The sequence below is a fragment of the Lynx canadensis genome, chromosome A3 (genome assembly GCF_007474595.2).
Source record: "Lynx canadensis isolate LIC74 chromosome A3, mLynCan4.pri.v2, whole genome shotgun sequence".
NCBI lineage: Eukaryota > Metazoa > Chordata > Mammalia > Carnivora > Felidae > Lynx > Lynx canadensis.
Window position 1 is genome coordinate 128985590 of NC_044305.1, and position 72089 is coordinate 129057678.

A 72089-nucleotide genomic window follows, 5' to 3' on the forward strand; every position below is an offset into this window, starting at 1 on the left:
AGGATATTATGGTTTAAAAATCTCAAATTAAAATACCTTTTCTTAAGTACAAATAGCCATAACCATGACCAAAACCAGATTAAACTACATTAATGTCCAGAGGTGCTCAGAGAATACTATTTCACTGGAAAAATACAGGGTGCTTCTCCTAAGAGTTTCAGGGAAGATCTCAAATATAAAAGTATATATATTTTATAAGACATTAATCTAGGTACATTTTTAGTGCTCAATTGCACTTCAAATTATTTCAAGTTATTCTAGCTGTTCAGCTAGCTAGAGGTCCAAATGTCATCAATCCAAGAAGACTGGTTTTCTCCTGCTCCCCCTGCTGGAATGTTAGGCAAGGAGATTGTTTTCCTTCCACAGATGCCATAGGTGATTTGCTTATTAGTAAGTTTGGGAAAGATTTTACTTTCCAAAAGGTGAACAGGACTTGGATGTTTCAGACGTGTTCTGCGCCAATGGAACATCTCTGGTCTTTGAGGGCCCACTGACTAAAGTAGCCCATATGGGAAATGTCTTGTCTCATTTTTACTTCATGCAAGTCAACCCCCAGCTTCTAAATTTGCAACTCACAGAGCTATCTCACCTAGGTGGAGATTGAATTACCAAGAGGAGACAAATCTGCATTTCCATCATAATGAAACTCATAAAGTTCATTCATGAAGAAATGCTGACATCAGTATAATGAGGGCAGAGAAGCCTTTTCAACTATGTATGGCTAATCTCCCATCATCTATAGTGTAATATAGATTTCTCACAATTCTAGCTTATTTTCTAAACAGAAACTAATTTTCTACGGTAGGGTTTTTAGGGAGAATCATGTAGATGTTGACACTTTTAGCCCATTCTTACTGTGGTTTGGCTCAGAGAGAAACCACGGGCAGTATGTCCCACATTCTTATGGAGGGGCCAGTTTTTTCTCCCTCTCCCCACTTCTTCCATTCACTCAGGAGACTCTGAGCATCTATTGCAAGTGCTAGACTTTGCAGGTGCAGAAATGAGTAAGTCACAGAGCCTTTCCCAATAGAGCTCAGTCTGGAGAGAGACAGATGTAAACAACATTTATAGTAGGGGAGAGTCTGGGGGAGGTATAAACAAATTCAATGGGAACACACAGAAGAAAACTACCAAAGCCATATCAGGGAGTAACATGGCGCTATTGTGAAGGGCAGGTAAATAAGAGTTCTCCCCTCAGGAATCAAGAAGGGCAATCAGATAAAGGGGACAACATAGAAAGTCATGAAAGCATGAATGAAAACTACATGTTCTGCCTACTATTTTATGTGGCCTTAGTATAAGCTGGTGGCAGACAAGGGCTGGACCATGGAGGACACTGCTTCAAAAGGAGTTTGGTCTTTATCTTGTGAGCATGAGTATGTATTTTAAAAGATCAGGGCACCTGGGTGGCTCAGTAGGTTAAGCGTCCAACTTCGGCTCAGGTCATGACCTCGCAGTTCATGAGTTAGAGCCCCATGTTGGGCTCTATACGGACAGATCGGAGCCTGGAGCCTGCTTCAGATTCTGTGTCTCCCCCTCTCTCTACCCCTCCCCCACTTGCACTCTCTCTTCCTCTCTCTCTCTCTCTCTCTCTCTCTCTCAAAAAAAAAAATAAATAAACGTTATTATTTGTTTTAAAGATCACTGTAGCCACACACGTTTGGATAGAGGCACCAGAAGGATAGAGACAGGAGAGGAGGTATGGGATAGCCAGGTGGGACGTGAGGACCCGGATTGGGATAAGTAGCAGGTGGGATTAGAAACAGTGACATAGAGTATTTCTGATTGTATCTGGGAAAGCGCTCCTCATATCCTCAGATAAAGGATGGCAAGTCCAACAAAACATAATCAAAAGAGTATAAGAATAGAGATGCATGAAACACCCATCAACACAAACATGCAACCAACTCTCTCAGTGATTAGGGAGTATGTGAACCCTTCCTTCTGTGGCTTCTCCTGGACTATGTGTTTCTCCCTGGACCTGCATCTGGCCTTGGTCTTAAAAGACTCATGAGCAATCTGATAATACACTTCCATGCTGTGGATAGAGGATGTGTCCTTAATTTGTCAACTCTAAAAGATCAGAGGTCTCTGGCTTCTTAGAGATGTAAGGTCCTCCCTGAGTAGAGTGGCCAGGTGATGTCCTGGACATGCAGTTACATTTGAATATCAAATAAAAAGATCATTTTTAGTATAAGTGTGTCCCAAATATCACATGGGATACACCTATACGAAAATGATTAGTCTTTATCTGAAATTGAAATGTAATTGATTGGCCTATATTTTTATTTGCCAAATTGGGCAACCCCTACCCTTGAGACTTGCTTTTCTCTGGCTCAGACCTGGGGCAGACAATTCCACTGAGAAGCAGAAGGCAGGACAAAACAAAGCATGTGCCGAGAGCCGGGGAGATGTTTTACAGAATCATTGTCAGTACGATCCCCCTGGATTTGCTCATTCCCCAGGAGAATCTGAAAACAAGGGGCTTGGCAGTGAGCAAAGAGCTGGCGTGTTGCAGGACTGTTGGAGGGGAAAATGATTGAATTTAGAATAATAATGTATTTGTTAAAGCAAATATCAGTATAGTCATAACAGAGAAGCCCTCAAGTTTCCCATTGTGGCATGAATAGAACATTAACGTCTATATTGTAGATTGATGGCAAGAATTTTCTTGGAAAGCACATAAGCAGTAGCCTTATATGATCTCTTTCTATTTTTTGGAAGACTGAATACAGTTCAGATTAACATTTGAGGCATTTATTTTGTGCTTGGAATTTAGGACATTGGCTCTGTTCATACCTAATATTTTACAAGCCTCTCCCCTTTGGACAAAATTAAGTTCAGAACTCATGTTCACAGAAAAAAGTAATTGGATTATAAAAGCCAATGGGCATAGCCATTATTTGGATATTTTCATATATAAATGAATAATGTTTATTCAGAAAAACACCCATGACCAAACTCCGTCAAATCTAATTTTCTCAGAGAGTTAAGCTCATATTCTGGTAGGTTTTTCCTTACATAACTGAAGAAAATTCTTAGCAAGAGCTTTAATAATAAGCTTCTTTCTGAAGGAGTAATATTGTGATTTCATGCAAGAAAAATCTCCCCTTGATGTAAATGAGAGATGAAGTTGTGGGAAGGTATAGTCAGAGTTATTAGTTTGCTTTCCCCTTTCTAACCAAATGACAAGAACATTTTGTCTTTGGATTCTTTGATAGTTTTTTTTTTTTCCTGTTAGCAAATAGAATATTCAGAATACCTTTCCCCTGATACTAGTCTTAAGCCTTATAAATTATATTTTTGTGGGGTCTTCTGAGGTGGGAAAAGCCCGCCAATTTCAATTAGAGTGATTTAGTTTTCCTTGTAGAGAAGCCACGTGGTGGGATTTCTGGTTTTCCTAGTGATCAGGTGTCACCGAGAACACCTGAGGTGTAGACATGCCTCACTTAGCCTTATGTGTACTTAGCACCTACTCTGTGCCTCAGCACAAGTCGCCGTGAGCCAGAGAGACTGATTACACTCCACAGCACAGGGGACGGTTCATCTGGGTGCTTGTTGCCGGTAAATGCAAGCATCACGACTCACCCACAGCCACAAAGCCAGAGAAGACGATTTTTCCTTTTCCCCAACATCTTCAAATACCCAAATTTCTTCTATTGTAGGTTCAAATGAGGTAAACATACATGTGAGTGATGGAATCAAGGGGATTTTATAAATTATTAAATGGCCAGAAAATAAGATCTCGGCTTTCCTGCCTTTGGTTAGAGAATAGGCATCCCCTGTTGCAAAGCTTATTCATTTCTTTTATCATGTTCCAGCTTTCCCACTTGCTCTTGCGTCTTATTTTGTAATTACTTTCTTATCTTTGCAGCCTTCCTTTGAATCTTAAGTCTTTCTAGTTAGAGAAACAAGGAACATGTACTTCTGTAATTGAGACAAAACTAAGTGCGACTCCCACATTTTCTTCTTTTTCTTTATGCTCCGTTTCAGGGACGGCCAGCTGGCTGTCCAGTTGTTCACTAGCTGTGAGGACCCCAGAGAACGTCACCTGTTTTTGTAGGTCTCAAGTCACTCTCCATTTTGTCTTAAATAATCTTTGTGTGTGCACACGTCTGTATATATCTCTGAATGAAAACACGATTACTAGCTGTAGGTAGGAATGTATCTACAGACACAGATGGAATGCATGCATTATGTAAACGTGTAGTAAGTATATGTGTATATGCAAATGTGTATGTGTACACAGATGTCCGTGTGTAAATGTGTGTGTGTATATCTGTGTACTGCCAATAGCTAGTAATTGTCAACCAAAAAGGTCAAGTTGGGTGTTAACCATTTTCTAAACACAGTTCTTCGTGTTTCTAGAAACCTGAAAGTCTGTACTTTTCACCTACAAACCCATTATCCGTGTGGCAAGTCATGTCTGAAAGCCAAACTTAACAAGACTCTCTTCACCTGTTTAAAAGCAAGAAAGCAGAAAGCTTTGAAGGTACGCATATGGACAAAAGGAAATTAGGTTGCTCTATGATGTTTGTGCCCCTGGCATTAATTTCACTGAAATTCCACTCTGCCCCATTTATTCGATGACTAAGAGACTGAACTCTTAGGGAAGGAAAGAACATATAAACATGTAATTAACCAATAAGGTAATGTTTGAAGACTGTTAGGATATACTGATTATTCAGATAATTCATTATTTTGTGAATACCAATGGCATGCATTTCTGAAAAAAAAAATCATTACTCAAACAAAAGTGTTCACTATGAAACACGACACAAAGAGGAAGATAAATATCAAACATGTTTTTTTAAAGGTGGTAAAATCATGTCACATAATTGGTCTTACAGCTGCTTCTGCATTTCATGTTTTAATCTGGTGCAAATGTGTGTTATCTGCTAGTGAATCCATATTTAGTCTTTCTTTTAATAATATACAGTCATGACTGGGGTTTAAATTTTTAAATATTGAGGAACTTTATATATATATATATATATATATCTATTTAGCTCATGGATATACTTTAAACTTTAAAAAAATAAATGTACTATATGTAATTTGTACAGGATTGGTTTTTCATGAGTACACTTGGAGAGTAACCAGTTCAGACCTTGTTTTGTTTAAAGTTTGCCCATCCTCTCTCCTCCTCCCCAGCTTTTTGTTTTTGTTTTTGCTTTTTTTTTTTTTCATAACAAAATCTGTAGCAAAGCACTCCTCGGAGTACAAACGTTCATTCTTTTTTAGTAGTTTGCTTTTTCAGGGTCAGCCTCTGAAGGTGGAGAAGGAACAGAGGCACAAGGGTATGTTTCCTCTCTACCAGAGAGCAGGTGGAACCCACTTCCAGCTTGGCCACACTCAGCATCATAAAAAGTACAGTGAAGCTCCGTTCTCTTGAGGAGAACTCCAACCAAAAGTAAATTCCTGACCTCTATCAAAATGTTAGGAGGCTTCTGGCTTTAATTTTTAGAACTCTGATAAAATCCGGGGATCCTCTATTCACTCAAAATAAAAAAATCAACTATGCCCATGGCATCTTTCAAAGGAACACCCACCCATTTGGTTTCACTCACACTGTTAACAGTGCCCTCAAAATACACTTTTTCAGGAGAAAGTTATTAGATAATATCTTGAGAATATTCTCCATGGTGCACGATGCTTAGGATTATTTTGCCATTGGCTGTTATTAACATGGACCAGGGGTCCCCTCTGTAAGGAGTGTTCTCCTACTATGAATCTGTACGAGTCTTACCATCAACCCAGTCCTTGACAGACCAGTACAGGAACGAATGCTACTTTGGCGGCCAAACTCTTACTTTTACTGACAGTCGAGTCTCAGAAAGTATAAAGGTGCTGGGCCAGTCCCCTGTTCTTATAGTGACCATCTCGGTAAGAGAAAAATCAGATTATGTGCCATCAGAGGAAATAAAATGTTAGTATTAGGTGTGATCGACCGATGCATTTCTTTTGCTTAAGCCCCACCCTCTGAGTGACAGGTGGAGGACAAAATGTCAAGAAGTTCTGCTGGAACCAGTGTTCAGGATGGTGTTTAATACAGCAGAGAGCCAAGATACAGTGGGAGGACACAGTAAAGAATGTGGAGAAGGTAGACACAATAAAGAACTTCGGTTTATGATCTGCCATCTGCTATTTGAAAGAGGAGTAAGTTAGGGAATTAAGTGACTTTTAGTTCCCCGTACATGCAAAGGTAAGTTAGTTATTACAAAAGTTTTGCCGTTGTATGCGCTGAAAGAAAAGCATATGCATTTAAACATTTTTTAAAAAATAAATCACTCAATAGGCTTAAGAAAAATACTCTAGTTCATATTTCATTGATCTGACCTTTTGATTCAAGATCAGGGAATGAATCCAAGGTGGAAAACAAAAAAAAAAACAAAACAGAAATGAACCATTTCACCATGAAAAAAGGCATTTCCAGTCTCAGCTAACCTCGACTAGTTTTTATTGCATTATTTTTGAAATGCCAAGAAACTGGCTTTGGCCATATTTGCCGTCCAACTAAATCACAGCTGTCAAAATGCAATTGCTTGCCACAATTAGCTAAACACCATTATTTGACAAATCCCCTGGAAAGGGACGTAGATGCTGTAGGTGTCTAACACTGAATCAATTAACAGTCAGTCAGGCTGGGGCTGCAGCACAGGGAGAGAAGTTGGTACATCCTTGGCCAAGGAAGGGGTTTCCAACGGCCTTAAGTTTTTGGAAAACACACACATTTGCCCTGGTCCTACAAGTTCTTTCTGGTTTTCAGGAATGAATTGTGGGATTGGCTAAAGAGGAAGGGAAAAAGCCACCGATTCTAGAGTCCTTTCTTAAGGACATCAAGGGGAGAGGAAGAAAAAGAGAAATGCAAATGTGAAATGGTAATGGTATGCAACATAGGGAAAAGAAACCTCATTGAACCCGCTAGCAATTTCCACCCAAGCAGTGAACCCCTTAACTGACAAATTCAGTACAACATACACATTAACACCTTCACCATTACGAGGACTGCCGTTTCAAGCCAAAAATTAACTACAATATGCAAAAACAGAATTCTCATAAGATTTGAGAAAAATAGAGTGAAAAGGCAATGTTAGCTAAGCTCTTAGCTAAATCCATTCTTAATGGCCCCCAGTATTTAAACTATCATGGATTAAAGCCATGAAAATAAAAATTTCAATTTGAAATTTTATTAGCATGTTGCTAAAATGGTCAATAAAAACATCAACACGATAGGCTTTGTTGACATAGTTGGAAAACTGCTCTCTCACTTTTAAAACTTTATTTCCACTTCCCCACCGTCTAAGATTTCTAGGTTAGGAAAAGCCAAACTAAATATACTGGCTATGGTGTTGTAATAATGCTGGTTTCTTGAATGTTGCCATATCTTCCTCCTCTCTCTCTCCTCCAACCCTTTAAAAAATAGGACTCTTTCTGAAATGCAGCCCCATCAGGGAGCAAACGAGGGTTAAGAACAACAAGCGACCGTCTCCACACATTCGGGCGGGGCCCGCGCTCCTCACCAAATCAGCTGAGCCATTTTCCTCCCGGGACCTGGAAGGCTTCCCTTCTGCCAGCGAGGGAGACTCACAGGCAAATGGGGTGGGGGTGGCGGTCGCTTCCCTCGGTGGAAAGGACTGGAAGCAAACATTACAGCTTTGCCCGGAGCCTGGAATACAAATGTCAGGAGACTTGGGGCTGGAGAGCTGGAAAAGTCCCGGGCAGCCTCGGGATAACCCGGAGTCCCAAAGTGCTGTCTTGTGGAATTATTCACAAGTGCCTAAGGGACAGGCTCGATTTCTTGGAAATCCTGCAATCTGGGGACACGTTCATACGGGAGGTGAACTGTGCCCTGGAAAGATCATTTCTCACCTCCGACTGGTCTGTGTGTGCGCACTGGGGGCGGTGATGGTCCCTTTATAGGAGGTCGGGTGACAGTCACTGACTAGCGACCTGTGGGGAAAGCCACGTCCTTGCTTGCTCCCTTCAGCCCTTTCTCCTTTCCCCCGTTACAACCCGAGGGGAAAGCGCACGCTGGGTTTCCCAACACCATCACCACCACTGGGGGGGCTCAGCCAGGCGCGCACAGCTGCCCTTTCGTCCCGGGGCCAGTTCCTGAGACTTCCGGCCACTTGCGGAGGGGTGCGAGGGTGCAGCCTGGGCACCGGCCGCCGCAGGAGGGCGCTCGAGGGGGACGGGGGTCGCGGATCGCCGGCCAGGAAGCCCGGGTGCTGGGAAGGGAGCGGGGCGCGGGGAGACAGGAGGCGCAGGTGGCCCCCCACGAGGCTACTCCTTGTCGTCCACGAGGTCGGCGAGCTCCTGGAGCACTCGCAGGCGGCCGCTGGCGTCGATGCGGCGCTTCTCGCGGATGAGGTCTTCCAGGCTGTGAAACCTGGCCGTGTGCACCTTGTTCTCGCCCAGGTGCACCTTGAGATAGTACTGCTGCTGCGGGGGCTGCGTGCCGGCCGGCACCTCCCCTCCCGCCTTGAACTCCCGCTTACCAAAGCGGCACCAGGCGGCGAAGCTCTCCGAGTTCGTCCAGCAGATCTCCTCGCTCTTGAGGCCCAGGTGGCCGCAGGCGTTCTGCACCACCAGCTCGGCCACCAGCGGGCGGTAGCGGTACCAGCTATTCACCACCCGGCCCACGTTGGCCGCGCCCGCCTCGTACAGGCTGTCCTGGCGGATCTCGCCTTGGTGCAGGTGGATGATCTGCCCGCCACCCACATAGACGGCCCAGTGCGGGGCGGGGGCGGGCGGCTCGGGCGCAGGCTGCAGCCACAGCAGCTCCAGCAGGTCGCCCGGCTCGCAGAGCGCGGGCAGCGCGGTGACAGCGTAGACGCTCAGGTCGGCGCCCTGAGGGCCGCCGCTCACTTTGGAAAAGATGCATTCCTGCCCCCGGAAGGCGGAGAACTGAGTTTCGTTGAGGACCAGCTGGTGCAGCAGGTGGTGGCGGTGGCGGCTGGGGCTCTCTGGGCACGGGGTGCAGCCCGGGGGGGCCTTCACGCCGAACTTGTCGGGCTGGCCGCGTTCGTCCAGGTCCTCCTCCTCATCCGAGAAGAAGTAGGCGACCCCAACTCGTAGCTCGTCCTTCTCGATCCCCGACGGGTCCCCTGTGGGCAACTCGCTGTAGTTGAGGTGGGTGATGCGGTCCAGTTGGTTGCCCATCAATGACGCGGCGAGGCGAGGGCCAGGAGCCGGGATCTGCGGGAGCACAGACGAGAGGCAGAGACACGATCAGAGTCCAGCTGCCCCTCCCCGGGACGTGCAGTGCCCCTGGGACCTGCCCGTCCGCCCGCCCACGCGCCGGCACTGGAGTCACCCGCTCCTCCCCAGCGTCAGGACAGGTGCAGAAGCCACCCGTCCTTCGGGAAAGAGCAGACGCCACCACACAGCCTCGGACCCCATCCGGGAACGCGGTACAACTCCCACAAGAGAAAAGGCAGGCAGCGGGAAGGCGCGAGGGCTCCCAGTGGGGGCGACAGAGCGGGTTGTTAGCAGCGAGAAGACCGACACCCGGGAGAGGACCGAGGGGTAGCTTGGAAGGAAGAAGGGGCGCCTCGGGCCTCAGAGCTTGGAGCAAGCTGCGCTCACATTTCTGTCCCCACCCTCGCCAGCCCCCCTCTCAGTTTTGCGCTAGGTCGTACTCCTCCCCTGACAGCGCCTCGGATAATGACACTCGGGCACGTTCGCAGGCACTCACGACACCGGCAAAATCTTGTTCACCTGGGAGTCCAGGCACAGACAGGCGAGTATATCGGTGTGATAATGTCACATATACACCATGACGAACCTTCGCGACGGCACACTCAGACTCCCACATTCGCACACAATCCTAACCCCACGCTTGCACGCTCGCCAGGGCACGCACACCCACGCACCCGGGCACACCTGCCCACACAAGCAGGTGCGCTCCGCCCCTTACTTCTCTTGCCTTCTCCCCAGCAGGGCCAGTCGGGCTGCGCCAGGGCGAGGCCCTTCTGTCTAAAATAACCTAACAAAGAGGAAAGGGAAGGATGGGGGAAGCCAGTGCGGTGTCTGGGTGCGGGTGCGGGTGCGGGCGTGGGTTGAGTAGGGAGGTCCACTTTCAGCCAAAAGACCCCTTTTCCCTCCTACCCGGCACAGGGTCCAAACAGTCGGACGAAGAAAAACCGTTTCCAAGGCAAAGAAAGCCGCCTCTCCGTACCCGTGATTTCCCTGCTCCCGAAACCCCAAACTCCTTTAAAGTCTCCTGGTCCCCATGGGTGCTGCGGAGGCGGCGGTGGCTGGTGGGTCCTGGGAGGCGCGTGGGGTTGCGGCTCCGCTCTGCCCCGCGCGGAACGGTGCGGTGCGGTACCCGGCGCGGTGCCCGTGCGCCTGCCGGTCCGCGCTGGCTGGCTGGGGTGCCCGGTCCACCTGGGTACTCCCGACTCCGTTCTGCTTTCCCACGGCGGAGCCGAAGACTCTAAGTAGCCGGAGCAGCTGGTTCCAGGGCCCGCCCCGGGACGCGCTCATTGGTTGGGGCGGCTGCCCGGGCCGCGTCAATCTCCGCGAGAGGGGGAGGGGAGCAGGGGCGGGTCTCCAGCGCGCGCTCCGCCCCGGCCCGCCCGGCCTCGGTGCACCGGAACGCGCACGGCCCCCGGGAGTGGAGGTGCGACAACCCGCGGGGAGCGCGCGAGGGGCGCGGCGCCGCTGCGTGGCGCCGCTGCGCGCCACCACCGTCGCCCCCCGGCTTTTCCTAGCTGGTCGTGACTGACGGCCTGAGCTCTGTGTCTGGGAGTACAGACTCCAGCGACGAAGCTGGGTCTGCGGGTGAGGAACCCCCGTGTACCCAGGCACTGAGGGCGGCCCGGGGCGGGGAGCGACGCTGTCGGAGCCGGGCACCTGGGCCCTGGTAGGGCCCCCCGGAGTCTCAGTGCCCGACGGCCGTAGGCTGATCTGCCCACAGACCCTTCCCTGCCGGCACGGATGCTTTGCAGATTGTGCCCACGGTGTCAGCTTCTTCTCGGATCCGTGTGAAACTGCTGACCCAGCACTGGCGCCCGGTTTAAAAGGAGCACCTTTGACAAATGCTACTGAAAAATCTGAACCTTGGCCAGCCCTTTCCCTAATTGGGCCTATGATTTGGGCTGCAATTTTCTGTGAAAGGAGAGCTTCACAAATGCCAACGGCCAAGCCCCAGAACTGCCATCGTTTAGGGATTTTTGTTTGGTTTCGTGGCAGAAGGGTGTCCAGCAGTAATTAATGATTGCATTTCTGGATGGAATGTCAATGAATGAACGAGTTCTGGATATTGGGTGTGGAAAGACGACTTTCATACATAGGACATTCTAGAGCGACAGTTTAAAAAGCTTATAACACTTAGACATCTGGTTCTACTCTCAAGACTGGGCTCTGAAAGCTTTTCTGTGAAGCCTACTCTTTCCCCAGGGAGACTAGGGTGCTTCCTTTTTGTGCGCCCTTTGCAGTTGGCATAGACTCTTAGAGCTCTAACCTCCCCCCCTTTTTTTAATGGCAAAGCCGTGTTCAATTTCTTGCTCTTTACAAAGTGAACGATTGGACAGGAGGATTGGCCTGCGCTCTACACAGTTTTGTATTCCGGACGTCTTTCACAATGCCGGCTGTACAACGGGCTCCATCGTCAATAATAAAAATGGAAATAGCCAACATGTACTGGCTACTTATAAGTGGATAGACACTATGCTAAGAGGTTTAAGTAGGTGAGATTTAATGTTCATGTCTCTGGAGAGAATTCTCTGGTACAAGCACCACAACAGATGAGAAAACAGAGGCCCAAATAGCATTGACAGCGATCTCTCCAGGGTCTGTGGAACTCCCAAGTTGATCTTTAACCTGTCTGTACTGTTCCTTGGGTTAAAAAAATATATATATCTTGTTTTATAAGACAAACCTGGTGTCCCAGAGAAGTTACCTGAGCACTGACACACATTATAAAACCCTTATTTTTTTATTTTTTGGTAGACAATTTTAAGCACTGTCCAACTGCTTTCTGAAGGTCTCTTCAAATACAGTGATTTATCAAAATTAGATGTTTGATACGTACAGCTGGAAAAATGGTTTTAAAATGACCATCTGCATACATTTGATGTAGGTAAATCTCTTTCAGAAATTTGGCCATGTGCAAGTTATAAGAATACAAGTTGCCATCCTTGGAACTGACCACAGATTGTGATGACCTTTTTTATACTCTCTATAAATAATAGACAACTGGTTTTGGCCCTGAAGTCAAGGGAATTGAACAAGTGGCCTCCGAAATTGAGAAGTGAGTCATTGGTCCGGTTATGAACTAGACTTATGATCTCTGGGAGGGAATATCTGAAGAGTTCGTTACCAGTGTCTGAGAGGGAGGTGAGGGAGTCATTGAAAGTAGCACAGCACTTGGTGTTGAATAACCTCTCTCTCTCTCTCTCTCTCTCTCTCTCTCTCTCTCTCTCTCTCTCTCTCTCTCTTTTAACCTCCTGTCCATCCCAAGATCAAATCTTGTGCACATTTACAAGGTATTTGCTGGGATGCCGTGTTCTGTCTTAGCTGTCCTATCACATAACTGTTCCAGACTACAGCATAAGCAGGTGGTTCCTCTTTGCTTAGTATCCCAACATTCTAAAGGATAATGAACAAAAAATATTGTCAGGGCTTCAAAATATAGTGCCAAAAGTTTAAAACATCAACATGCAACTTTTTGAATCTCCTTTCCATCCCCTTCTGTAGGGGTAAAAAAAACAAAAACAAACACACACACAAAAACAAACAAACAAAAACAAAAACAAAAAAACCTTACAGCTTTAGTAATCAAAGGGAGAAGAAATACCCTGAGAGCCCACCTTGAAATATAAGGCAGAGAACACACTGACTCTGAGATATGGAAAAGGATGAGTCAACGTAAAACAAGGAACATGCATCTATTCTTTGTAGCCTTTTGGCAACAACAAAGATAATAAACCAAGAAATAGGCCAGTCAACTCAATGGAGTTCACTATCAAAAAACCTTAGCTTTTATTTGCATCACAAAATATTGTTTGCTAATTGTTTTGTCTATTATTCTTCACCCCATCCTGCCTTTTTGCAGGCAGGAAATGTAGTTTTCCAAAAGAAAAATAGAGTCATCAAAAGCACAAACTCTGGAAGCCAATTAGTTTGAGTTTTCCTTCAACATTTTCCATCTGGGTAACTTTGAGCTGCTGGGTGTTGGTCCCTTCAACTGTAAAATGTGGTCAAATGGTATGTAGCTCATTAAGTTGTGTGCGATCATGCATACACACAGTTCATGGCACATGGTGACCTTTCAATAAATGCTACCTATAACTATTCTCATTGGCAGATGAGGGGAGAGGGTTCCATGTCCTACTTGTTATGACAACTGTCCAGTTCTGTCTGTCCTTTGACCCAGGGAGAAGCTAACCTAAGATGGGGTGTCCAAGGCTGTCCCTGGTTGGGGTGTGGGACTGCTTCTTTCTTGAGGTTGTAAGAGCCTTGTCTATCCCGAAACTAGTTCAACATCTAAAGCTCTGTATTGATTTCTGTGTGCAAGCCCTGGAGTGGATCACATCCTGTGTCCTGCAGTATTTTGAATTGTTTGTAAATGAACATTTTCTTGTGTGAAGAATATGTACAGCAGAGTGTATATGTATATATATATATATATATATATATATATATATATATAAAACCTTTAATTGTATGTCCTACCTTAACATTTAGCCTTTCATGAACTCTCTCCCTGTCCTTGACCACCTTAGGCACCCAACATACTCACCCTGACCTTGGCTAAAGAACACTTTGCACCTGTCTGGGACAGAGCACAGCTTCACCAATCCCATTTCCTTTCCTCTGGGCACACAGCTAAATTGCATGCCTATGCTGTTTGATGGGTACCATCTGACTGAGTCTGACCAGTGGAATATGGGTGGAATTTTAGTAAGCCACATCCAGGCTTGGCCCCTGAAAGTAAAACCATTAACATGATCTCCCATACACCTGTGTTATGCCATTGGGTTGTATGTAGAGGATCCATGGGAGAATCTGAGGCTTTAAACAATGGCAGAGCCCCTGGATGGAAGGAGGCAGGGGTTCCTGAATGACTACGGACAGCAGGAGACTTCCCCTCTAAAACGATCTGTATCAAAGTGTGATGTGAGGGAGAAACCAATCTTACAGAGTTAAAGCCACCAAAATGTTTTCTATTTGTTACAGCAGGAAACTATCCTGATAGGTATACCCTTCTTTATTTTAGAAATATCTCTGAACAGCAAATCGTCTATCCCCCTTCCCTTTTCCCCCTAGTGTCTGTTCTCACTCTGAAGATCCACTTTCCATTGATGGAAATCCTAGTGTCTCAGCATGTTCACATCACCCAGGATTTAAGGAAATCAACAATGGATGCGTTAGTCCCCTCTGGGTACTATCCCATGTCTCCCACTTATTTTTTTTTTCTCTAGATTCACCTCCGTGTGTCTATCTTACCTGCCTTCTACTTTTTTTCTAGACCACACAAATGGCAGGGTCAACCCCTTGCAGCTAAGACTAAAGAGAATCCTGCTTCCCCTTAACCCCTCTGCATGTGCTCATGCTCTAACTTCCCGTTTCTTCCGAGGTGCCCTCTTCTAAGTTGTGATTCCACACTGTCACATTTTCCCAGTTCCTTCCTATGTTTTTAGTGGCTTCTTATCATTTTGCCTTTGAAGACTCATAGATGTCCTCTGGGAAAAACTTTTAGCACTTGTGGGTTGAACATGCTCCTGGATGTGGATGATACCTCAGCCCAGTATTAGTCGTTTCTTGGTGTTCTTCTCAGATTTTTAGGAGAGTCCATGCCTTTTGCACGGGGTCACTTCCATATGACAGTGATGGTAGAGCTCTGGGTAGGTGTGGGTCACTATTACACATATGCTCCTTGGCTTTTCCTTTTGTTTTGAAGGTCCTTCCCTGCATCCGCATGTACCATCTATGAAAATTTATAACCCATTCGAGCATCAGTCCCCACCCCCGACATGCGTCTGTCCTCTCGCCTACATCTTGAGATGTGACAGATGTGTCAAAACACTCTTCAAACTGAACTAGTATCATTGGTTGATTTTCTTTTCTTTCTTCCTTAATGGACTAAGAATTCTTTGAGGAAAAGCCACAAATCTAGTTCAAATTTATAATCCCTTTGCTGAGCCTGGGGTCTGGTGCATTGCACACAATCATTATAGACACCTTGCCTGACTCAATGCGTGCCTGAGCAATGATCACCATTTTATTTACTGAGCTGGCAGTGTTTGGTTTTGTTTCTGCTTTCGCCCATCGGAGTGCCCCAGAAACTAGCCCAGGCTCAGAATTAGACGGCGTGTGAGAAGGTTTGCTATGTGAGAAGCAGTACTGGGTTTCCAAATGGTCCTCTGGCATCATCAGGAGCCTGGTAGAACTACAGACTTGCAGGCAGGCCCTACCCCAGATTTCGGGAAACCTAATGTTGGAATGCGCTCTGGGAATCTGCATTTTAAACAGTCTCCCCAAACATTCTAGAGGCAGCAGAGCAATCACCGGTTAAGCACTTCTCACATGTAAGAAATTATTCTTATTCTTTGGGGTACAGTGAAGCCCTAGAAGAGTAGGCTCTGGATAAATACTTGGAATTATGTTCTGTAGACGTTCTGTGGTCCATCGCTAACAGAAGCAAGGCTCATTTTAGACTTGGGTATACTAAACTGGTAAATGTATCCATTTGCATTCAAAGGTGTGTGAAGTCAAGTGGTTTTTAAAAAGTCTTATAGCTGTGTGGCAGAGCTGAGGATTACTCTCTCTCTTCAGTTGTTTAAACTCCCACGCCCCAGTCCACTTGTCTAACAGGCTGTGGTTAGAGCAGGAACTTGAGTCAACAAGGAAACCCTGTTCCCCGATGGTTAATTCCTCCTTTGGCGATTGATTGATGATGGACATTCTTGGGTTGTCTCTGCAAAGCACAGTTTCTCTGCCTTTTGTATTGCTTGATTTCCTTGTGGTATACTTCTTTTTCCGGCCCCATTTCTGGCAAAGATCAGTCCACACCCCTGTGCACTGAATGCCATCTCCTTAGGTCTCTTCAAGAACCTCCCACCTCTTTGCTTCACCTTCATTTATAATCCTACCGCTTCTCCTAGCTCCTTTCCCAGTTGCATGTAAACACTTTTATTCTCTCCTATCTTAAGGCCGTCCCCTGACTATGCATCTCCTTTGTGATACACTCCTGTCTGAGAAGAGTTGTCAATACACATTGTATCCCAACCTACCACAGGGATCTCCTGTGCCATCCCTCTGCCAAACAGCTCCTACCAGGGGGACCAGTGATCCACTGGTATTGAATCTGATGAGTGCTTTTGGGCTCTTATCTTACTTGTCTTCTCGAAGCATGTGGCACAGCAGACTATTTCCTCCTTATTGAGATAAGATTTTTCTTCACCTTCCATTGTATCTCACTCTCCGGATTTCCTTTCAACTTCTCTGGCTGTTGTTCTTATGATGTTTTGTGGGCTCATTTCCTTCAACTTGTCCTTTCAGTATGGGTTTTCTTCAGGATTCTGTTCTTAGAGTTCTTAGGTTTTCTTCTCAATGTGTTCTCTCTCGTTGCATCATCTTGTCTGTTTCTTTGACTTGCGTCACATTTCTGTGTGATGATTCCCTAATGGAAATCTCCAGGCCCCATCTCTTTCCTGAACTACAGATCCAAATATCCAACAGCCTAGAAGCCATGTCCGGGGGCTGTTCCACAGACACCCAAAGGGCACTATGTCCCAGGCTGAGCACTTCTGGAACGCGGTGCTTCCCTTTTGGTATGTCCTCTTGTGGACAGGCACCATTGCCCTCTTTGCGAGCCGGTTCCTGGGCACCATCATGTTCCCCATCACCTTCAAGCCCCTACATGGCCATACTCTATTCCTGGTGTTTCTCCCTCCTGCATATCTTTCTCCTCTTCCTGCATCAATCCATTCCTGTGCTGCCATCTTGGGCCCAAGTCAGCAGGAACTCCCGTCGAAATTGGTGCTGCAACCTCATTGCTTCCCCAGTGTGGTTCCCTCAGCCATCTCCCATGCTGCAACCAGAGTGATTTGTACAACATGCATATCTTTACACCCTTTCCTTGCCCTGCTCTCCATACGGTCCTCAGTAATTCTCCCACGGATGCTGGGAAAACATCCGAAGCCCAGGCACGGCTCCATGATCCAGCCCTTCACTGGATCTTCTCATCTTTTGCTACTCGCCCTCTGGCTTCTTGCTTCAGCCGTACTGGTTAAGGAGATTTGTTTTTACCTGTTTCTCTGCTTTGCTGCTCTTTTTCGTGTTACTGCTTCTGTTCCGCCTGCTAAGATTCTTTCCTCCAATCTTCCCCTGGCAAGAAAGTCTGTTCTTCAGGTCTCAGTTTAAATTCACTTCCTCCTGGCAGCCTTCCCAGAGTTACCAAATCTGCCGTAGGTGCCCTTCACAGCATTGCTACTGCACCCTGTTCTTTCCCTACGGTCTGACATAGGCTCGTTCTTTGTCTATGTGCACTACAAGGCTGTAAGCTCGTTAGGAGTTGGGACCGTATCTGTGATGTCTCCCTGGCACCCACCCCAGCCAGGATCTTCAACACTGAACTCTTTCCATGCTACCAGGTGGAAGTTTAATGCATATTTCTTGAACAGAACTGCACTAATAGTGATAGCAATTGCGAATCAGAGGAATTCTCTGTGTTTCTTTCCCTCTCTCCTTGCATCTTCCCTGCCTTCCCCTCCCGCTTAAATTCCTCATACAACCTGTTCTATAGGGTAGGGCATCTATGGTAAGCTTGTAATCGATACATTGATAATTGATAGAGACACTTTAGAATTTAGTAAAAGGGGAAAAGTGCTTATTTTCAAACCATAATGAGTAGAGTAGCCGCTTAGATTTACATTTCACTTGTTCTAGGCGTTGCCTTCTGGTGTCATGGTGCTTTGTTATAACTACCAAGGCTGATTGATTTTCTTTTCCTTGTCCAGTAATTGTGTGTGTGTGTGTGTGCGTGTGTGTGTGTGTGTGTGTGTGTATCTATATCTATCTATATCTATATCTATAATGACGTATTTATTTTCCAGTTGTCCTAAGTTTGGATCTAACCACAGGTATTGCACATAGTTAATAAAGTGTGGTTTCTATTTAAAAACACATACTTAACATAGCACTCCTCCTAACGCACACTCGGCCTATTTCTAATTTTTTTTTCAACGTTTTTATTTTTATTTTTGGGACAGAGAGAGACAGAGCATGAACGGGGGAGGGGCAGAGAGAGAGGGAGACACAGAATCGGAAACAGGCTCCAGGCTCCGAGCCATCAGCCCGGAGCCCGACGCGGGGCTCGAACTCACGGACCGCGAGATCGTGACCTGGCTGAAGTCGGACGCTTAACCGACTGCGCCACCCAGGCGCCCCGACACTCGGCCTATTTCTAAATCACTGAGGGCAAGGAAGGTAGCGTGTGTGTATTTCCCAGGCTCCCATTCCGTCATCTCTCTGGCTTTAGCACTGTCCTGATTTCTCTCCATGTCATTGCCTCTGATCTTAGTACCTGAGCTTGTTCCTCCTACACAGCAGAGTAGCCTCTGTGTGTGGGTTCTGTCTTAGAGTGCCTGGATTCAGATCCTGGCTCCACTCTTATTAACTGTGTGGCTTTGGGTCAGATGTTTAATGCCCATATGCCTCAGTTTACTCATGTTTAAAATACGAATAATAGTATTTTTCCTGAAGGAGTTTTGGGGAATATTAAGTGAGATAATGTATTAACAATATGCAGCATAGTGTCTGGCCCAGAATGAGGTCTTAGTAAGTATTAGGTATGATTAAAGAATTTGGCCCTGCTGAGTCCAAAGTACTTTATTTCTCTGTATTCTGCCTTCATAATGTTCTGTATAATGCTATTATGATGATGATTGTCATATCGGAGTCATAATTTTAAATCTGAGTATTAGACCCAGAACATAGCTCAGATACTATCCACAGTATTAACTTGACATTTGATTTCAAAGCATGTATTGAACTTGTGCTCAGAACAGATATAGGGCTTGGGCCCGGAGAGCCAAGGTAAAGAGAGCACATGTCCTGTTCCCAGTGGTGCTCATGTTGGACACGGAGAGCTGACCAGGATATGAGCGAAGGCAAATGAAAGGAGCAATAAAATGTTTTAGAAACGTTTAAAAGTTAGCACAGAAGAGGCAATTAGTAACTGAGGGAGGGGTCAGGAGGAGGCTGTCGTACAGAGGGATTGTGCAGAATGGAGAAGATTTTTCTGAGAAGATAAGAGTGATGTCTTTCCATTAAGAGGGGCGGCATATGTAATTCCTCAAGAGTCATGACAAATCTGATGTTTTCAGAAAACCTCAAAGTGGTTTGGTGTTAGTAGAATGTGCAATAGGCTTGGAGGGGACCTTATGTGAAACCACTTTAGAAATGGGTGTTAGGAAGACCATGCTGGCCCATAGTGTCCCATTTATACTGAAGGGGGAAAGGGGCAGAGGTGAGATCACTGACCAGGCTGTGGCTGGAGATCAGGTGTCTTATAAACCCTCAGGCCACTATAACAAATACCATGCATTGGCTGGCTTCAACGAAAGAAATTTGTATCTCACGGTTCTGGAGGCTCAAAGTCCAAGATCAAGGTGCTAGCACGGTCAGGGTGAAAACCTCTCCCGGCCTTGCACACAGCTGCCTCTTTTCTGTGTGGCCACATGGGGGGAGGAGCAAGAACAGAGAGACAGACAGACAGGAAACGCTCTTCTGTCTCTTCTTATTAAGGGCGCTAATGCTATCTTGAGGGCTCTACCACCCCCAGATTAGGACTTCAACATTAATTTTTGGGTGACAAAGACATTCAGTCCATGGCAGTGGATAAACGAATGCTGAGGGCCTGGAATAAGGCAGAGGTAGTGGGGATATAGAAGAACACGCGGCTTTGAGCTATCCATAGGAAGTAGATCAATGGGGGTTGGCGACTACCTGGATAATTGGGATAATTGGATGAGGTGGGTGATTTATAGCTCTCTGGATTAGACATGTGAGTCATGCCTGGGGTGACCTGGGCAGACTGGCTCCATGCACCGCAAGTTGCTTTATGAAAAAGTATTTCTACTCTTTGTCCTACAGATCATAGCTCTGCAAAATATGAGCCACCCCCAGCTGTTTCTGAATTGCTGTCTTCCATTATTAATAATCATTCAGCAGGGCTTATTTTCGTACTGTTCTCCAAATACACAACACGACTTCTTGCCTTTAGAGCTTTGATCATGATGTTCCTTCCACATCGCGGGTGCCCTGAAGTCCCCACCTAGTCTATCCTGGAAGGTGACTCTATTCTTACCTCTGAAAACTCCTAGCCCCTCAGAATTGTGCTACTCTGTTGCATCTGATGCTCCACTACATTTCACGGTTTTTCTGTGGCAGATACAATGCTATGTTCTCATCACTAGTTCTCTTCCTGGGGACACAGGAAGATTACTTCCAGCTTCCCTATGGTTAGGGCCTCACCAGGGTGAAGGGGAGCTGATGCGATGTGTTCCCTCCGGCCTGAGGCAGAGAGCAGCATTGAGAACTCTCCAGGTTTCGCCTCTTCCGTCCGTGCATTCCCAAGGGGGAGCTCTCAAGGGTGGGGTTGGAAACAGAAGCAACCAGGGATGAGAGCTGCCAAAGAGACATAATTGACTTGCAGTTAGATTTTCTATGAGTGACTCAAACCAGCAACGACAGCTTTCTTGTGGCGAATTACCTAGATTTGGGGATTGACTTGTTAACCCAGCAGAGTGTGATCTGTCCTGACTAATATGACCACTAGTAGTATTTGGGGTCCCTGGTGGTGTAGGAACAAAACCAGGGATACTTTCTTTCTTTTTCTTCTTTCTTTTTTAATCTCACACTGTGTTTCTCTTGGTTCTTAATATATATTTTTTAATAGAATTGAAAAATTTTTATAACCTAATGATGGAAGAGTTTTCTCAGATAGAAGAGAAGATGAAAACCCAATGTCAATAGCTCCGTCTACTTTTGTTTTCCCCATTTTCCTTCCTTTCTCTCTCTCTCTCTTTCTTTCTTTCTCTTTCCTTCTTTCTCTTTCCTTCCTTCCTCCTTCCTTCCTTCCTTCCTTCCTTCCTTCCTTCGCTTCTTTTACTTCCTTTCAATTAATGCTTTGCCTTGTGTATCTAAGTCTGTTTCCTCAGGTCAGAAAATGAGCAGTGTTCATTGTCCAGGATTTGAGGATCTTTCTTCATCGTATTCTACTGAATTATCCTTTGCATTCATGGTTAATAAAGAGAGAAAATCTTGTCCTTCTGGTTATTAACATTCTTTGGTAGAAGTAAGCATGCACTTGTATTATTATTATTATTATTGAGGAGCACAGGAATGCTGACCTCAGCCAGAGTGTTGAATGTTACTCTGGCGCCAAAGGGACTGGGTCCTCCTGTTCCCACTTGTGGATAACACAATCTTCTACTGCATTTTCCCTTAATATCTCTGTTTAGATGTAATGCCGTCAATTTGAAATGTGTATATATTGCCTTCTGCCCTTGAGGACCTTCATCAAAATGAGTTGTTTTAACTAAAATGAGACACTAACAATTTCTTCCTGCCCTGCTATTTATTTTGTCACAAGAACCCTGTGCAACCATGAGACTTTGATTTTGCAAGTTCATTATCTTGAAAGTGACTTTCAAAATATCACAAATAATAATATATTATAGAAAAGCAAAAAAGAAATTCCATATGGATGAGAGTAGCTACTTATGAAATCCTCAGGTCATCTTCTCCCAGGTTGAAGAACTGGTGGAAATTCTCTCTCATCTAATTCGCATGGCTGGTTTTAAGAGAAAATTTGAGACACAGCACTTTCTGTTTTGTTTCTGTTTTCTCGTTTTTAAATGCAGCTGTGTGTTGAAACCATATTCTCTTTTTTCTATCTCAAAGAAAGTTTCATATGAGACAAAAGGTGTTAATGAAGCAAGGAGAACACAAAATGAGATTTTAACTCAAATAATCTTTATGCAACAAATAAAGTGTAATAATACCTACATAATGAAATGTGGGAGATACACAAAAGAATTAATAGAAATCAATTCAGATATTAATTTATATCAATAAGGCTATGAAAAATCTAGTAAACAAAAAATGTAGCATTTCCATATATATATATATATACACACTTATTAATATTTATGTATTTTTATATTTATGTTCTTATATGCCACTTATTTATAGACTTATTTTATTTGTAAAAGTATAGATTGGCATCCAGATCAAACTTTACACCTCCCAAATAGAAGATATGTTTTCTTTTCTAGAACACATAAATATTTTCAAACTGACTATATTTTTGGGCATAATGGAAATATTTACGTATTTCTCACAGTGTACATAGTACAGACATTATACTTATACTTCGTTGAAAAAATTCTTTTTTTTTATTATATAAGTTTCAGGTATATGCCCTTATAATTCGACATTTTATGCACTACAAAGGGATCATCCCCAAAAGTCTAGTTACCACCCATCAGAAGAATTCTTTCTCTCTCTCTCTCTTTCTTTTGTTTTTTTTTTTTTTTTTCAACGTTTATTTATTTTGGGGACAGAGAGAGACAGAGCATGAACAGGGGAGGGGTAGAGAGAGAGGGAGACACAGAATTGGAAACAGGCTCCAGGCTCCGAGCCATCAGCCCAGAGCCTGACGCGGGGCTCGAACTCCCGGACCGCGAGATCGTGACCTGGCTGAAGTCGGACGCTTAACCGACTGCGCCACCTAGGCGCCCCTCTCTTTCTTTTGTTTTAGAGAGAGAGAGAGAGTGAGAGAGATCACAAGCAGGGGAGAGGGACAGAGGGAGAGAGACAGAGAGAGAGAGAGAGAGAGAGAGAGAGAGAGAATCCCAAGCAGGCTCCATCCTTAGGGTAAAGCCTGATGCAGGACTCAATCTCACAACCCTGAGATCATGACCTGATCTAAAATCAAGAGTTGGAAGCTCAAGTGACTGAGCTCTCTGAAAGTGTCAACTGACACTCACTGAAAGTGTATGTTTATAATGCTTTGAAAATATATGATATTGAAATAGATAAAAGAGAAGGAGATGAAGAGACGAAATAGAGTGGATAGGGGAGATAAGAGAGATACGAGAGACGGAGATAGGAGATGTATAGAGAAGATAATAGAATAGAAGAAGTAAGAGAGAGAATAGATAGATAGAAAGAAGAGAGAGAGGAGGAGAGAGTGGAGAGAATAGAAAGGACGAAAGAGAGGTAAGAGATAAAATAGAGATAGAGAAGAGAGCGAGAAGGAGATATAAGATAAGGATAAGGAGATAGAAATAGAAGTAGAAAATATATAAAGAGAAATATAAAAGATAGGTATAGATTTGAGAGGTAAATATATAAAAGGTAAAGACAGAAATATATATGTTAGATTTAAATAGTTAGAATTAGAAATAAATTATAAATATAAATTATAAATATAAATTATATATTTATAAATATTTTTATATATTTATATTTATATATATATTTAAATATAAATATATATATAAATATAAATATATAAATATATTTATATTTTTTATATATTTAAATATAAATATATATATAAATATGAATATATATATTTCCCCCTCCCCCACTGAGTCCTCTTTCTGGAATGAAGGGAGAAGGACTAGAAGAGTTAGTTTTCTACCTTTTGTCAACTCTGTTGTGCTAACAAGGGCAACCTGGACCCGGAGTGGGAATGTGGAGACTCGGGTCGTTTGTTGGTCACCACATCTCTGGGAGGCTTTGAACTAGCACGCACCTTCTTATGGGACTGCTCTCTAGTTTGCGAATTACATAGACTCTGAGTCCATTATGGGTGTCAACCAAGAGTATAAATGAGAACCAATCAGAGAGCATCCTTAAAACTCACATCCCCGGTCTCAGGAACGATTGAATCAGGATGTGTGTGTGTGTGTGTGTGTGTGTGTGTGTATGTGGTGGGGGACAAGATACCAGTAGTTTCAAGGAGCTTTTCAGGAGACCACGTGGGCATGGATCCATAGGTTGGCATCCTGTGGTGCAGGCATTCGGTAGAGTTTTGGTGGTAAATGGAAAAGAGAGGAATCTGGAGCCAGAAGGCACAGCCCTGCATTAGGGACTGGGAGACAGCCCTGAGGGGCTGGGTGGCTGCAGAAAGCGGCGGGGGGGCAGGGCAGCACCAAAGCTGAGGCACACCCCTGCATCCTCACCACCCTCTGTATCTGGTTTATAGTGTGTGTCTGCCTCTGTTTGCAGTGGTGATGACTGTTTTTAAAATAGCAGTTTAAATTTTTTTAATGTTTATTTATTTTTGAGAGAGGGACAGACAGACTGTGAGCAGGGAAAGGGCAGAGAGACAGGGAGACCCAGAATCAGAACCAGGCTCCAGGCTCCACGCTGCCAGCACAGAGCCTGACGCGGGGCTCGAACCCACGAACCGTGAGATCATGACCTGAGCCGAAGTCGGACCGTCCACCGACTGAACCCCCCAGGTGCCCCTAAAATGGCAGTTTTACAAAAGCAGTTTCCCAGCTGCTCTGGGGGTGGGGTAAAGCCTATGTCCTGTCCCCCCACTCCCCCTTACTGGACCTGGTGTTCCTCCTCATGGACTAATCTAAGAAGAAGACATTACTTTCCTGACCTCCCTGGAATGCTCGTTTGCACCCTTTTTCAATCATTCTATTTTATTCGTGTCTCCTTCATTGTGTCTGGGGACTGTCTGCTTCTTGAAGCAGGGACTAGGTCTGCTGCTTTTCTAGGCACATCCTCTCCTTATTGTGCTGGGCACACAGTAGGTACAGTGTGAATGTGACTTCAATAAATAAAAGCTCAATTCATGTAGATCAGTGGAATAGGAATAATTATTCGATGGAGACACTGATAACTTGAATGCATTTTATTTGGAAGAGATTCGGTTGTGTTAATACCCACACGTGCCTTTCCAGCATCGCTTCAGACTAGATCCTGAAGAGTGGTATCTCCCCATTACAGGTAGAAAAACTGAGGCACTGAGAGGTCTAGTGTCTTGCTCAGATTGCATAGAATGCAAATCCAAGAATAAATATTGATAATTAGCCTCTCCAGTGTGCGTATCAGCTTATTCTTCACAACAGTGTGAGCTAGGAGGCACAGGGATTACTTGCGTTTTGGAATTGAGGACCTCAGGCTCAGAGAGGGGAAGTGTCAGGCAGGAGGTTACTGGAGGAGATAGTCTCAGTGAGATAATGTTACGACAAACAGGACACACTCATAAGTCCCGACAAAATGCTAAGTACAAACCCCTTAAGAACAAGTAAGGTGGGGCCATGCTCTAATGGAGGACAAGGCACTTGGGAAAGGAGGACGGGGGGTTGGGGAAAGTCGGTGGGTTAACATGGAGCTGGAGCTCAGGAGATTTGGGGTTTCTCCTGACTCTCCCATAAATTTGTTATGTCAGCTGGGGAAGGTTAATTCCTTTGCTTTGGCCTGTTTCCTCACCCACAGAATGAGAGAAATGAATCAGGTTATTTGTAAAGTTCCTCATAGCTCAACCGTGCTGACTGAATTAGGTAGGGATGCCATAGTAGAAAACAATGACTTGTTGAACGGTTTTAGAATAATGGTATACTTTACTGATTTTCGTGATTCCAACAAAATTTTATGGGCAACACTGTGTTTAAGTCAGATTATCCCCCGAGACCCTTCAACGTTGGGGAAGGGGGATACCCCCTTATCCACGGGGGTCTGTGCCAGACTCCCATGGATGCCTGAAACCACAGAGATGTATATTATGGTTTTCCCTATGCAAACATACTTATGATAAAGTTTACACTGTCACATAGGTGCAGTAAGAGATTAACAGCTGATAATAAAATAAAACCATTATAACAACACACTGTCATAAAAGTTATCTGCATGTGCTCTCTCTCACAAAATCTCTTACTGTCCTGCACTCACCCTTCTTCTTGTGGTGACGTGCGGTGAGAAAAGGCCAACCTGATGACGTGACATGAGGTTAGGCTACCGTCGACCTCGTGAGGCTGTATCGTCTGCCTGGGAACCCCCTTGGCCACGCTTCACTGAAACCTTGGAAAGCAGAACCGTGGGGGGATGGGGGAAGGGGCTACTGTGATATTTCAGTGCCACGTGGTCATGGAGGCCAGCATGAAGCACATGTCACCCTCTTTTAGGCTCTCTTCCTTCCTGTCACCAAAGGCCATGATGGAATAGGCATCGGTCACCTCGGCCCCGCTAGTTGTATGATCTTGGGTAAAAAACTCAATTTCTTCCTTGAAAATTAGGAATAAAATGATCAGACTTGCCCCTTCCAAGGGGCCCAATAACCTGTGTGAGAGCATTGTGTAAACCGTATAGCACCCCCTAAAGACTCCTGCAAGTGTGAGGGATTCCTTTTTTTTTTAAATTTAATTTATTTATTTACTTAAAAAAATTTTTTTAACATTTATTTATTTTTTGAGAGACAGAGACAGGAAAGACAGAGTATGAGCGAGGGAAGGGCAGAGAGAGAGGGAGACACAGAATCCGAAGCAGGCTCCAGGCTCTGAGCTGTCAGCACTGAGCCCACCTGGGGGCTGGAACCCATGAACCTTGAGATCATGACCTTAGCCAAAGTCGGATGCTCAACCAACTGAGCCACGCAGGTGCCCCTAATTTTTTTTTTAATATTTAGTTATTAGTGAGAGAGAGAGAGAGAGAGCATGAATGGGGGGAGGAGCAGAGAGAGAGAGAGAGAGAAGGAGACAGAGGATCTGAAGTGGGCTCCCTGCTGATAGCAGAGAGCCCAATGTGGGGCTCAAACTCACAAACCGCAAGATCATGACCTGAGCCGAAATCAGACCCTTAACCAACTGAGCCACCCAGTTTCCCCAGGGATTTTTGATGACTATGCCAGTGACCTCTGGTCTTTTGTGTGGCTGCAGGACAGTGAGGAACTCCCCTTGCCTGGATCACACTCAACTCCGGCCTCAAAGTCGGGCTCAGGGACAAAAGTGAAACTCTACCGGTTAGCTTTATCTAAATCCCTCTAGCTAGCTGGCTTGTTTCCCAGAACCTCATCGAAATGGAGTATGAACCAACCAGGTTGGCCAGCCCGGAGCAGAAAGTAAATACCATTAGGACCTCACCTCTGCTGGGTGCTGCATTTACCCACCCTCATTACCGGCCCCAGTGCCTTATCACAGTGTGCAACCTTGAACAAGTCGTCACTTCCCTTCCTGGGCCTGAGTTTCTTGCTTTTTTCAAATCTTAGAGGGTTTGACAGGGTGATTTCTGGACTCCATCCAACCTCTTGAATTAGCAGGATTTTTACATGAAGAGTTTGTTCACATATAAAACAGCATCAGGGACCCTCCAGTGTAAGTGTGGTAGCTTCAAGCCAGCACATCCCTGTGCTGGCAGGGACAAGGTGCACCGGATAGCCCCCTACTGACTTTTTCCTTTTTCTGTTTTTCCCCCTAGCTGAGTCATGTGGGCTTGGTTGGAACACAGGCCTGTTGCCAGATGTAAGCATGAGTCCCACTGCACTGCCTGGGAGGTGACATCAGCTCAGAAATCTTGAACGTGAGCTCTTTAGCAGCTGGGGATCAGAGGCTCTGGGCAAAGATTGGGGTCAGGTCCAGACAAACCGAGGGGTGAGAAGGCACTCCCTGGGGCTCCTGGGAAGGCAGCCCTGCCTCTTGTCCTCACGCGGCTGGACAGGGCCATGGTGCCGAGACCTATACTCCAGACATCTTGCTCCTAGGACACGGATGGTAATTGCACACCCTACCAGTTAAGAAACTTGTATAATTTGATAGGATAATGCAAGGGTATAGAAGGTCAAACTGCAAACAGAACAAGAATATTATTATCCTGATGACAGCACAGTGATTTCTGAAGGGTAGGAGAGTGGGGAGGGACATGCTTCTCGCTGGTTCTGGTTCTGGTTCTGAGAGTGCTCTTTACATTATAATGTACGGGCTGCATTTACCTGACAGATCACTTTCTGATAACTCATTGAACATTCACTGTCTTATGCATCTTTCTGTGTCCATATTTACGCCACAGTTTTTAAGTTAAAAAAAAAAATATATATATATATTAGGGTGTGCAAAGCATACAAAACACGCCCATATATAGGGCGTGGCAAAAAGTCGGCATTTAGTTTTTATGGGGACAGTTGCCCTCAGCTGGCTGAAACTAATCAGGAATGTCCCTCTCCCCTCATTTCCCGAACGTACCCCACTGGCTAGAGTAGCTCACAGGTGCAGAGAGGCACCTTCGTGGGTAGTTTTGTGGCCACACCAACAGTTCCAACTCCACCTCTGATCCTTACTGTCGGTGTCGACAACTTGTTTCTATCTGAGCCTCGTTCATCCCCCCTCCTCGTTAGCAGACATTATTAGGTCCTTGCTATTTGGCAGGCACCATGGGAGTAAAATCAAAGATGAAATGGTGAGGGATTCCCCTCTTTTGAGGGATTAGACGTCCACCATGGGTACCATGGGTAACAGATCCGTACCATGATGTTTTTGAAGGGTCAGGCTTCAGTTTTCTCATCTGTAGGTCTGACGACATATTTATAGGCACAGGCACATCCTCAGAAATGGTAGTTGTTGTCTGAGTTGCTGTCATGAAAGAGCACTGTCAGTGGGTCCTAGCTGGCAAGTGCGTGGGGCTGGGGATCTCTCAGCTGGCTTCGGAAGCACAGATGTGATGTCAATTGACAAAGCAAAGTTGGGAGGGTATTTAAAATTCAATTTTTGCAATTCAAGCAGAGTGATGCCCACCCCCCTCCCCCCGGAAGTGCAAGTGGGAGGGCCAGGGCTCAGGTCCAGCTGAGCTGCCGGGGCAATACTCCCAAGTGTGGAAAAAGCTGTGCTCACCAGCTCCAGCCACCATGTCTCCTGGAAACTGTACAAACACTGTCACATTTTAAAGAACCTCCTGGGATTTCAGAATAAACCAACTTTCTCGTTTTTATGTACTTATTATCATTATTATTATTTACAGTTTTATTTCTTTATTTTGAGAGAGCGAGAGAGCATGGGTGAGGAGGGGTGAGAGAGAGAGAGAGAGAGAGAGAGAGAGAGAGAGAGAATCCCAAGAAGGTTCCACACTCAGCGCAGAGCCTGACACGGAGCTCGAACTCATGAACCATGAGATCGTGACCTGAGCCGAAATCAAGAGTCAGACGCTTAACTAACTGAGCCACCCAGGTGCCCCCAACTTTCTCGGTTTTAGAATAAAAAAAGTAAAACAATTTCAGCCTCCCTAAAACATTGAAGTATGCTGTAGTATTAGTAATTAGTTGTGGATTTCTATCTTTTGTAGGGCAGCATTTTGTTTTAACATAATTTTTTCTATAAATGTTTTATTTAGCTTGCTGTGTACATCATCAATTCTTTCTGCATTAGAGTTCCATCCTTTCATCTTTCTTCTAGCTTTCACACAATGATACTGTAGGGGATGATTTCTTTAAAGTTAATATGTGAGTCAACGTGCTAAATAAATCACAGCACTCATTTAAAAACCTTTGGTGTATATGCTAATCCCTTGTTCCAGAAAATTCAGTTAATGCATCTGGGTGCACAGCCAGGCCTCTTCTAACCAGGAGCTCAGTGTTAAGCAAGCTCTCATGGCAAAGCCTCCTTGTCCGGGGGGTGGGGGGTGGGATTGGGCAAGGTGATTTTTCCCAGCCCTTTGCAAAGCACATAAATGCTTGTCTTCTAGATATTCTTGTTCTCTTTTTGTGCCCTCATTCTGCCTCCTGGCTCCTTCCCTCCAAGTCTTTAATGCCCTTCTGCCGGACCTGTTGGCCAGATCCTATCCCTCCAATTGCTGAACCCCATTTATACATTTTCCCTAGCAGGACTCCTACTCCCTCCCAACTTCTTTTCCTAGATTCCTTTGTCAGCAATCTGTTCTGTCCACTTGACCATGCCCAGCATTTGATGGATGCTGTGGAAGGTCAAAAGATCACAAAGACCGTCTCAGCCTCCAAGGACTCAATAGACCAGTAAAGGGAAAACTCTAAGAATCTGCAGAAAAGTATGGGCCCTCTTCATAGGAAAAATTACACACAAATTGCCCTAGGAAGTCCCTATCATCTCTGAATCATGGCATCCAGATTAAGAAGCCTGATGAGGGGCCCCGGGGTGGCTCAGTAGGTTAAGCATCCGACTTTGGCTCAGGTCATGATCTAGGATTCTGTGTCCCCCTCTCTCTCTGCCCCTCCCCTGCTTGTACTCTCTCTCTCTCTCTCTCTCTCAAATAAATAAACATTAAAAAAAATAAGAAAAAAAAAGAAGCCTGATGAGAACTGACATAATGGAAATATATATATGGTAGAGTTGAGGCACTTCCCAACTAAATCCCTATTCACTTGGGGTTTTGTCTCTGAGTGACATAAGAGAAGAAAACATGATAGGCTGTGATAGCTATAAAACGAGATAGAATAAAAAGAGAAGGCCATGGAAAATGGAAGGCAATGGGAAATTCTTTGTAAAATAGCATTTACCATATCAGACCACATCAATAACCAATAAGTACTTGAAGTGAAAACTGGTGCACCTTCTCTTTCTTTGATAGACGTTAAGAGTATTGTTTATCATTACCTCCTTCCCCTTCCCATCTGGACGCATAAAAGCTTTGTCGCTTTGTAGTTGAGTAGGACTATATGACCTGCCTTGGAAGCGACATCTGTCACCCCAGGCTGACACAGTGGAAATCCCACTTGCAATTCTCCAGCTGCCTTTCTCTTTCCATACCAGGCAGGAAACTTCGTGTTGACATGGTGGGGCCACCCAATTGAAGCGAACGCACTATTGATCAACACAGAAGTGTCACTCAGGCCTGCACTAGAATCTGCATGAATGGACACATCAACCCTTTCCCTTGTGGAGTTTTGGGAGTCTTTCTTCTTGCACTGTACTCTGTTGGAAATACTAATGCATCCACTAATGCATCTCCCAGGGGCACTGGCACTGAAGAAGAGGGGCATGCCGATTTCCATGGATCTCTGATTTGTGGATCAATAGTTTTGAGCAGTAGGTTCCTCCTTGTGTATAATACCTCTTTTTGTCCTCCTCTACATAGAGCATAATAAAAATGTCAACCACATCTGTATGTCAAAATAAAAATAGCCACAGTTTTGACCTCTCTTGTCTGAAATGTTGGTGGCTTCAATTTTAAAGGACTAATTTGTTACAAAGTGCCTTACAGCCATTGCTAGAAGTGTGCGTTCTAGTTGGTTCTTTCCCCAGGAAATTGTGTGAATGGCATGTGGGAGAGAAGAGGGTCAACACATGACCACTAATGTGATTAATTAAAGGGCTTAGTATAAATGACCGGTGGTATTTAGTGGTACCTTGGAGGGATTAATGCTGGTTAAACACATGGGTGGAGGGGGCAGATTAATGAATAATTCAGCAGCTGTGAAAGGGTGGGAGCATTTTTAGATGGAGAAATTAATAAACATCTCTACCTCCATATTACATGTGAGGGATCTCACTTTAATCCTTTAAATGCCTTCACCCTCTGTAATAGGGTAATTAGTTTAGGAGACCGTGTAACAAATACCCAGGGAGAATGAAAAACAACAAACGCATATGAATAAATAGGAGCTTTTAATTTTATATCAAATCAGCACTTTCCATTTCTTTTCTTGTTCAGGTGTAGCGATCCTCACAGCGGTCTTACTGCCTTTCCACAAGGATGGGGGCCAGTTGCGTGGCCTTAAAAGTGTCGCAGATGGTGCAGAACTGGAGACCTACTGGTACTCATTTAAGTGCCTTTTAGCTCATTTCTGAGCAGGCCATCAAAAAAGAAGTTAAGGCTGGACCCGGGGAAGCCATCTATGAGGTGGGCACACCAGACCTTAAATGAGCCTTGGTCAATGCTCAGTGATAAGAGAATGCCACAATATATTTTGTATTGTTTGACTTTTGAGTCTTACCCCTTCTCCCTTCCTTTCTTCAACTACCCCCCTTCTTACTGGCATTGTTTCTCTTTCTGTGACCTTTTCCTGCCTTCACCGCAGAGCTAGTTGCTATGGGATGTTCGAGACCTCCTCCTTAAGAAGTTCACAATTGACCTGGAGTTGGAGGAATGAGACATAGACCTGAGAGAAATTAGCTAATTATGAGACAATACATGCTTTGTACAAATTGGAGGCAGGGGGCAGGTGATGAGGTCTCTGTGGGCCTTCATGGCATTGGCTTCAGATTTATCTTTCTCCTTTCTGCTTCTTCACATCTCCCCCCCCAAACACATGCCTTTATTTTCTTCTCCAGCTCCATGGCCTGTGCCTGCCCCAGGAAAGCTTTGATCTTTGGTGATCATGAGGCTGCAGATTACTTTTCAAATACATTATTTTGTCTATGTAATTGGTCATGGAAGGACAGCAGCTATTAACCCAAAAAGATAATTCTGACAGATTCAGTATGATGAAAAAATGGCTGATTGTTCTTTGTTGAGTCTCAGAGATGGGACATCTTCTTTGGAGTGTGAACATAAGGCCAAGAGAACCTCCAAAATGAAGAGGATAGGAGGCTTAGGAAAGTGAGGATCACAGTGAGAGGTTTGGGGCTTACCCCTGTGGGGGGCTGTGGCTTCAGGCAGAGACCACCTTCAGTATTTGGTCCTTCCAACCTCTTATTTTGTTATTTGCTTCCCAAGTAACCTTTGTGGGCTTCTTCCTTTTGTGGGAGGGGGATGGATTAAAACTGTTAACGTTCACTAGTGCTTGCTATGTACTAGGCATTGTTTCAAGAGCTTTACTTTCCCTTTTTTCTACCTTCCTTTCTTTCATTATTTCCTCTTTTTCATCATGGTAAGAGCACTTAATAGGAGATCTAACCTCTTAACAAATTTTTAAGTGTATTGTTAACTATGGGCACTACGCCATACAGCAGATCTCTAGACCTTGTCTATCGAGGGAAGAATGGACAAGTAAAATGTGGCACGTAGAATATTACAACATAGTAGAATACAATAGAACATTTATTATTCAGCCTTAAAAAAGAAGGAAATGCTGCCATTTGAGACAACATGGCTGAATCTTGAGGTCATTATGGTAAGTAAACGAAGCCAGTCACAGGACAGATGCCACATGATTGTACTTATGTGAGGTATCTAAGATAGTCAAGCTCATAGAAGAAGAGAGCGAAATGGTGGTTACCAGTGGCTGAGGGGCAGGAAATCGGGAGTTGCTCTTCAAGGGGTATAAAGTTTCAGGTCTGCTGGGTTCTGTGTATCCCAGCAGCAGCCTCTTGCTGGGGGCTAGGACTGCATCCTCAGCCTCCAACTCTTCTCAGAGAGGCCAGTGTCCCCTAGACAAGTGGTGGATACCTCACTGACCATCCCCTTTTCTAGAGCTTTCAGTTCCCATCTGTAGGTCTCGTGGGTCTTCTCCCAGTGGGTTTTGTTTCATTAACCCTGGAAACCTGAAGGAAATCCCATTCTGTTCTTGGGAAGAATTCACTTAACACTTCAGTCTCCTGCTCTGTGCACCATGGGAAGTTAGTATATTTGTTGATGGTGAAAATGAACTCTTTGAGACAGTGATACCCAAGTTCTGTCACTGCAGTCTTTTATTTTAATTATTTTTTTTTAAAGTTTATTTATTTTGAGAGAGAGAGCAAGGGAGGAGCAGAGATGGAGAGAGAAAGAATCTCAAGCAGGCTGTGCACTAAGAGTGCAGAGCCTGATGGGGGGCTTGAACTCACAAACTGTGAGATTATGACCTGAGCTGAAATCAACAGTCAGATGCTTAACTGACTGAGCCACCAGGCACCCCATTTAAAAAAGAAAAGTTTATTTATTTTGAAAGACAGAGAAAGAGAGAGAGAGAGAGAGAGAGAGGGAGGGAGAGGAAATATCACTGCAGTCTTTTGCATGGAGATCACTCTGCCGGATTTTGTCTCACGACAGAGGCCCAGTTCTGGGCTATCAGCCCTCACCAATGATTGGCACATGCCTCTCAGAAAGGGAAAAGTTCTCCACATGCCTCTGCAAGGAGCTTCCTTCTCTGGAGTTTTAGAGTCTTAGTTCTCATTTCTTCGCTGATTCTTTGAAATGTGTATTTGTTTAATTTATCTTGCTTTTCTGATCGTTTTTGGTGAGATAATTACTGCGCCTGGAAGATCTCCCTCTTTGCCAGAAGCAAAAGTTCTCCAAACGTAGTATCCAATTTACCGGAAGCGGAAAGCCAACATTATTACCACAAAACCATTATTAGACAGTTCGGCAGAGCCAGCCAGCCAACAAATAATGGATATCGGGTGGGGGTGTCAAGATTTTACAACCAGTTACTTACTATGCAGCTAACTCAACAAACAACACGTCGCATTCTTTATATAGCGTTGAACAGCTTACTGGTCTAGTAGCAGAGATGTTACTAATCTCTACTTCAGAAAGATTTAAAGGTCATCCCTGCTTTGTTTTTTAATAGGAAGAGTCCAGGCATCAAATACCACCTGTTTCAGTTATTTTAAAGCAGGGAGAAACAAGGGGAGAAAATTCAGCTCCTAAGAACTTCTTGAAGGAAACCAGTCTTTACAAGACCCACTTCTGAACTACGATACTGCTCAACTTTGCTACAGGTGAGTAGCATCATTTCACAAGCAAAGGCAATTCCACTTCCCCCGTCTGAGCCTCCGTGTGCCGATCCCCAGCATGAGGGTGTTGAATTAAATGATAGTTGAAGTGTCTTTTCTTTGATTCTCTTAATGACATGAGATTTACTTTTGAGATTCCCACTTTTTGCCCCACACATTCATTGCTCAATAAGTCAGTTTGTGAAACCATACTCTAAAAATTCCGTATGAATGAGTATAATGCTTCCCCCTGGCTCTAGGTTTATCCATTATCCAGAACGTCTCTAACTCACGCGTAGTAGTGCCGTCCTAACACAGAAAATCCGCATCATTGTCTTTTATCCTGCTCTGTATGGCAGGATCCACTTCAGAAACTTTAAGGCTAGTCTCATTAGGAGTCATGACATTGATTTAGACTCCAAGGTTAAGTTGATGCCAACCCCACCCTCCAAAGCACCCGAAGTCCCCTTGCCCCTCCCCATAGTCCCCTTGCCCCTTTGCATTCCCCTCCACCATACCCTGTGTTTCCAGTGTGATTTTTAATGCTCAGTGCCTTGTCTCAAACATCATCCTTTCTGGTTCTTTCTATCAACGTTTAAACCTCAGACCTTCCCCAGTTCTATTCCATCAAAGGCTATATCTTAAAAGTTTAGAACTGGAAGGCCACCCTGCCCTGAAGTAATCTGAAACCACCACTCCATTTGACCCATTAACCAGTGTTGTCAATAGAAGTACAAAGTGAGTCCCGTATGTAATTTCAAATTTTCTAGTAGCCACGTTAAAAAAAAAAAGTAAAATGAAACAGGTGAAATTAATAATATATTTTCATCAACCCAGTAGATCTGTAACACTATCATTTCAATACAAATTCACTATAAAATGTATTGGTGAAATATTCATACACTTTTTCTCATTTTAAATATCTGGGATTCTGTATGTGTTCTATACTTACGGCATACTTCAAACCAGTCTAGGTGCACTTCAAGTGCTCAATAGCCACCAAAGGCCAGTGGCTACCGTAGGGGACAGCACAGGATCAGAACAACAAAGTTTAGAGGAGCAAATGACTTGCCTAAGGTTGTGCAAGTAGTTGACAATAAAGCTAAGTCTCCTGATCCCTGTTGTAGTGCTTTTCCTGAAATACATCCTGTTTCTGAGAGTGATACTACTTAGGATGGCTTTGAACAATTTGGAAAACAGATTATATGAATCTATAGTGATTTGGTGGTGAAAAAAGTAAGCACAATGCTAAAAAGGAGGTTATACATTCAAGTAACTTCTGTATTTTAGGGGGTTACTATTATATGAGGAATATTGTAAACAGATGATTTCATTTCCAGTGATACTGATGGACAGAAGGAGTTTGTCTAAATTGCGATGTGAAAATCTTTCTTCTTTCAGGTATATTTTGTTTGTTACTCCAATAAATATCATCCATACTAGGATCTAGGCACTAGGAAATTACCGTGCATTTCCATTAAAATCTATAAAAATGTACATTTTAAAAAGAGCACTTATGTGAGGACAGGTCATGTCAGGACCTGAGCGTGTCCTTTTCCATCTGTGTCTAATTGCCTAGCATCAGAGCCCAGCCTAAAGTCTTGTCTCTGGCTTTAAAACTCCTGTTATATTAGACCCATTTCAGGACCACTTGTGCACATGGGACTCTATAGATAAAGCCTTGGGGTCTGAAAGTCCCACACCTCATCCTGCAGTATGAAATTTTATTCAGGAAATAGTAAACATTTCCAAGATCTAAGTTGCATTATATTCAAGGCTATTAGGAATCCCAGTGAACAACTGTCTCCGGTCCTTGGCTTTGAAATCCGTACTCACCATATGCGCTTGGTAACATCATTTCTTTAGCATCAATGCCCTTCTTTATAAACAGGGAGAGGATTATATCTACCTACCTGGTGGGCAGGACTTCGGTTTCTAAGATGTGTCTGAAGGAACACTAGTCACGGGACGTACTGGGATTCTCTGGTCAGCCGAGGGAAATTCTGCATGCTCTTCGATATTCTAAACGCATAAGAAAATTTTTAAAAACCTGGGTATGCAGAGAAACCATTTAAAAACAAAAAGTTAATGCTTCCTAAAGTTTTTTGAGCAGAGAATTATTATATTTTTTTCTCCCCCACTATGTATTCCATGCAACAAATGTTGTCATAGAGACTTTTGAAGGCCAAGTGGCTAAAAATATGTGAAAGATATTTAGATGCCTAACAATATTTTCTCAACAACTCTTTTCATGGTACTTTTAAGAATGTCTTTCTGTCCTAATATCAGCCCACAGATTCCCCAACACTTCACTTTCTCCTAAAAGCACACAATTTTCGTATTACTGTCCTATTTGCTCATCTATTTTTCATACCAGTTAGACAATAGATGGGACACAAGAAGGAAATTTTGGCCACAACAATCAGAATTTAAGACCCAGAAGCCACCATAGTCTTGAACATTTCACTGTTACTCCCCTCTCGCTTTCCTGTCCCACACCTCCCACTTTCTCCATCTTCTCCTTCTCCCCCTACTTCCCTCTTCCCTTTCTTTTCCTGCGTTATTTCTGATGACCTGACACACTCATCCAGGTCAACCAAGTTTTATGAGTCCTTAGATTTGAGAAGAGCACTGTGCTAATTCTGGAATCAAGAAGAAATTATGGTCTAGACATTGCTCTCAAAACCCTTACGTTTTGGTAGAGAGGAGGTACATACGACAAATTGTTCAGCTGGAGTGTGACTCATGTAATAACAGGATTCTAACAGGATTCTGTGTAGTGTAGACCCTGGAGTGGTTGACTTTACTGGGGAATATGGAAAGGGCTATTTTCATTGGATGCTTCACAACGTGGAAGATGTCCGAGTGGATGAGTCAGCACTTTCTAGACAGCCGAGGATAGGAAGTTGGGTCCAGTAGAGAAGGCAGAATGTGGAAAGAGGAAAATTGAGGTTAAGTCATAAGGGGCCTTGTATCCCCACTGCCCTTTGGAGTGTGACTTTTTAACATTTTTAAGCCTTGCAAGTCCTTGACATTTTACATGGAAGCTCAGAATTTGCTTGGTGGCTTGTCTGGCTGAAACAGGGCAAAGGAACTTCTAGTGGCTTCCTACTTATTGGAAAGCCACTGTAGCAGGACAGGTTCATATATTTGTGTTTGCTAGTAGATAAGCAATAAATTTTTGTTAGAGAATGAAAGTTTACCCAAATAGGGAAAGGGGTAAATGAAAAAATTCACTTTATTGGCTGCTATTTTAGATGAAAGGCCCAGGATCCATCTTTCTATTCAGTAACGCATGGAAACAGCTTTCAAGAAAAAGAAGAGCTGACATCCATTAGTTGCTCCGCTATGAAACATGCTAGAACGTATTTTAAAAACAGTTTAGAACTAAATTTATATCCATTTATGTCTTCTAGTCTTCTGAGGCCTTTTAGTGACAGACAAGTCCGAACTGCATTTATTCATGTGGGAGCAGAATTATCTTTGATTAGCGAGTGCTTTCTGCTGGCATGGAAGCTATAATAAGCTGCCGCAGGGACCAGTGGGGCAGGTGTGCTCTTGCGAAATCAAGATGGGGAAGGCTTGGGTGGAAGGAACTTTCTTATAAACAGTATGACAGTTGTGTTGACTTCCATCTCCCTGTGTAGCCATGGCTTTAAATTTGAACTTGAAAGCATTAGAGAGAAAAAGGTTTGGGTTACTTTTATGGACAGTCCTAGCTTAGCATGCCTCGAGGGACAGCTCCATACTTACCTGGATGTCTTCCATCAACCCCCACCTGATGTGAAGGGCTTTTCAATCTTTAGCCCTGCCTATGGCAATGGCACAGACTCAGCAGAATGTTCTGACCTAGCTTATCAGCCTTTTTATCCGTATCTTGGCTCTTTTCTCCCATATAGAGAAAAATGCAAAACGGAAGCTTTGGTATATTTGGCCTGTTTTGTTTTTAAATTCCTTTTTCTTCTTCACAGGGTAATATATTTTCCCTATAGGTAAGTTTTTAAAAATAAATATATTCAGGGGTGCCTAGGTGGCTCAATTAAGCATCTGACCCTTGATGTCAGCTCAGGTTATGATCTCACAGTCATGGGATTGAGCCCCACGTCTGTCAGGCTCTGTGCTGAGTGTGGAGCCTGCTTGGGATTCTCTTTCTCCCTCTCTCTCTTCCCCTCCTCCACTCTCTCTCTCTCTCTCTCTCTCTCTCAAAAGTTAACAGTTTAAAAATGGTTTTTTAAATTAATTAATTAGAAATACATACATTCAAAAAGAAGGACTTAAAGGCTACTGGTAATACCTTACTTCTGCAATAACTACTATTAACATTTTAGAGTATATCCTTGTATATTCTAGATTTTTTCTTCCACAAAAATATTACAATGTTTATTTAAGAAATGAGATCAGGTGACACAAATTGTTTTATAATCCAATTTTCTCATTTTAAATACATTAGAAACAAAAATGATTTTAAAGTAAATAAATATAGCTCATTCTGTTACACATCTTTACACGGATGCATGCTATTTCATTATAAGGATAGATCTCAATTTATTTAAACAAATTCTTAGTTTTGGATATTTGGTTTTCAGTCTTGCCCTATTACAAACAGTGCTAGGAACATCCTAGTGGCTAATTTATACTTGTCTCCTTAAAATAATCTACTCAAGTGGAATTTCTGGGTCAAAGGCTCGGTACAATGTCAGTGGTATTGGTGTGCTTTGTAAAACTGTCTTGAAACATTAAGGTTATTATTTATTTTTTAATTTTTTTTTAGAGAAAAATAGTGTGAGTGGGTGAGGGGCAGAGAGAGAAGGGGAAAGAGAATCTGAAGCAGTCTCTGTGCTGTCAGTACAGAGCCGGACACGGGGCTCGAACTCACAAACCATGGGATCATGACCTGAGCTGAAATCAAGAGTCAGAAGCCCAACCAACTGAGCCACCCAGGCGCCCCAAGAATGAAGGTTATTCTTACTGATACTCCAAGTGTGAGTGTATGGGGGCATTTGTTTCCAATCAACACTACCAGTTCTACTGGTAAATGTTACTACCAGTAAATGTTTTGGTCAGTTTAGTATCATTTAAAATTCCTTGGGCTCGATATCCTCCCCTGCATATTGGATTGAATAGAACATTGACCAAAGGGATGTGATAAAAACATTCAATGAAACAAGTGAGGCAGAGAGGGGCTGCATAGCAGAAGCTCGGGAATGTGTTCCCAGTGGCTTGGGGTTCATTTTGAGAACCCACCTCATAGAAATAGCTCATTGATGGGCATTACGTTGGAGCTGTAGAAGCTGCCCTGTAAGGATGAGCTTACAGAGCAACACCATTCTCTGCATCCTTGAGAAGGTCCCTCCTCTGGTGAGGAGATAGACGTGCCTCAAGAATGCTTAAAACCAACTGAAAGTAGTGTGAGCCAGGTGGGCTTGAGAGGCGGTGCAGGGAATCCAAAAGGGTGGATAGTGGAAAAATAAACATAATCATTGGCAAATGCTCAGAAATACTAAAAAGTATAAAGAGAAAGATGATCTCCTCTAGAGCTGTTTTCTCGGAACTGCATTTTGGCATTGTGCCACTGGCCTATATGGAACGTTGTGCTATTTTCCAGGATTGGGAAGCAGTAGAACCTGATGGAGAAACACGTCAGGCATGTGGAGTGCGAATTCTGGCCCTGCCTTTCACTTGAATGTGAGCTATTCTCTAAACCAGTTTCCAGGTTTGGAAGGGATGATGATGATACCTTGTAGGGGTGAGGATCAGATGGGACAGAGTGACAGCCACGTAGCACAGAGCGTGGGGCTAGAAACCACCCCTACAAGGAGGGGCTGTACCTCTTTCCTATGCTTTGGCACTCTGTCCTCAGCTCACACGAAGGCTACTGGCAGGGTCTGGAGGTGACTCCCTGGGTCACAGAGGACAACAAACATTACCCCACCACTCAGCACCTTCCACAGTGTCCCCTTGAGCCGAGAAACTTGGGAGAGCTTTCCTTCCTGTTTTCTTAAACAGAACCATTTTGCTTTGTTTTCCTGCTAATGCTTTGTCCCGTCTTCATGAGTCACAGGGTCTATTGTCTCCCTCTCTCTCTCTGTTGGTGGAGAGAAAGCTTAGGGGTGAGTATGCAGTCGATCTCTATCTAATGTGCAGGGCTTCACGGAACACATTCTATATACCAGCCAACCTGCTGGTTCTGTCTTATCTTTCTCATATTTATTCCTCACTTGCTTACGTTTTTCCAAATTTAATTTTATCTTGTATGTGTGTTGTAAACAACTTTAAATTGTTTTTAGAACAAGGCAGGGTAAAACTAAAGAAATAAAAATGAAAGAGAAAATAAAACTCAAGCATGGTACAGCCACTCGGAGGTAAATCCTATTTATATATTTTTGTCATTTTCTTGCCTCTCACTGTCTTCATCCATCCAGCTGTCCATCCATCCGTCTAGCTCACCTGCAGGCCTACAATGTATGATTTTCACATAGCAGTAATCACATTTTCTTTCATAATAAAAAGTTATTCATAAAATCACTTTTAGTGGTTGTCCAGCCCTCTATTGTACAGATAAGCCATAATTTATTTATGCTTCTGATGTCAAAATTTAGATTTTGTTTTCCTTTGCTGCATAAAATTCATCTTTCTGACCATGATCACTATCATGCCTTATACGTTTGTATAATGCTTTACTTTTGTTTGTTACAAAGCACTTTCATATACATTATTGGCAATAATCTTCCTCCTATTAAGTGAAAGTAAAGCCTATAATAATTTGTGTTCATCCCGCAGGGTTGACAGGGAGGAGAATGGTATTCTCTGTGTCACCACTCCACGAGTCAAGCAAGTCTATAAAACATGGAAGGAAAACCTCTTCTCCCTTTGGTGTGGTGGAAAGTTTCACTAGAGAACTTGGTGGGAAATAAGGTGAGGGTTAGGGATGAGTCCCCGCCCCAGGATGCTTCCCCTTTCTCCAACTCCCTGAGACTGTCCCAGACCATCCGTCCAGGAAGGGGAGAGAATCCTCCTTGCTACCTCTCCGGTGAGCCTGGCCTTCATGGACTTCACCAAGCCTTCCTTAGAGACCTGGCCCCTCATTACTTGGTTTTCGGTGAAAATACCACATTCTGACATCCCCAGGTATTTCCAAGGTTTTGAGTTGGATATTTTTTTTTTTTCCCAGTCAGCTGGGCAAAACCTGAAGGGCATTTTTAAATAGAGGATCTTTGAGCTTTGAGCTTTCATCAAAGATTAAGAGCAGAGTTTTAAATTCCTCTGCCTAAGAACTCCTGGCGTGTAGCTTCCATGCTTGTGACCAAGGGTGAGCCTTTTTACATGCCTCTGTGGTTATGGTGGGGTGTTCTGTGTCCATCTACCGAGTATTTAATTTCCCACTGCTTTTGGAGTCAAGCTCAGACACCCTTCAAAAACCACTGTTCTGTCTATGCATATCCTCCTGGTTTAGGTAATATATCTATGTTAGCCAACACAGCTCTTGCTTGTGATATTTTGTGAGATGCAGGTCTGGGTCGACCCCAGACTTGAGCACTTATCAGCTGTGTCATCTTGAACACCAGTTATAACCTCAGATTTCCTATCTATCATAAGGAAAACACTCCTCTCCCGCCATGTTGTAAAGACTGAAGTATATGTGATTACATGAGATACTGCCTGTGAACATGCCTATCACTTGGCCAACACCTGTTCCATTGCAATTATTCAATTTTGATTCAAGCATTTGACCTGCACATCTCGAGGGAGTCATAAGCGCAGACAATCACCAAACAGTTGGCATGTGGCTGTGACCATTCACAGGACCTTATCAACAAGCTCACAAGCAAGGTAGGTACTGTTATCATTCCCAAGTCCATTGAGAAGTTAAGTGACCTGTCTAGGTTTAGAGCTAGAAAGAAACAAGGCCATGGTTTGAACGTGGACAGTCTGGTTATAGAACCCGTGTTTTTTGGGTTTTGTTTTGTTTTGTTTTGTTTTCGTCTATTCAACAGTGTTGCCTAAAGCGTAACAAATGGTTAAGGACATGTTTCTCTTTAAAGAATTACTGAAGATGTGAGTGCAGTTATCCTGGGGACCCCTGACCTAGTGGTGCATCCTACTGCTGGTTAGGAGCTAACTTTTACTCTACAGAACTCTTAAACTTCCGTGGCAGCACGTGGTTCACTAAGTATTTTCACTACCTCTCCCTGGAGGTCACCTTGGCAAGCAAGTTCATGAGGGAGGCCATTCCCTCCATCCTTGGCTCTCTCTTCCCTCCTGTTTGCTTTGCTGAGTTCCTACACTAGGCTAACTTTTGAGACGAATCTCTTCCACTCTCCTGTTGAGTAGTAAAATGGGATTGTGCTTCAGAACCTTGGTTTCCTGCTGGCTGGGACTTGTTCAACATTCAACATGCTCTTTCCAAATGGTCACCAATGTCAACTTTCAGCATTGAGTCTCAGCATTGGTGATTCAGGATGAGCTTGTGAGAGCCTCTTGCAGGGACGGTGGGCTGCAGGCCTGACCTTCTGCCTTCCTAGGGAATGGCTCAGATCAAATCAGCTGGCGTCTGATCAAACTTGTCTGAGGTTGTAGCTAAGGCGGACGGTAGCTGGTAGTGCTTAAGTTACTTCATGCAGAAAGAGGTATGGTTAAAGGCCAATGTGTCCTGACAGTGCCTTTAAAGCAGGACAAATCTCCTATAAACATAATTAATCCATTCATCCATTAATTAATTTGTTCATTCTGAAACAGGTATGTCCTCTACGTGGTAATGGAGTGCACTTGCTGTGCCCATTCTGTCTCTAGAATACAAATGTTCAACCTCTCCCCCTCCACCCCCCCACTCTTGGCCATCAACAATGAGTAAAAGCTCCGATGATTACTAGGTTCTCCCATATAGTGTCTTTCTCCTCTCCCTACTGGGTCTTGGAGGACAGAGGGGGGAAAGTAGGGGATTTATTTTCAGTTGGCAAAGAAGCACTGGTGGCTGGGAAGGAGGTGGCCTTCGTGAGTTGCACCCAAGCACGATAACTGGTCCAGGCCCCCTCCCATAGTGGCTGTAGACCTAGGACATCATCATATTCTGCCACAATGAGTCTTCAGTTTGGGGCTGCCCACTCCCTGGGGCTGTGATCAGGGGAGAAGTGACAGCAAAACTGACAAGGACATGTACTTTCAAGGTCACTCAGCTGAGGTTTGGGCCAAGGCAGGCCAGTGGAGATGCTGCCATTTATTCCCAAGAGACATGAGGGTGGCTGAATGGTGTGAAGGGGTGGTGAGCAGGTGTCTCCAATAGAAAGTTTGCGCAATGAGGAGGAAGGCGCCGAAGGCTGACCCAGGTCAGAGTGCTATTGCACACTGGTCTATCCCGCTATCAGGTCAGAATACAAACATTTTTAGCTCTCCCAGTTAACTTCTAGTTTCCGAACATAGCTGCCTCCCCAAATGTCAGAGCTAAGGTATGTTCAGGCATGTGTACTTCAGGAACCCCAGTCTTCTCTCTACTTTCCCTTCCTGGGGATGAGCTTTGTCTAAAATGTTAAAGCACAGGGGCTCCTGGGTGTCTCAGTTGGTTAAGCATCTAACTCTCGATTTCAGCTCAGGTCATGATCTTGCGGTCTGTGCGTTCGAGCCCTGCACGGGGCTCTGAGTTGACAGTGCGGAACCTGCTTGTGATTCTCCCTCTTTCCCTCTTTCTCTGCCCCTTCAGCAACCTCTCTCCTTCTCTCCCTCAAAATAAATAAACTTAAAAAAAAATGTTAAAGCACAAAAGGTCCCATCAGGGTGCCATCATTCATCTATCCACTAATTCATATGGCGAACCCTAAAGACCAGGAGGCCGTAAATAAACCACGAATATTCTAGCCACAGGCCCAGTGATGAGCTTGATTTTTTTCCTACTGCTCTCGTTCCTGAGAATCTACTTGGGTTTTGGCCTTTGGACTTTGTCTTCTATTACCGGCTGGAGCACACCCTGTACATACACGCAGTTAACGGCTGAAGTGAGTTTCTCTGGCTTGATGCGGGCACCACCCTTAGGATGCAGCTCATACTTAATCCCTTGGTCCTTGGCATTAGGGTCTCTCTTGGTAGCAACTCTGCACACACAGCCCTAGGCCCTGGAACTTCACCTTGGGGCCAGCCAGGCACCCCTCATCATTCCACTGGGGGGCACATTACTTACTGTGCCTTGTCCTGTTACGAATTGTTCAGAGCCCAATGTGGGTGATACATTTTCTGGCTTAATTTATTTCTCAAGTGTGCCTTTATACCATCTTTTCCTGAGGCACAGGGTTGGGGTTTAGCTTGTATTGTTGGTAGATTTGGAGACATAAGTAAATTACACTTGAGTAAATTTGAAAATCAAGGAATCTGCCTCCTTTACACCCAACCCCCTCCATGGCCCAATGTCAAAAATGCCCTTGATCCCCAATTGCTTAATAAGCCATGAACGATAAAATAGAAATAATTCCTCTTGATACGAATGAATCCTTTCAATGACTAATTTGAAAGAGCACTAACCTACCACGAGAGCTTCTTCGAGACTCGTCTTTGTCACCAACTAGCTATGAGACCTGGTGCAGTCATTAACCTCTGGGACCCCTTGTCTGCTCTTGGTAAACAGAGGGCACTGCATGAATATTGTGTGATATCCTAAAAGGGTGGCACGTCACTAACGATACAACACGAACAAATAGTGAGACCTTCGATTCTACATAATTTTGTTTTTATTGTATGGATAAACCTTGATATTTGGAAAGTAACAGAATTATGTTACTCTCTGTATAGCCATTTGAAGTTAATTAGGCAGTGAATCTTAATTACCTACATTAGTTGAGCCTGGTAAAGTAAAATGAAACAGTTCCTGCACATCGTCTTCCAATCTGCCATTAACAGCAGAAACAGAGAGTCAAATATTCATACACTTGGTCAGCGACCACTGAGTCTAGGGACTTTTAATTCATGGCTACATTTTCATCCCAGCCTAACATCATTTCCAACCCTGGGATAAGCCTCAATCTTCTCTCTAGAAAGGAGAGTAGGAGAAGCACAAGGGCTCAGTAATGTGCACGCCCACTGCCACACAACATGCGAGATGGCAATTCTTAAAAACCTTTACTCAGCCTATTAAATAGCTGATTTCATTACACGCCTCTCCCTCAACTAGTACCTTGTTCATTGGCCAATAGCGCAGCCTGCAATCAGGGTAGTGGAATATCTCGGAGGAAGATCATCCTCATTACGAGAGAATGTCTCACACGATCTGGATTTGAAGGTGGCATCTCATAGCCCCCTCCCCTACTACCTACAGCAAAGGGACTTAGAGACCACCCGTTTCTCTGGTCCTGTGGCCCATTTTGCTGATAGGGAAACTGAGTCTCAGATGGGTCAAATGTTTTACCCAAAGTGATGCAGCAGCGGGGGAGCAAACTTAGCAGTAGAATCCAGGCTGCTGATTCCAAGTCCATTACCAAAAAGTGTATGCTTGGTTTGGCGAAGTGGAATTTAAAATACTGGGGGCACTTGGCTGGCTATCAGTTAAGCGTCTGTCCCTTGATTTCAGCCCAGGTCATGACCTCATGGTTCGTGAGTTGGAGCCCATGTCGGGCTCTGCACTGGCAGCACAGACCCTGCTTGGGATTCTGTCTCTCCCTCTCTTTCTGCCCCCCCCCCACTTGTTTTCTCTCTCTCTTTCGAAATAAACTTTTATTTTTAAAATTTTTTTTTAACGTTTATTTATTTTTGAGACAGAGAGAGACAGAGCATGAACGGGGGAGGGTCAGAGAGAGGGAGACACAGAATCTGAAACAGGCTCCAGGCTCTGAGCCGTCAGCACAGAGCCCGACGCGGGGCTCGAACTCACGGACCGCAAAATCATGACCTGAGCCGAAGTCGGCCGCTCAACCTACTGAGCCACCCAGGCGCCCCTCGAAATAAATAAACTTTAAAAAAAAGAATAAAATGATGGGAGTAGAAAGAAAAGAATTTCAAAAGAAGATGAACTAAAAAAAAAAAAAAATTCCCCAATGGGCTCTAAGCCCTTTGATGCCTGCAAAGCACTGGAAATGGATCTTGGTTAAGTTTCCTTTTGCAGCTGTGCAGACTTAGGCTTCTTTTTTGTACCTGGGAACATGGTGCATTATTCACGCAAACGGAATCTATTTGTTCTGAGACTTTGCAGAGAAGAAAAAGAAAGTTAATGGCAAAATTAAGGGAACCAGTGATCTTGGCTGCCTGCTGTTTGGCAAAGAAACCTTAAACAGCCATCTAAAGTTAGACGTGGAAACCCTCCTTGGGAAAGGGGCCTGGCTGAAGACATTAATGAGAGCAGATCTCTGGATGCTTCTGGAATCCTACTGACTGCTCCTTGCGTGCAGCACTATGGTGGTTCTGGTGTCCCTGCCTTTCAAGTTTTCAGGCACTTAAGTACTGGACGCCTCAGTCAAAATGATGTGGAATCTATTTGTTCTCAAGGTGTGTTTTCAAATGTGCAAAATAAATAATATTTGGATGCTGTGAGATGTTGGAAAGGTTTGATGAGGGAAACTGGTGGGTTTTATATAGCACTACTCAGTAGTTAATAGGCACTTGCTTAAAGTCCGGCACTTGCCAGGGAGCGCTTGGTCTTAAATACACGGAACAGAATTTCTCAGGTGATCTTCAGCCCCCGGTAGCTGACACCTGAGGCCCTGCATAATGCAGACGGGCAGGCCCTGTTCCAGGGCTGCTGCAGCCGATTCTCTGGGGATGTATCCGAACATTTGCGTGGTTAACCTGCTTCCTCGGGGCTCCCGACACAGGAGACTACTGTGCCGGGGGGAAACTCTTGCTTCCATTGCTTTATTCAAAGCTGCTTACGCCATTTGATGTCTACAACTACATGAGCTTCAATTAGGCTGGTAAGTTGGTTTGGAGCAAATTTGTGACGGGCCCTGTTTTCCATGCCAGGTCGTTCAGGCTTTTATTCCGTAGGGATTAGGTAGCTAAGCACCCTCTTTGAGCAAGGTGGAGCACGAGACTTGGTTTTTAGAAAAATAACTCTGGTAGCAGTGGGGGATCTGGAGAGCGGTGAGAAGACCAGTTCAGTAATTCAGAATTGGTTCTTAGTGACTATTTCTCATGAATTTATGTTGCTGCGAAATCATCTAACAGGAAAGGGAGTTAATGATATCATCTGTCCAATATAAGCTTCTCTTTCTCCATGAAGAGAAAGGCTTGGGGTGGGGTGGGGGCGGGGGGGAGGTCTTCTTACTCCTTTCCACCTGTGGGAAAGTCACTAGACTAATTAGCGCAGTTATGATCTTGTTTGATCCAGCGGTTCTCAAACATTGATGTGCAGGAGATTCACCTAGAGGACATGTGAAACTGAAAAATGCTGGGCCCCACCCTGGAATTTCTGATCCGGTGGGTCTGCGTTGCAGCCAATAAACTTGAGCTTCTAACAGGTTCCCAGGTGATGGTGATGCTTCTTGACCGGGAACACCGCTTGGAGAACCACTTCTTTGCCTGGCAGTCTCAGGAAACAGGAAGTTCTGTTTTTCTGTTGAGTTTTTAAATAAAATAACCTCATAGGGCAGGAAAGGAGGGAGGTGGGGGTGGGGGCTGCCACCCCTTTTGGTCTGTGGCTGGGGAGGGGGCGCTCTGCTCAGAGCTGGAGAGCTCTCTGGGCTGTGGGGGCAGAGGCTCAGCTCCAAAGCCAGATTCGGGGCTTAGAGATGGGGTTGCCCACGCTTGGGCCTATGCTTGGGGACAGGAAGCAGTGCAATCACAGGGACTGTTTCTCATTCCTGCGGCCCGAATGATGATCCTCTGGGAGGTGCAGCCTGTCCAAAGAGGGGCTGGCTCCTCAAGGCTGGGAAAAGGAGAGGGGGGTGCTCAGATTATCCTGTTGGCTCCTCCCATGACCCCTGAGCTCTGCAGTCCATTGCTGTCCCAGTGTCTTCCAGGTGGAAGAATCAGTTTAGTGGATTAAACTCATTTACATTGGTTTTATTCCCAGTGTGGGGTGGCCCCTGCTCCAGCTTTCTAGTCTAAGACCAGCTGCCTAAGCCAGGATGGGCCTGCCTGGGGGCCCAGCTGCGTCACTTAGGTGGTGATAGACTGGGAGACTCTCTTGGGACCAAAGTAGACAAGGGACAACCTCCAGTATTTGTTTATCATTTGATATTTCTATTCCCTGGCTTTCTAGACAGGAAGAGAGCAAGAGGGGCCAGGAGTAGGATTTGGGCATCAAACATCTCATACTCTTTGCACCATTTAGAAAGAGAGCTACCTTCCGGAGCTTCTGAGTACTTGTTCGCGTGGGCTCCTGCCAAGCTTTGACCTAGAAGGTTGCAGTGTGTGATGTTGCAGTGACAGGCTGACATTATATTACTGGGACTTCAAGTCACAAAATGCAGCTGAATTGTGCGTCCAGGATATTGACGTGTTAACTCTAGGGCTTTGACACAGAGTTCTAGATCAGCTCACCGAGATTCTGTCTCAATTTCGTTTTGGATTCCATCCAGGGAAGGCCTTGGCTTCATTCAGCTTCCAGAGGCTGTGGAATTGTTCCTATCCACAGGGTCTCGAGTTGGTTCTAGATTTTTCCTTTCGTAAGCCCTGAGCATGGGTGTGGGTTTCAGAGGCCATTGCCGAGCTCAATTACAGAGAAATGGTGCATTTTAAATCAATGAACAGATGAAAAGGAAGATTTTCTCCTTTTTTTTTTAATTTTTTTTTTTAACGTTTATTTATTTTTGAGACAGAGAGAGACACAGCATGAACGGGGGAGGGATAGAGACGGAGACACAGAGTCGGAAGCAAACTCCAGGCTCTGAGCCATCAGCCCAGAGCCTGACGCGGGGCTCGAACTCGCGGACCACGAGATCGTGACCTGAGCCGAAGTCGGACGTTTAACCGACTGAGCCACCCAGGCGCCCCAAGATTTTCTCCTTTATCTGCGTCTTGGTGAATGTCATCTTGGTGGATGGAGACGGAAAGCCTATGAAACGGAAAAAGCATGAAAACCTCCTATGTCTGGAACAGACTGTTTTTGGGAATTGGTTTTGTCAGTAATGTTGGAGCAGAATTTGCTTTAAAAAACAAACAAGTTTTTATTGTCAGATCAGAGGGGAGCAGTGAAGTGAAGGGACAAAAGTGAAGGACAAAGTGCTGATTGCAGAGGAAGAGCAGGAAAGGCATTTTTCTTGCCCCAGAGGCTGAGGACTTTGGGAACACGATGTGAATGGGACAAGAGTGGGCATCCACATTTAACTGCTTTTAAAGGGAGAACTAAAAATGAAGGGGATGATTTGATGGTTGCCAGATCAGCGACTGGATTTTTCCCCTAACATTTTAGCTGAGTTAAGCAGTACCTTTCTTAGAGTGAACCAGAAGGTTTTCCAGGGCAAGGCTGTCTGTGGCATTTTTATGTTTGCTTATTTTTGAGGGGGGGAGGGGCAGAGGGAGAAGGGAGGGGAGAGAGAGGGAGACAGAGGATTGAAAGCAGGATCTACGCTGATAGCAGGGAGCCCGACACGGGGCTGGAACTCACAAGCCCTGAGATCATGACCTGAGCCGAAGTCAGCTGCTCAACTAAATGAGCCACCCAGGGCCCCTCTCTGTGGCATTTTTGAGAGATCTCTCAGTAGCGTGGTGAAGGGTGGATTGATCGTGAGAACAACTGGGAGCCACCTGCAAACCTGGGACAGCCCAGGAGATGGTTATGTGATATCTGTTCAGATTGCTAAGGGAATAGCAGCATGGCGGATTTACTTAGTTCTCAAGATAACACAGTACCTTGAGCAAACAGGTATGGCATGTGCTGTGAGGGGAGCTTGGCCAGGACATTTATGGAGTAGAGAAGATTTAAGACAGATAACAGACTCTGTTTCAGCCAGAGAGGTCAACAGGATCGAAATTAGGCCTGGATTTGTTGTAGATGGCTGGGGAGAGATCTCCTGGGTCGTGGGCTTTATTTGGTTTCTGGCAGGCCTGGGGCTGACTGGATTCATCGTCCCCAGGCAGGGGGACAGCACAAGATAAAATGTGGAAGTATGTGTGCTCGGCCAGAGAGCAGAGGAAAAGGAAGGAAAGATCAGTGATCCAGCAAAAAGGATTAGCTCCACGCAGGGCTGAGAAGAAAGAGAAGCAACTTAGAAAATAGGTTACCATTTCTTTCAACTTCACCCGGCCTGCTGAGGAGGAGGAAGAGAAAAACAGAGGAACAAGAACACTCAGAGACTTACCCTTATGTGATAGGAAAATGAAGAAAAAAGAAATAAATTTTGCTGCTAGGAAAAGAGAAGAGGTTAGTCAAAGCCTGGAAAATTCAAAGGTTGAGGGATGGGAAGATTTGCAAGGAGAACCCATGGTCTAAGGGGCAGTTCATGCGTTTGCTGAAGGTAATTTTAAACTGAGATGAACTCAGAGAACCAGCAGACAACCCCTAAGAGATGAGCTTTGTCAACCCTTGTGACTTGAGAGCAAGAGGTAGACGTGTAACCACCGGTCCACAGGAATACAATATGCCTTGGCGTCCTGCTGGGGGTGTATAACAGCTTGGGGAAAGCCAGGCGGTGAAGTTGCTTTGGTGAGCTGTGTGTTCCAGACATCAAAAATGTAAGGAAATGTCACAACAGATGATGTCCCTAGACAGAGTCTACACAGTTCAGGGTGGAGGCCAAGCACACACAGTTCAAAATGGAGATGGAATTTCAGAGGGTCAGATCCTAAGAGGGAGTGGCCACATGGGATTGCCTAAGTCTTTCAAGAAGTTGGGTTAGTCCCAGGACAGGGGAGGCTGTGCATTGGAATTTTTTTTTTCCCTCCAAGAAATCAGAAGGTCACAATGAGCCACTCAGTAGAAGATCTCTCCTTACTGATTTTATTTAGATTGGGACCCTTGGGACACAGAAAAACATCTGGGCAGAGCTGAAACCCCAAATATTTTCTCCCTTTTCTCAGCAGAAAGCCTCTGTTATGGTTGGTGTTTGAGATAGCACTGTGAGCCTGGGTTGTTCTCTGAACAGAGTCCGAGGTTCTAGCTGCAAACTTCCATGTGTTCCAGCCATTCTAAGCCTGTGTTATCTATATTTTGTTGGCATTGGGGGCACCTGGGTGGCTCAGTCGGTTAAGCGTCCGACGTTGGCACGGGTCGTGATCTGTGATCTCATGGTTCGTGAGTTCGAGCCCCGCGTCGGGCTCTGGGCTGACAGCTCAGACCCTGGAGCCTGTTTCAGATCCTGTGTCTCCCTCTCTCTCTGCCCCTCCCCTAGTTGTGCTCTGTCTCTCAAAAATAAATATTAAAGAAAAAAATTTATATTTTGTTGGCGTCAATTTGGTGCTATGAAATTCTTGTGTGTCCTTCAGACTCACTAGAAAAAATGGCCCTCATGAGAAACTTGGAGCTGCATGGACTCTTGCATGCGCTAAAAGCTGTGCCCATGCCAGCAGAGGGTGACTTGGAATGCAGCTTCTGCCAAAGAACCCAAACTGCCTCTGAGTGAGACATATCTGGCTGAGGGACAACAGATAGGGAAGGAGGGGACATATTAGTTTCTAGACTACTGTAAGAAATTACAAATGCAATCGTTTAAAACCACACAGATTTCTTATCTTACAGTTCCCCAAGTGCAAAATGAGTATTAACTAACTTCACTGGGCTGAAATTAAAGCCTATGTTACTTTCTTGAGGTTTAGGAGAGAGTATGTCCCTTTTCCGTTGCAGCGTTAAGAGGCTGCCCACATTCCCGGGCTTGTGGCCCCTTTCTTCCATCGTCAAAGCCAGTAACATTACGCTGAGTCCTTGTTATACTGCCACCTCTCTGGGTCTGACCTCCTCTTCTGCCTCCCTCTTCCTCTTTTATGGACCCTTATGATATTGGACCCACCCATATAATCCAGGATAATCTCCCTATATTACTTCTTTAAGTTTATTTATTTTGAGAGAGAGAGAGCGAGAGTGACAGTGACAGCGACAGCGAGATAGAGAGAGAGAGAGAGAGAGAGAGAGAGAGAGAGCATACGAGCAAGGGAGGGGCAGAGAGAAAGGGAGAGGGAGAGAATCCCAAGCAGGTTCCATGCTGTCAGTATAGAGCCTGATGCGGGACTCGATCTCACAATTTGTGAGATCATGACCTGAACTGAGATCAAGAGAGTCAGATGGGGGGCACCTGGGTGGCGCAGTCGGTTAAGCGTCCGACTTCAGCCAGGTCACGATCTCGCGGTCCGTGAGTTCGAGCCCCGCGTCAGGCTCTGGGCTGATGACTCGGAGCCTGGAGCCTGTTTTCGATTCTGTGTCTCCCTCTCTCTCTGCCCCTCCCCCGTTCGTGCTCTGTCTCTCTCTGTCCCAAAAATAAATAAAAAAAAAAAAAAAAAGAGAGTCAGATGCTTAACCGACTGAGCCACCCAGATGTGCCTAATCTCCCTATTTTAAAGTAAATTGAGGGGCGCCTGGGTGGCGCAGTCGGTTAAGCGTCCGACTTCAACCAGGTCACGATCTCACGGTCCGTGAGTTCGAGCCCCGCGTCTGGCTCTGGGCTGATGGCTCAGAGCCTGGAGCCTGTTTCCGATTCTGTGTCTCCCTCTCTCTCTGCCCCTCCCCCGTTCATGCTCTGTCTCTCTCTGTCCCAAAAATAAATAAACGTTGAAAAAAAAAAATTAAAGTAAATTGATTACCAACCTTAATTTTATCTGTGACTTTAGTACTTCTTTGCCACGTAAGGTAACATATGCACAAGTTCCAGGGATTAGGATGGGGACATATTGGGAGTGGGGGGGGGGGGCGCGGATATTATTCTGCCTAAACCAGGGAGCAAGGAACTTTGAGTTTAGTTCTCTAAATTTGAATTGATGAAGCAGAGATGATTCAGTGTTTTGTTTTATTCCCTCTCTTGGAATGTAATAATCAGGAGGTCCATATTCAAGTTTGAGGCATTTTTATGCCACTGCTCATTGTGTATCTTGTTAGGCGGAATGTAGATGATATGGCTGGGCACACTGTGAAATAAACAGACTGGGTGGTGTCTTTTTGACCTAGGATGCAGCGTGTCTGTGACGCTAATGTAACCGATGTCCTATTCTGACTCTTTCCAAGGGCCTCTAGGAACAAGATTTGAATGGCCCAGGTCATAGAAGGAGCAGTTGGAAGTCTATGCTTATAGGCAGAAGGAGGAGCCCTCAATGCACTGATGATCTTTCCTCCATTAGCATGAAGTGGGGGTGGGGTCCCATTTGTTCTTAGGCCTAAGTAGTATTGTCCAAACCAACTTTATTAAGAAACCCTATGTGGATGGTTCTTACCAATTTCTAAGACTAATAAAGTTGTTACATTGATTCCCATTGACTGTCAGATCTTTGAAATTACAGGTAAGGGTTAAACCCAGTAGGACAGAGAGAGAGTCATTGGTGCCCAAACCTACTGCACATCTGGTGGGGGGAAATCCATAAAAGCAGAAGCATAACGATGATGCTACAATACTTCTCTCATCTGACCAAAGCTGTGACCTAAATTAATATCCACAGCTTTATAAACACATATGCATTTTTATGGAGTCTTAACCCACAATGCTGCGATCTTCATCATTATCATCTTCATTAGAGGCAGATGGCAGCAAAGTGTTGCCTACACATTTAGATAATGTTCAAATAATTCCTGTAAAAACAGCCAGGCAGCCTAATCCATTCTTTGAGGAGCTATAATGGGAGCAGAAGGGGCAGGGGGTGTATTCAGTGAACAATTGCTCTGAGAAATTAATTTGTTGGGTCAAAAGTTGGAGAGTCTTTCAAATTGACAAATGGAGCCCTTGATACTAAATTCTCATCAGTATCATTGGGATACATGTTTGAAATCTATTTTATTTGCTATTTTCCTATTACAAAAACTTATGGTTGATTATGGATTTGGAAAATACGGAAAAGCAAACGCATATACAGAGGTATTCCAATTCCCACTCCTCAGGAAAAATCGCTGTGAATTGCAGTGAACGTGCTTTTATTTAGATCCAGTCCAGCCCTTCTACCCTAGTGCCTGCCCTTGAACCTCTCCTCCATGGACATTCTGGGCCCTGTGGGATTAACTCCCAGGAATTCCTACACTGGTGTCTTTCCCTGATACAGGCTGTGGGCACCAGCCACGTTTTATTTCCTGCTGCCCCTCTTTTGAAAAAACAAATCTCAGTATCCTGAAACATTTGTTCTACTTTTGTTACATCCCTTGGGCCAGGCAACCTTGAACGCAGGAGCCATTGTGCAGCAGTGAAGAAGGATTCTAAGGAGGAGGGCTCAACTCTGTTGATCTGCTGAGTATTTGTTATATTCTGAATCCAGCATATTTTTCAGGTGTTTTTTTTTTCTTTTGATAACACAAGATGTTTTGAACTCTGTGAATCATTTTTTACTTATTTTTTTAAGAGACAAGTAGATTAATAGGAATGGCCTATGTTTATAATCTCTTTTCTAGAGGAAGCTGAGAATACATTGACTGCCTCCTTCCCTCCCTCATCATTCCAGGTTAAAAAATAATTCATTCCAGGTTAAAAAATGGGCAGAAAGATTTTTTTTTTTTGCATATGGTTTAGGGCCTAGATACAACAAGTCAATTTTGAAATGATATTCCTAGGAAAGAATTCTGAAATGAAATACATTTTTAAAACTTTTTGTCATTCAATACAGCCATTTTTTCTTCAGTCTGCTACTTCACTGGTTGTCTCTCTTTTCCACAGTTTTAAAAATTCTTTGCGACAAACTGCGTCTATTACTAAAATTAAGTATTTTCCTGGGCGAATAAAAATACTTTGTTCAGCGATTGTTTTCAAGTGCTGTTTGATTTTTTTCAAGACTCTTGTGGTGTAATCAAATCAGGGTTTATTTCCTAGTTACTGGGGAGGAAGCCTACCAGAATGTTTCATAACTTTATTTCCCTTTCTTGTTGAACGTATTTCTGACTTATAACACATGTAATCCCATGAGTGGGCGGTTATTGTGGTGACCTCACGGCCACACCACTAGTGAATGGCAGACCTGAGACCAGAGCCGAACATCCTGTATCTGATCCTTTACTCTTGGCACTCATGTACTTTCTATCCAAAAGGACTACAACCTTTTCCATTTAGGTGACTAAGGAAATATAAGAGATTCTTAACTAGAGAGCTTTTACTTGTAAAGGAAATTCTTTTTCATATTTGCAAAGCTTTAAGCTGCAATGTTGGCTTTTACTTCACAACCATGAGCAAACTCATCACCTGCTCGGCAGAGAGCATTCTGGAAAGATGGAGGAGAAAAATGGGCACCATCGTGTTTTCCCCGTGCTGAAGGATCCTCTATTGAAATGTAATTTCCTAGAGCTCATCATTAATTAGTTCAACCAATATTTACGAAGCACTCGCTCTGTGTCAGAGACCGTTCTAGTTCAGGAGGTAAACCGGTGAACAAAATAGACAAACAGCCCTCCCTCCGGAGCCCATATTCTAACAATTGTCTCAGTAGTTTTGAGTTGTGTTAATATTCCTGTTTAAGGCTGCCTTTAGCATCACTTATCTGAATGCTGCCATTCTAATTGATAATTTTGGTGGCAGAACAACCATTACTATTTGCCAGATGCTTCCAACATGTCAGGCACCATGCTAAGCAAATCGCACCGAATCTCCTTTAATCCTTGTAATCACCCATCTACCAGGCTGGTGTTATAATTTTCACTCCGTATCATTAGTACATAGAAGATCCAGGAGTTTAACACAAAGCTGCGCTTAAAGCTGCGCTCCTCACCACTGTCCACCCTGGTTCATCTGAATAATTATTGTGTGAGATTGCAGGTCTAAGAAACCAGTTCGAAGTGAAAATTAAAATTGCTTGAATCTGAGGTCAGATAGACTCAAAATATAGTGGCTTTCAAAGCAAAATGATATGACTGTCCTATAGTCCCATCATGAGGTGGTGAGTTAGAAGTGCCAACTTCAGGGCAGATGGTGAGGTCCATCTCCTGACTCTTCTGGTTTGTGACGAATGTCTCCGTTACTGCAGGCAACCTACCGACAACACTCATCAGCAGGTGTCTTCAATTTGTTGTAGTTGATTGAGAGCAGGAGTTGGAAAGGAGGCCCAGTCCTCATGATTCTGACCATGATTTCACCATAGCTTTGGAAAGAACAGTGGGCTGCAGGTGGCAGGGGAGATGTAGATAAGCACGTCTGTGCAAACAGGGGGGATGAGTGGGGAAGTCAGCAAAGTGTGTCGGGTGATACTAATAACTGCTGATGATTGCGAGATCCTCCTCCGGCAGGCACCCCTGCTCAGGGGCTGACGTCCATTATCTCATTTAATCCTCCTGGCAGCCCGTCGAAGATGTGGTTGAGGCTGAGAGCAAGGAACTTGCTTGTGGTTGCACTGCTGGCGGGTATCCAGTCAGGATTGGACTCCAGGTAATCTTAAATCTTCTCCACTATGTGACATTGTCCTGAGGACTCAGAAGGGAACAGATTAAGACGGGCTGGAGAGACGGTGAGGAAGGCTGCTTGGAGGTGATCCCTATATACTTGAGTAAAACAATTCCTGCTAACATTTTTATCCCTCTTACATCCCTTCAACATTTCGGGTGTGATTCAACGGTTTTGACCATCTACTTCCTTACATTTATTTGGGCGTAGCTAACCCATATGGCATCAGTAATTATAATTAGCTAGCTAATCGGTTATAATGATCATACTCTATTGCTTGTCTTAGCACCATTCATATTTATGCACACTTTATTCTCTCCATTTTTCTTCCTGCAGCTACAGAATGCTGAGGTTTTCTTTCAAAGTTTCTTGTCTTTTCCTTCTTGTATTTTGTCTCAGATTCTAGTACTGAACCAAAAAGAAATTACATAAGGCAAGCTTCCATGGTATGTTCAATGAGAAAAAAAAATCACAGAAAACCTCACAAGTATTTAGAAAAAGTCTTTAGGTACTTGGACTTTATCGTGAAAGCTGTTATTATGAAGTCAACTAGAAATGATAATCCGTTTGGCCTTACAATGTACCCAACCTATGCCCAGAGATATGGCTAATCTTTACTGCTCTGTTACATGAATCAGAAGAAAGTGTTCCCTCTCTGCTTGTACATTGCCAGGCTGAAAAGAAGCAGGTATCTCTTCCTCCAGGTAGATGTGGCTGTGAGCCAGGACACAAGCTTGGCAGGTGGGATGAGGGGTGGGTTGCAGCCCCCACGCACTGATACACCAGGAAGCTTTGTGAAACACATGAATGGCACAGTCAAGCATGCTCTGTGGTCTTGCCTTGCCTGTCATCATTATGGCTACGTAGGTAGATGCCTTGTTTCCTCCCACAGAGGAAATAGCAGGTAGAATGCTGAGTATTTTGCATTCATTTCTCATAGTCTTACAATCTGTTAGGCGGGTAATAAGGAGACAGACCCAGAAGTTAAGAGCACATAGTTATCAAGTGTGGGAGTCAGGATTCAGACTAAGGTCTGATTAATTCTAAAGTCTGGCTCATTCTTGCTGGTAAACTACTGCCTCATCTCTGTACTGGAAAAATCTCCCAACTTGTTGGATGGCATCATTAGCATTTATGAAAAAGAGTAGCAAACAGAATCTTGTGTTGCTTGTGCACATCAGACGTTTCCCCGTTTCTCTGTTCAATCTCTTTCTATGATGTGTTCCCTCTTCTTCTCATCGGTATGTATTCAAATCCTAGCTATCTTTCTCGATGCTGATCTCATGCTGCTCTCTCCATACAGGTTTACTTGAATCACTTAAATATGGACATAATCTCCCTCTTCCGAATCCCCAAAGCACATTCTTTTTCTGCACTTAGGGGTCTGATCTTGTTCGAAATTCCATGATGGCTGTACGTCTATATGCTTTCCCACCACCCCCACATTGGGCTGTAAATTCTTGGATTCTGAGACTATGTATAATTTTTCTTTTGTCTTTTTAAGTCGTTTTTTTGTCTTTGCATTTTGTCTTTTTATTACCTTTGCTTGGCATAATATAGTATAGGAACTTAAGTTTGGTTGGCTAAATAAATGATTGAATTAATTAATTATTAGTCAACACTAATTAGGGCTTATTTTTTAAAAACATATTTTTGGGGGCACCAGGGTGGCTCAGTAGGTTAAGTGTCTGATTTCAGCTCAGGTCATGACCTCACGGTCTGTGAGATTGAGTCCTGCGTCGGGCTCTGTACTGACAGCTCAGAGCCCGGAGCCTGCTTTAGATTCTGTGTCTCCCTCTTTTTCTGCCTGGCTACCACACCCCCCCCCCCACCAACATGCTCTGTTTCTGTCTCTTCCACAAAAATAAATAAGCATTAAAAATTAAAAAAAAAACACATTTTTTAAAAAAATGTATTTAAACCACCCATGCAAATAGAAATAATGACAAATTTTGGGTAACATATTTTAAAGAAAACCTTTACAAATCAAAGAGCTGACGTGGCAAATGTTATGGGTTTAATTGTATCTTCCTCAAATTCAAATGTCATCATCCTAGTCCCCTGTAACTCAGAATGTGATTTTATTTAGTAGCAGGGTGACTGCAGTTAGTTGTGAAGAGGCTAGAGAGAAACCTTGCATTACCTAGAGGGGAAGAGCAGTTTGAAAGGCAGCAGATTTCTCATCTGAAACCATGGAAGCCAGAGGAAGTGGCACAAAATGTGTCAAGTGCTGAGAGAAAAGAACTTCCAACTCTGGATTTCATATGCAGCAAAAACATCCTTTAGGAATGAAGGGAAAATACAAATGCTTCCAGAGGAAGGAAAACTAAAAGAATTTGTTGCTATCAGAACTACCTTCAAAGTACGATTAAAAGAAATTTTCTAAGGAACCTAGGTGGCTCAGTTGGTTAAGCATCCGCGTGCTGAACATGGAACCTTCTCAAAATTCTCTCTCCCTCTCCCTCTTCCCTGTCGCATGAGTGTGGTCTCTCTCTGAAAAAAAATTTTCTAAAGAAAAAATGACAAAAGAAAGAGGCTTGTCCACAGAAGAATGAAGCACAATAAAATGTATAAACCTAGAGATAATATAATCGGCTATCTTTTGTACATGAATTTTTAAAAATTATATTTGGTCAAAGCAAAAATTATAATGTCTGATCTGGGGCTCAGTGTATGTAGAGGAAATTAGTCATATATATTTTATTTTATTTTTCAAATTTATGTATTTATTTATATACTTTATTTATTTATTTGTTTATTTATTTATTTATAAAACTCTGTTTATAGAGGGGGTGGGGGTGGGGGCAGAGAGAGGGGAAGAGAGAGAATCCCAAGCAGGCTCTGTCAGTGGATAGCCCAACATGCAGCTGAAACTCACAAACTCTGAGCTGAAGTCAAGAGTCGGATGCCCAACCAACTGAGCCACCCAGATGCCCCAAGTCATTTATATTTTAAAGGCAGGATGAGTAAAGGGATGTATACAGAACTAAGATTTCTATATTTTACTTAAATATGAAATGTCCATGTAAAGACTCTAATGTTATACATGTATATGGTAAAACCTAGATTAGCCATGAAAACTACTCTTCAAAGTGATACTAAAAAGTGCTAAGTCAAAATGAGACTAACAAAATATTCCAGTAATTCATTAGAAGGAAAGAAAAAGGAAGACATAGAAATGAAAAGTAGAACAAGCAGAAAGCAAATAAAAAGGGCAGATTTAAGCCCTAACGAATCAATATTTAATTTAAACATTAATGGTCTAAATACAGATTAAAAGACAGATTGGTAGAATGGATAAAAAACGGGACCCAACTTTATGCGTCTTCAGGAAATTCACTTAAAACATAACAATATAGGTAGTTTTAAAGTAAAAGGATGGAAAAATGTGTCCTGCAAATATAAGTAAAAAAGATATTCAGTACTGCTTTGTAAGGCACCCTTTATGTGACACACAGGACAGGAGGGTTCTTGAATGTCTGAGAGGATGGTATGTGCAGTGGTTAATTTTACACTGTGGTAATTTAGGTATGCAAATTGTAATTTTTAGCAAAATGACCAAAATAATTATAATGGAGTATGTAACCTCCAAAGCAGTGGAAGAAACAAATACGACGAGATAAACAGCCAACTTAAAAGGAAGGAGAACATGGGGCACCTGGGTGGCTCAGTAGGTTGAGCATCCGACTTCAGCTCAGGTCATGATCTCGAGTTTCGTGGCTTCGAGCCCTGTATCAGGCTCTGTACTGACCGCTTGCTCAAAGCCTGGAGGCTGCTTCAGATTCTGTGTCTCCTTCTCTCTCTGCCCCTCTCCCGCTCACGCTTTGTCTCACTCTGTTTCTCAAAAATAAATACATGTAAAAAGAAAAAAAAATTTTAAACAAAGGAGAACAAACTTGCCATAAAACAGGTGGGGTAAATAAAAAGATGGGGGTGGGGATGGGCTTCGGAGGGGAGAGGCTAGAATGGATGGTTTCTAAGGCACTGGCAATGAGGTGGTTCCACAAGTGTTCCCTTCAATGTATGTTTTACATACTCCTCACGAGAAGAATTTTAAAGGGGGTTGAAGGGTCCAAGTTCTATTTTTCAATGGGTCACCCCTGGGAAAGTAGTTTCTTCCATGCATTGGAAAAGTGGGGATTCAGTCTGTCCTTGCCTCTGTTTCTTATGTCTTTAAAGCTTTGCTCTGTGCTCTCCCATCTGGTTTAGTGTTCTCTCACGACCTCACCCCTGAAGGGAGGGGTCTACCCTATAAACATTTCTCTTTGCCGGAACCTTCTTCTCAACTCTTACACATGCTCAAGCCTTTCTGCTTCCTCAGTTCACCTTCTAACCTAGCTTCTGCCTGTGTTTCTCCTTCTTCAGTCAGATGTCTGGGTGGAATTTTCTAGAGTCACTCTCCTCCACTTTCCCACCCATGCCTTCATTAAAACATCATACTAGTAGAAACTCTTCTTGCCTAACTCATCAATCATCTGCTTGGAATAAATGCATGCATGCGTTCCTTATACCTTTACCATTTGATTTCTTAGCAGCATTTGGCAAAGAAGACCACCCACTTGCTTTGGAAACTCTCTATTCCTTTGCCTTGAATTTCTATTCTTGTTATCTTCTTTGATCCCTTTTCATCAGTATCTTATTTAGGCTACTCCTTCTATGTTTTTGTTTGTTTTTTCCTTAGGACTTTCCCCCTTCATATTCTACATATCCTTTTGAGTTAATTTTATAAATTTCTTTGGCTTATTTTTGTTTGGCTATTTGTGTGTGTGTGTGTGTGTGTGCATGTGTGTGTGTGTGTGTGTGTGTGTGTGCGTGCGTGTGTGTGTTCTTGTTTTGATTTCTGCCTGGTGATACTCTTAGATCTTTATTTTCAGTACCATCCTATCTTCTGAACTCCTGATTTATATATTCAGCTAGCCACTTCTTAGATCTCTCATTCGATTATCTCCTAGGCATCACAACCCATCCTGTCTAAAGTGAAATGTCCCGAACCTGCATTGCCCCCTGTTTCCAGCACTAGCATCTTACCCAGCTGCCCTAAACACAGATCTGGGTATCATTATTGATTCTTCTGTGGATACAGATGAATAAGGTCCTACTTCTCTGTTCCCTGGCCACCATTTCACATCTCTACAACTACTCCCTCTCTCCATCTCCCATTCCCACAGAGACTTGGCTATTCTTGCCTTTTATTTGGATGACTGCAGTGACTTTAAGACAAATCCTCCTGCCCCTATTTTTCCACCCCCAGTCGTTCTCTCAGTGCTGCCAACCTGACTCTATCCTGCCTATAATTTACTCAGAATGGGCATGTTTCTCACCTACTGGAAACCTCTTCCTTGGCTTCCCATCTCCATTAGGATTTAGTCCAAACCTCTAAATAAGGGAAACATGAGTGCCTGCCATGTGGGGTGCCCAAGGCATCTAACATTCTGGAATCACACTGTCCATTTAATATTTAAACAGCATGGCTGTAACCTCCATTCCACAGGAAACCTATCTGCCTCCTTGTATCTCAGAGTTCTTGTGGGGAGAATGGTTGGGATTTTTTTCTGGTCATCTGATCAGAAAGTTCCCCATTGAATTCCTGATTGTTCTACTTCTCACCTCACATGATTGCTGAATACTTCCTACATATTAGGCTTCATTCTGGAAGGTCTGCTCCTGTTTTTATTTTCTTCCAAAGAACTTTAATGCAAGGTCCTAACTGGCAGTTACTGGGGTTGGGGTGCTTGGCAGTTAGGGATTTTAGCACAGTACTTGGAATAAACCGAAAGCACTCATTAGTTATTGCTGTCATAAAAGTTCCTTGGCCTCACTCCCCACTTCTCTCTTTACTAGAAGACTTTCCTCACCTCTTGCTATATTAATCTATGTTTTAATTATCCTCGTGCTTTCCCCTGGGCTGTCCACGGAGGCAGGAAGTTCCGTCTCTTGTAGAGAGCCATTCATCTCTCTCTACCCGCCCTCCTTTCCCACATCAGGCTATAACCAAGGTTCCTCTCCTTTCTCAAGCAATAGATCCATCATGGTGTTTCTCAAAACAAAAAATCAATTACTCCAGAGGTGAATTGTGTTATACCCCTGGAATAAAGAAGAGTAGCCATAGCAGATGTCTTGTTTACTAAATAGCACTTTTAATTCCTGCTACACGTGGCTATACAGCCCTTTGCTATGTGGCCGCGACTTCTCTCTTGCTCTCTGCTGTGAGGATTTTGAGTGGCAGATAGCTCTTGTACTTCTAGAGTCCTCTCTGCCTTCGCATTGCCTTCTTCTCTGCTTCCTGGAACACCTCACCACCAATCTCTTTTGTCGCTAAAACTTTCTAAAAGTCACATTTTTAAGTTAACCCCTTCGGTGAGGATCCCTCGATGCTCTGGACTGGGTTAGATGCTCCTGACATGTGCCTTCAACCCATGCTGTTTCCCCTACTGTGGGAAGTATCCCATTTCACCATAATGATCTGTCTGCTCTTTGAGGGCAGGGGCTGTTGTCATATTTGCCACAGTAAACTGTGGCAAATAAAGTCTTTGATACACTACAAAAATCAAAACACACCTGTCATAAAAGTGAAAAGCACATGCATGACTCTCTTCTGAGAAGCTCAGAGGAATCTTCATTGTCCTTCTCTAGCAATTTTGGAACGGGACTGCCAGTCAAGCAGGTAGACAATACTTGCTTCCCAAACTGGACGATTTCTAAAATTCTTACCTATCTCTGCTGTACTAATACTCTGTGACCTGAGGTCATTTTTTTTTTTTTTTACAAAAGTAAAAAACAAAAACGCTATTATTTCTTATAACTTCCAAGCAGAGTGAAAACATTTGGTCTTCCCTATTAGATTGGATCATGCTTCTAGGACATCTTAATTTAAGGCAGGCACTCAGAAATAGCTAGATTACTAGAATGGTAATTTAGTAAATCCATGTAGCATGAATTTTCTATCATATTCGCTTACAATGGGACTCATTTATATCCTATTTTACTTTGACCCCTTTGATTTAATTGTTCTTGAAATATTCTACATTCTCCTTATAAACTTAGATCTTCAGAGTATTTCTCTCATGTAACAAAGTTATTTTTTATAGACTTAAGGATAAAAGAACTACAACCCCATTCGTCCTTCCAAAAACCTTTGATGAGTTATTTTAAAATTGGTTAAGTTAATATTTATAAAGTATTATAAAATCATAGTGACATGCACTCTTTCTAACAAATGATATCAAAGTTACCTATGATTTTAAGCAGTTTTTACATAATGAGGATAATTTAAAACTCTTTGGATCACAAAAGTATTTCAGATAAGTGTCTGATGTGAGCCTCACAGTCACCTCAAGCAATAGGGGATTGCAGTACTCTTATCCCTATTTTACAGGGGACAACATGGGAATATGTGACTTTAATGCAAGGCAAACATTAGTAATATCCTTTTTTGAACTTGTAGAAGATAGACGACATTTCCTAGTTTGACAATATATTGTATTTCCATACAAATATCACATGAAAAATAAAAGCCAAAATAAATAAACTCCTAAGAGAATATAGTTGTGTCAAGCACAGGTTAAAAAGAACTAAAACTTTGGGGCGTAATAGCCGAGTATGTGCAGCGCAAACGTACATGAAGACTTTTAAGTTCCTTTATAGAGTTAATCATTAGACTAAAGTGGTAAAAATATGAGGTGACCTTCACATTTAAAGCTGGTGTTATCAATCTTCTGTAAACAGAACATTCAGTTAAGAAAATCCATTTTTAAAAACGATAAAAAATGGGTGTGCAGTATCTCAAATTCTAGAATTCCATAGAATGTTAGAGCAAAAAATGATCTTTCAGATCTGCTAGTATTATGAAACTTCAAAGAATGGCAGAATTCTGATGGCACTGAGAGACGCTCTAGGAGTTCCCCGGGACAATATCATGTTTGGGTCCAGATACGTGAGGGAATTTTCATAATCCTTAATGCATGGAGAAAAAAAAACTAGCAATTTTTTCATCAACTCATATATGAAATTAAAGAATTGATTTTAATACTTTAACGGTTCTAATATTTTAATTGTTCCTTGTTTTTAGAATTGACAATGTTTTGGTTTTACTTGGAGAACTAAAAATTGGCAACCCTGTCTCAACTCCCCTCTGTCCTTCTTTGGGTGTGTGTTAGGGAATTTTATTAGTCTGTGGCATTCGTCATTGCTTGGAACTGTGTCTCCTGATTCCCACGCCAGGTCTGCCCCAGCAACCTGTGCCAGCTCAGATAGCTGCTTTTCTTCTGTGCCAAATCCAGCAGCCCATTAATATTCTACTCACTAATTCATAGGCATTAAAAATTAAAAATCTATCCCTTTTGTCAAGTACTTTTCCTTTTATTAATGATCAAATCACAACTGAGGCAATTGATTAATAACCTTTGTGGCATGCATTTCCAGCTTATTGATAAGGTCCGTCCGAGTACTATAGCGAACATGAAGGAGAGCTTATTTAAAAATTATCAGAGCATTTAAAATGAAGGTAACTAAAACCAAGCCGGTCACAACAGGAGAATTGTGGGAAATTCATGGGGGCGGGGGGCGGAATTACTTTCAATGGTAATTTTAAGTAGATTCATTCTCGAGCATTGAGCCTCCAGAAGACAGCATCTTAAATACAAATTTTATCCTCAGATAGCAGAAAAACTGTTAACAGCTGGAGTCCAGGAAGGAAAATGGCCTTGAGTATGGTGAAATTCCACAACACGCTCTAAAAACAAGCGTCTGATATTCTTATTTATATAATTTATCTTGAGAGGGAGGCAAGCAAATATTTAAAAAACGAAGTCAATGATTTTCTTTTTATTTGTTCAGACAAATGAAAAGGTCAGTAACTGAACTCCTGATGTGATGTGCTCCCAGGAGACAGGACCACTGCAATGATTTTTTTGAGCCTTGTAATTACTGCCAGTTTGCAAAGAGCACGCACATTTACATAATATAGAGCCATGTGTTATCCATACAACAAAATGCAGACTACTACAGCTGGAGCTGGCAAAATTAGCTGGACCTATGGGGGAATTAACTGTTTTAGTTTACGTGGAATGTTCCCAGGATGCCTAGACAGGGAGATATTTTAGAGGTTGATGATAGGAACAGATTTTTCCTGTGATGCCTACCATTTCTGTAGATGGCACATACAAGGTGCAACAAAAATTGAGCAGCAAAAAATGAGAAGCGACCCCTTATCTTTATCTGATGCGCTAATATTTGCCAAACCACTTTCAGTCGGTTCATCCCTGTGAGAAAGTGCATGGAGCACAGGTGGGGGAAGTGGGGTTATCACGGAGCATGCTCAAAGAAAGCCACTTGGGTGGTGTTTCAAGCAGAATGGAAACTAGGGTCACACTACTGCAGATTCATCCTCTCTGCCACACCCCAAATCAAACAAACCTGTTTGTTACTCAGTGTCTTAGGAAATGCTTACATCTTCGAGTTTACAAGCATATTCATTTTATCCAGAAGATGCCATCACCTTCTCCTGAATCCTGTCATGACCACGTGCTCTTATACGTTGAGTCTTGGAGCGGGGATCTTGTGGATGAGGGTGTGAAGTTAAGCGAATGCCCCGAATTCAGCCCAGATCCAATCCCATGATTTGGTAATTGTCTCCAGGCTTGTAGCTGGCTGTCCCCAACACAAGCTTGGTCCTTGTCAAAGCTGCTTTTACAGAGAGAGGATAGTCACAGTAGCCTTGTCCAACCCTCAGAGGGCTGAACAGCCATGTGAACAGATGAGTAGGTATAAAGAACTAAATTAATACCAATGTTGGACCCCTAGTATATCCATCAATAAATCAACGGGCCTGCCCCAAGTTGTGGATGGCTCAGTTTCAGGTAGGCTGAGTTTCTCCAGCACCGACGCTTTGCCCCTTCTCTTCGCCTGGTCCAGCTGTAGCAACGTCTGCAAATTTCTTGAGTTCTGTTCCCTTGTGAGTTTTGGTGTGACTTTTGGTGTCTGTCAACTTCTAGGGAGATCTCTTTCACTCTTGTAATCACCTAATGATGTTGTGGCTTCAGACGCTGACTTCAGTTTACATTTCATTCAGATTTTAAAATGCACGTGAATGAAGTTCAGATTTTATCTCCAGAAACCCTTAAGACTTCTGCCTCCTTGTTCTGCCTTGTGATTGTTCTGGGTTCCAAAGCAAATCTTGACATCGAAACATGGCTAACTTCCAAACCACTGCCGGAGAGACCCAGCACAGAGGAGCCAATGATAGATGTGAGGTGCACAGGGTGGAGTTGCGGGTTGTACACCGAAATGGCAGGAGAGCTTTCTGGGAAGCGATGACTCACACTCCTGAGGGGACATGGACAATGTAAGGCCTCTCTTCCGACACGGGCTTAGAGAAAGGCAGTCTTTGATTCTCTCATCCTCTCAGATTCTAGGTGAAGGATCCTTACCCTTCCTTCCATCTTCCTGTATTTCCTGCCTCCCGTAAGGGAGGACAGAACTCTTGTTGTGCCCCAAACCCAGAGGTACAGAGGATGTGGAGATGTGCTGATCAAACTCTTACAGTCTGGACAGCTCAACTCTCTCTGTACTCTGGGTCCACATCAGCAGAATAGCTTCAAGTCATTCTTGTTTTTGCTTAGGCTAAGGCAAAAGATCATTTCTGCTCCAAAGAACAGATGTCAAGATGATGAAGAGGGGTGCTGAGGTGGCTCAGTCAGTTGAGCATCTGGCTCTTGATTTCAGCTGAGGTCATGATCCCAGGGTAATGGGATCAAGCCCCACATCAGGCTCCGTGCTGAGTATGGAGCCTCCTTGAGATTATCTCTCTCTCCCTGTCTCTGCCCCTCCCGCTCTCCCCTGCTCATGCTTTCTCTCTCTCTAAAACAAAGAGGAAGAAAAAGAAAAGGTGATGAAGAAACCAGACTATTTTGGAGTCCCTGCCCCAGCAGTCACCGTGTACTATGACAATGGCAAGGAATCACCATTGTTCCATTGTTGTGTTCTGATGCTATCTACTGGCCCCGCTGTCTGTCCGCTCCTCCTTACACTCGGGTTCCTGCCATCTTTAGGGACCGGGGGCATCCCCATTGCTGTTTATTTCAGTTTTTTCTTCTCTTTCTTCTTCTTCATGTTTTGGTTTTGCTTCTTCCTAACAGTAATAATAATTATTAGCATAGCCATTTGTTACTATGATCAGTAAGACCAGGCTCCTGTATGAAAGGAGCTCACAAATCAATACAAGGAAGCAATACCCACATGCTGTGGCAGGTCTCTGGAGAAAGCCTGCCACGCCAGCCTGGGCAATCAGGGCAGGAAAGCTTTCCATGCGGGGTGGCTACGGTGGAAGTTCACCAGGCAGACTGGTGAAGACGATGGGGAACGTGCTAACAAAGATTTCCTGATACAGCAAACAGCATAGGCAGTGGCCTGAGATGTGGTGGTAAAGGTGGGCGATATATTTGTTTAACTGCTTCCCTTCTGCAGATTCTGTGCCTTTACCGGGGATAGGAGCAGATTAGGGCTATAGCTGGAGACTGGGGAGAGCCAGGTTGTCCCAGGAGGATGAGGAAAGTAGATGCCAAGTGCTGAAAATTTTTCCTCGAGACAGCGGATGTCTCATTAACAAACCTAGACCCCAAGCTCTGAGACTGAATTCTCACCAGCTGGACCCATGCCATTAATGACCAAATCATGAGTGACAGATGAAAGAAAGACCTGAGATGCAAACCACATACCAATTTAGCAAAAGAGCCCTCCCAGGATTTCCTCAAAGATCCTGAATGCAGAGAAATGACACCATTTCCTGGCTTAATAATGCAAGTTTGAAAACATTTCTACTGACCTATTCCATTTGTATCGATTGACTTAATTGTGCATGAGAATTGCCTTTGGTGATGATGGGCATTGTTTTAGGGAGACCATGGAAAGCTTTAGACTTCTGTTCCTCAATTTTCCCACTCTGAGATACAAAAGGTTGCTTTTCCAGAGGATGAGATGAGGTTCAGGAAACCAAGCCCCAGGAAGACTCGACATAGCAGCCTACTATGGTCAGGGTCCTGGCCTCTGCCTCACAAGCTGGGCTCTCTGGAGCATGGTAAATGAGAACATCAAACCATATGATCTCTAGAGCTCTTCTGCAATGTTACATTCTGCTGAACTTTGAGTTATAACTGTTTACCTTTGAGGTATAACTGTTTATCTTCCCAGGGCAACTTTTGGTAGACAAGTGGCAGTGGCCATCTGAGGGGGACCAGGATGTGCCTGGGGTGGGGGGGAAGAATAGACAAAAACAGGAGAACTCCCATGTGAATGGCTGGTTGTTCTGTGACAGACCTCTTCTATCTTGATGCTCAGTGCTCAGCTCTACCCATCTAAGTCATTTAGCATCAGGTGTAGACGCCTGTGTCATAGCAAACTCTCCTGCTTGCCTACACCCTTTGGAATCTGCCAGTTCCCTCTCTGAGTGTGATTGCAGAGTTCAGCTCTGCAGTAAGTTAATTTTTCCAGTGTATGTCCTGCTCAGGTGAGTAGCTTCTGTGACAAGCTTTGGCTTTCGTACTTTTCCACTCTTAAAATTCACATGCTTGGTCCTGCGAAGAATGGGAAAACATGGCATCTTCTGAGGGCTCTGGGTCAGAAAATGGAGGACACACAGTTTGAAAGGCAGACCCTTCAATGATATATGACAGAAGCAGTTTCATGATGGAAGCCGTGTGTCTTTTTAATGTCTACAAACAGCCAACTCAAACCTCAAAATGAGACCATGTAAAGAGAACTCAGTAAAAATCAAGACACCTTGAAACTTACTTAGAATGTACCATTTTAGGAATAGCCATCTTCTGGATTAACTGTGAAATTATTATTCATATATAACCCGTGACATGACCTTCTAATGTTTTGATGCAATTCCCCCTTCTAGAAACAGTGAATAAGATGCAAAGCGAATATTTATCCCAGGAAAACTTCCTAGGTTTACAGAACAGTCTGGCTATCTGTTGACACTTCCCAGGTGGATGTTCAGGCTTTCTTTGACATGCTTGAACATTATGCATGAGCGATTTGGGTTATAAAACCAGTTTGCAAATAAATGAACTTCAGAAATCTGTTTGACAAGAAGGCAAAATAGTGATCAAAGTGTTCAGTTGATTAGAAGGGGAATAGAAAAAATTAGGAGACAAGAAGAAACAGGAATGAAGGGAAGGATGCATGATGTGTGCATATGTGATCAAACCTGCAACCAGACAGCTCTGAGGCCTCCGGAGGACAGACACACTCCCTCTTGGTCTTTTGGGAGCCTATGGACTAACAGGGCTGATGGTGGATATACTCTTCTCCTCTCTTACAAAGTTCCTTGACTTATGTTCCCTCCTTTCATCTTCTCAGCAATCTGCTAAGGAAGCAGGAAGGGGCAGGACCGCAAATCTTGTCTCACAGACAAGACAGAGGGAAGGGACTCACCCAAGGAAACCCAGTTTGTTTGTTTTTTAACACAGCCATGATAGGTGGGGGCTTGCCAGTGGGCAACCACTTCCCTTATAGATGGCATCCGGGGTCCACCTTTCCCTTAAGCAAAGCCCTTGTTCTGTCATAAGATAATTGGAAAAGCATCTCACTTGCGTGTGTGGCCTTTACTGGTCCCTGTTCCTGAGACCAGACTTGCTCAGAAATCTCTCTCCAGAATTTGTATTCTTCATTTCCTATATTTTCTTGGAAAAGGCAAATATTAATTCAAAGATAATTTCTTTCTTAAAAGAAAGGAAAGAAGGCAAGAGGGTGGAAAGGACGGATGGAGGCTGTAATGTGTATGGATTACCTGGAATATCACTCAGCACTGAGTGTACAATGACCCCACATTTCTCAGCTCGGACCGGTCGCCCTTCTCTTCACTGTCTTTGTGCTCCGACTTCAGGGATGGCCTCAGCAAGGCACACATGTCACCTGCTGTTTCTCAGATGCACCGTGCACTTGCTCATCACTTCCCAATAGGGAGCAGGAGTCAACTCTCGGGTCTCCTCTTCCTTCTCTTTGCAACTTTATCCTGGACTCATTGTGATGATGGCCAACATTCATTGCAGTGTGTATTACTCTTCTGTTGTTGCTATAATACATATCTATCAACCCAGGGGCTTAAAACAATGCGAATTCGTTATCTTACAATTCTAGAGGTGAGAAGTGTGAAGTGGGTTTCGCTGGACTCAAATAGGGCTACGTTCCTTCTGGAGGAACAGACACACTCTTTCCTGGAGGCTCCAGGAAAGAATCTGTTTCCCGGCCCCTTCTAGCTCTTACAGGCCACCACATTCCTCGATTCACGGTCTTCTTCATCCGTATTCAAATCTGGCAGTGTGGGTTCAAGCTTCTTCTCATGCTTCTTAAGTTTCTTCTCGGCTCTGTCCACCTGCCCTGCTTTCCACTTGTAAGGATCCTGAGTCTTCCACCCTGGAAGCAGGGTCCTCACTGGCTTATTCACCATTACAACCTCTAAACACAGTGAATGGAGGCTCAGGACACGTGTCTCCTCCCCAGGCCACTTTTCTGCATGTCCCCTCCCTGGAGTTCCCCACCATACTCTTTGGTAGGTTCCCAAGTCCTTGAGGGCTATCTTGGGGTCTCACCCACTCAAGGTGTGCCTCCCAGTACCCAGCACAGTGCGCATCCACCATTGCCTGTGGTACTGCCTCCCTGCACGGAGGGGTGGGCAGGGCTCCCAGCCTGTAGCATAATGTGAGTTACTGTCCTCACCTGCTTGCAGGGCACAGATCCAAATGCACCCTTGAGGACAGTCCTTCCAGCTCTCTTCTTCTCCGTGTCTGACTGGTATTTCTAAACGAGAGAATCTGACCAGCATTTCTAAGTCTTCTCATCATCCCCCTGATCCCTCACCAAAAATGACTCCTGAACTCAGAACAGTGAGGAATACCGAGCGCAAAAGGTCAAAATACCACTGAAATGCCTGGTTGATTCCTGCCTAACGTTCACAGGCTTGTAGGTGCAGCTTGGCAACTGCCTCCTTCGGGAGTCCTAGACTGAATGCTGCGTTTCGTCTTGAACACTTTGAAGACAGACCCCGAGGAGAAGCAACTACAAAAAATCCCCACCACCCGGCAACTTCATTTCTGCTATTTCAATATTA

The 72089-nt window shown here is 44.0% G+C and overlaps 1 protein-coding gene across 2 annotated transcripts; it reads right to left on the bottom strand.

Annotated features, from left to right (window-relative positions):
• Positions 1 to 8229: 8229 nt before the first annotated feature.
• LRATD1 (LRAT domain containing 1) lies at positions 8230 to 10401 on the bottom strand. Of its 2 annotated transcripts, none has more exons than XM_030311620.1 (2): positions 10184 to 10401; positions 8230 to 9201 (listed from the first exon to the last, which is right to left on the bottom strand). In XM_030311620.1, the coding sequence occupies exon 2, from the start codon at positions 9163 to 9165 to the stop codon at positions 8287 to 8289; it is 879 nt and encodes a 292-aa protein (XP_030167480.1). In that variant the 5' UTR covers positions 9166 to 9201; positions 10184 to 10401; the 3' UTR covers positions 8230 to 8286. The 2 variants fall into 2 exon arrangements, with proteins under 2 accessions (XP_030167480.1, XP_030167481.1); XM_030311621.1 differs by having other exon boundaries at positions 10114 to 10401.
• Between the last annotated feature and the right edge of the window lie 61688 nt (positions 10402 to 72089).

Excerpts from the sequence above, each read along its gene's own strand:
- LRATD1 (XM_030311620.1), bottom strand. The coding sequence starts at position 9,165 with ATGGGCAACCAACTGGACCGCATCACCCACCTCAACTACAGCGAGTTG.